This window comes from Camelus ferus, chromosome 1 (assembly GCF_009834535.1).
Source record: "Camelus ferus isolate YT-003-E chromosome 1, BCGSAC_Cfer_1.0, whole genome shotgun sequence".
NCBI lineage: Eukaryota > Metazoa > Chordata > Mammalia > Artiodactyla > Camelidae > Camelus > Camelus ferus.
Window position 1 is genome coordinate 108,031,651 of NC_045696.1, and position 72,089 is coordinate 108,103,739.

At 45.3% G+C, this 72,089-nt stretch overlaps 1 long non-coding RNA gene and 1 other non-coding gene across 2 annotated transcripts; one reads left to right on the top strand and one right to left on the bottom strand.

Moving 5' to 3' along the window:
• Positions 1–3,682: 3,682 nt before the first annotated feature.
• On the top strand, positions 3,683–20,511 carry LOC116666054. The gene is made up of 6 exons (XR_004322911.1): positions 3,683–4,025; positions 4,634–4,709; positions 6,936–7,252; positions 8,943–9,043; positions 17,555–17,623; positions 18,328–20,511. It is a non-coding gene; the product is annotated as an uncharacterized LOC116666054 (long non-coding RNA).
• TRNAT-AGU lies at positions 11,754–11,825 on the bottom strand. Its single transcript has one exon. It is a non-coding gene; the product is annotated as a tRNA-Thr (tRNA).
• Positions 20,512–72,089: the final 51,578 nt, after the last annotated feature.

Consider the following 72,089-nt stretch of genomic DNA (forward strand, 5'->3'; position numbering starts at 1 on the left):
CTTTAGAAAGAAAGTCTGGCATCAGTTTTCCTTCCTCAGTTCCTTGCCATGATTATCTCTCTGGGGCCAACACAATCCTTGTAACTTTCTTAGCCTGGTCCTGCGGCCAGTACATTTTGTATGACAGATGATTCCAGGAGGAAGGAAGAGCTTAAACAAACGAGCTGCAGAGCCAATCCTCACACTTTACATTAATTAATCATTTCAGCCTGCTCCCTCACTAAACTTTTACCTAAAGCAGCTAATAGGAAGCAAACGGATGGGTTTGAATTTCATCTCTCTTTGTTTTCCCTGCTCACTCTCTGCAAAAGGGGCTAATGAGCAGTGAAATGGCCAGTCGTGAGCCGCCCAGGAGAGAGGCGCTGCCTGGGGAGCCCGCTGGCTGTGTAATCGGCTCCTGAATTATCACAAGGTTCCCCATGGTTTTATGAAGGTGTCTGAAACAGCCAGGATCCAGCACTGAGGGGAGTAAGGAGAGGAAAAGAAGGTGTTCCCATTGGCACGACGTCCACTCTGCCCGTTGGATGGAAGCTGTACTCGCCAAGAAGTCTCCTTAGAGAAAACAATTTACAAGAGGCAAATATTGGTTTGCAAAGTGTAACAAACTTGTTAGCGTTTATAGCACAGACGCTGACACTGTTTAACCTAATAGCAAGCTGTTGCCTAAACGTCTTTCAGAGGGTAATTAAAAGGCTCCTAGATGCACCGAAAACCAATTATATTAAATTTTTATTTGTAGGGAGTACTCAAGGCTTAAGGTAAAAAAAAAAAAATAAATCAGAATTCGTAACCCAGCCAAAGATGTCTTCTTGCCACAGGCAACAGGGCTGCTGCCAAGGAGATCCCAATTAAAGACCAGGGCTTGGTTTCAAAGGCGGAGACCTCCAATCAGCTTTCCCCTGACCCAACCCGAGTGCTACTTTAATGAGGGAAGGGAAAAGTTCACTACTGCGACATTATTAAGTAGAAATTGAGAGAAAGAACTGGTTATTCCTTTGGGGAAAAAAAAAAACCCAAGAAATGATGTGGGTCTACCTGAAGAAGTTTTAGTAGCAGCAGGGCTAGGAAAATCAATGTTGAGAGGGCTCTAAGAAGATGCTTTTTTCTAGAGAGCTGTATTCTTTGGGCATAATAATTGGTTCTTATTTGTTGTTTGCATGTTTGTTAATTGCCAAAAACATCCAGCAGGTCAGTCTGTATGCCCCGGCTGAGTTCCAGGAGAGATGTCTATCAGGCGATCCAGCTGCTTACTCTCAGACTGCCACTGACTGGCTGTGTGACCTCAGAGAAGTCACTTTCCTGCTCTGAGCATAAATATCCTAGGAGCTGTAAAGAGAAAGGAATACTTCTAGCTCTAGAAAGGGTCAGTCCTGCAGTAACAATACTCTGGATTCAGAAAATATCTCCTGTAACCCCTAAGTAATTTGGAAAATGCTGTCAGCCCTTAAAACTCTCTGCAGTTTCTTGTTATTGCAGTTGGAGTTACGGGCAGGCAGTGAAGTGAAGTGGCAGGCGCAAGGTGACCTTGTCATTTTTCAGAGGAGGATAGAGAACTGCACTCCTGACTTCAGCCCAGCGCTTAAGCCACTCAGGCTAGAACTGTATGGAAAATTAAAGGAGTCTGATGGAATTTAATGTTTGGTTCTCTCCTGAGTTAACTTTATCAAATCAACTCAGACATTTGGTTCTTTCCATTTTCTATCAGGCCTCTCTGCCCTCTTTGTTGTTTGACCAGAGTTCATCAACAGTAGCTGTAGCCAAGATTCCAGGGAGTGATGGCATCTTTTTATGTCGACTTTGGCTACATCAGTGGGGTGTGGGATGTGACGTGAGCACCTGCATGTGTGGGGACAACTCATGTGTCACAAACTTCCTTCCCAGGAGGATGTTCTGACACCCATTTTCCATGTTCCCAGCCAGGGCTGTTTCCGATGTCTGCATGAAGACATGGACTGGCCGGGAAATTTGGGGCTCTTTGCAAGGGCGCATCTTTGGCTGGCAGCTCCCACCTGTGTTTCTTGGCCCCACCAGACATTCTCTGCTCCAGCTCCCTGCCACAGTCCTTGAAAACGGCTCTGGGAGGTCCTGGGGGAATCTCAGGTATGATCCGCACATGGGCATTTGATACGTTCACTGCTTTCTCTCTCCAACTCTGACTCATAGGATGCTGACTCTTTTTTTTTAAATTGCAGTATAGTCAATTTACAATGTGTTAATTTCTGGTGTGCAGCATAATGATTCAGTTATATATATATATTTCTTTTCATATTCTTTTTCATTACAAGGCATTGAATACAGTTCCCTGTGCTATAAAGTAGGACCTTGTTGTTTGTCAATTTTGTGTTTAGTAGTTAGTATCTACAATTTTTGAACTCTTAATTTATCCCTCCACAATTCCTTCTCCTCCTGGTAACCATAAGTTTATGTCTGTGAGTTTGTCTCTGTTTTGCAAATGAGTTCATTTGTGTCCTTTCTCCCTCTAGATTCCACATATAAGTGATATCATATGATATTTTTATTTCTCTTTCTGGCTTATTTTGCCTAGTATGACAATCTCCAGGTCCATCCATGTTGCTGCAAATAGCACTATTTTATTTTTTAATGGCTGAGTAATATTCCATTATATAAGTAGTATTCCATTATATATACACAGCTTCTTTATCCAGTCATCTGTTGATGGACATTTAGGTTGCTTCCATGTTTTGGCTGTTGTAAATAGTGCTGCTATGAACATTGAGGTGCATGTATCTTTTCAAATTAGAGTTCTTTCCAGATATATGCCCAGGAGTGGGATTGCTGAATCATATGGTAAGGCTATTTTCAGTTTTTTGAGGAATCTCCATACTGTTTTCCATAATGGCAGTGCCAAACTACATTCCCACCAGCAGTGTAGGAGGGTTAGGATGCTGACTCTTGTCACTGATGCTCTAGGTCTTGATGTAAGTCCCTGGGCTGGGAACTGAGGATGACTGAACGTGTCGTCTCTGACTGTAGCCCATTACTCTTGAATCAAATTTCTCTACCTCCTTTCTCTCTTTTTTTCAGGATAGGACTTACTTTAGTGAGTCCTTAGTTCTTCACATAAATAGACTCCTCATATTTGAGTCTTCAGGCTCAAGCTGAAGTTCTTACCTCTGTGGAGTCTAGATGTGGAGTCAAAGCTGCCCTTGGGCTCTTGATATCAGGATCCATGATGCCCAAAGACTGTAGGGAGAACCCTCAGTTAACTCACTGTTCCCCTGGTGTGAGATGCCTCACCATGGGACAGGAGGAGAGGAAGGTATCTGGTCCCCAGTTTTGTGGCATTGCTGCCCTCCCAGAACACCCCCAGGCTCACTTTGACCAAAGTGAAAAGTGGAGAACTTGCCTTTGCAACGACCCTCTCATCTGTCTCTGCTTCTGCCGTTCTTCAATGCCTGTTACTGGAGGTATGATGTATCCTTAAGTGCCACCTCTCTGCTAGGACTCTCCAGGGGGCTGCCTGTCTTGGCCTGACTGTCATCGGCAGGGCCTTGTGCTGTGAGCCCCTTCCCCTCTTTTCCTCCCATCAAAGCTTACCTGTCCAAGGTGCCACGCCATCAAGAGCTGCTCTTTTCTGGAAAATGATAAGCTGAGAGGTTGGATAATGATCATGACTTTGCCCTATCTCTTCAGCTGACCACCCCTGATGGAATGTGATCAGAGTTGAGAGGTGATATCCACCTTTGGGTTTCAGGACTGAAGACCAAGAGCCTTGCCGTGAACATGAAAATGACAGCTCGCTGGGGAATGGGTAGGGCCCCTGCCTGTTGAGATGTGTTGACAACCCACATGTGTGGCCCTTCACTTACATCCTCCAGGGAGCCTTATAAGCAGAACTTGCAGTTGGATGACTGTTTAGATGCAGAACATGCTGCCTCTCTGCAAAGGCACTTGTGCCTGATGATAGTTAAGATAATGCATGCTGTCTGTCTGCTGGAGTAAGGAAAGCTGGCAGAAGAGATCAAGTCTAGGGCTTCATTCAGGAGGCAACAGAAGAATTGAAGGTGGGTATAACAGAATTAAAATGATGACCAATGGAAGCCATGGAAGTAAGAGAAGTGGGTGAGGATACAAGCAGGCAGAAGAGGGTATTGGAAAAATTTGATCCCAATTATTTTATGGAGAGCTGGGTTCTGGACACAGAGAGGTTTAAGGAGGAATAAGGTAAGTAGGTAGAGGGAAGGTACTGAGAAGGGTGGAATAATGTTCTCCTTGGAGGAGCCTGGGTGAAGGTCATTGTTAGATAGAAGGACAAGGGCAAGGGTACTCCTCTGGAGGTTTGAATACTCACCCTCACAGCAGTCCTGGGTGAGCAGATGGGAGGGCGGATGACTGGAAGAATGAATGAACACTGCCAGTATACTCTCTGAGCTTACAAAGACTTGTTGGGTGAGTCAGAGTTATTAATATAAATAGTAACGGTGGCAACAATATGTCCCAGTGACAGTCCTATTTTAAAAATTAACTTTAAAGTCTATTTTAAAATGTTGTTCTAAATCCCATGTACATTCTCTTTCGCATTCTTTTGAAGATTCCAGTCTGTTATTTACAGTGTTTATTACTTTTAAGCATATGGGAGTACATATGATGTCTGTCCACTTTTTTTTTCCAGAGCTAGTAAACAGACTGGGAACAGGACCGATATAGTCATATTCATTCTGTCATTGACCTTGGGCAGGCTCTCCAAGGTCAGTAAGGGTGGTTGGATTTTTGTCAGAATTGACTTGTTTTCAGCAGGAGCTGGGTCTCCCGCCTACTAACATTTGTAATCTTTCCTTACTATCTAGCCTGCTGTAAAATTACTAGTACAGTTTCCCCAGGCAATGACTTCGTGATTTTCTACTTTTTTATTGATCAATAAACAGTTTTAAACCAAAAAACCCCACAGTGAGAATAGAAACTTATTTGCTACTTGTAACTACCTGCCTTGGAGAAGAAAAAGGGATTGGGAAGATAAGAGCCTGAGGCTCCTGCTGCCTCCCTGATGCCAACACCAAGAGATGAAAATAGAATAATGCAGTTGTAGGTTAACAAAACAACGTTTGACTACTCTTTGCTGAGTACCTGGTCATCTCATGAAATTAACCCCTTGTGTCCTTGACCCCTGGATCTGTGTATCACCTTCTGAAAACCTCAGGAAGGCAGACTTCGGCTGGTGTGTTCACTACTCCTTTTCCAGTGCCAAGCACAGTGCCTAGCATCACATTAGGGTTAAGGAAAACATAAGGGAGCTATCAGGATTGAGAATAAGAGGGTGAATTTATTTTTCTGTTATATTGAGACCGGTTTCCAGTAATTTCCTTGCATAAGTTCCATCTCTCCAGCGAGACTTAAGGAGAGAACCCAGGCCCTATGTGTTTTCTTTTTCCTGTGGCATCGAAAGTAGTTTATGACCACGGAAATACCCTCCAGGCGGTAATGACTATGTTTCCAATGGTTACGGCTTCCCATCATCCTATTTGCTTTCTTTTGGTTGTGTTTTCGGGTAAATGGAATTTTGAAAATAAGTTTAGAAAATAAGGCAATATTTTTTAGTAAAACCAAATCAATAACCAGCTAAGGATAACAGAAAATTTGTGATTCGAAAACTGTTCGCATGGGCACATTTTGAAGGATGGAAGAACTTTCTTCTCATGTTTGTTGATATCATTTGTTTTATCCAAGGAGGGAGGATGAAATGAAAGCGTGCTTTTTTTTTAAGCAATATTGAGTCATTTGCTTTTCTGATAAGAAATGCTGAGAAACAGTCAACCTTTGTTTTTCCTGGATTCCACAGGAAACTTACTGACAAACTCCTGATGTCTACGTAATGCTTAAAATCCAGAAATGGCAAATTCAGTGACGACACAGGCAGGGTATCAAGAAAAAGGGAGGGATGGAAGAGCTAGTTTATAGTTCATCAAAGTAAGAATACCCTCTCTACAAATCTTCCTTAAATAAAACATGTGCTTTAACTCACCAAACGTGGAATCACAGACTTTGGGACCTGGAAGGGCGTTGGGAGCCTCTATTTCAGTCTGCTCATTTACATACAAGGAAACGATCCAGAGCTTTTTGAAACAGACCTGTGACTGTTTGAAGTCACGTGTGAGTCAGTGGCAGAGCCCTCCTGCTCTGGACCCCAGACCCGGGGGTTGAATAGGGATCACCAGCCCTGATTGTTCTCGTGATACCCGCAGGACACAAAGCTGTGTCCCAGTCGCAGATGGGAGCCCAGGTAGCCTTTTCCTTCCATGCCTTTGCTAGCCCATTTTTCTCCCAGGGGGCCTCCTCAGGTTGCTGGGTACCTCGGGCCCCAGGGTAACCCTTTCCAGGGGGTTGACAGAAAGCCTGGGTGTGTGGCCGGGAGTGAGGTTCATTGCCATGAGGCACTGAACCCACTCCTCCACACCAAGAAGGTTGCCCAGTGCCCAGGGGCTCCGTGTGTCATGGCTGCAGCCCAGCAGACCCACTAGCAGTGAGGCATAAAGCCTTTCACTCAGCCAACTGATGAAAACTCTGTCCTTTTCAAAATGTCCCAGAAAGCCAAAATAACTCATATTTCCCACGCAACGTTAGAGCAGATTTATGCCCCTTTAAGAACACATGGGGTGTAAAAAGATGAAGGGAGAGAGGGCCTAAAGTTTTACATATGGCACCAAGGTAATCCTAGCCGAGTTGGCTCCTCTCCGGAGAGCGCTGGCAGGGTATAATTAGAACGGAGATCGCCATCCCAACAGATCTATACTTGAGCAAATCGTGGCTTAAGACAAAATTGGAACCAAGGCTAAATTTATCAATAAGGGAGTTTAAAAAAAGGAAAAGAAGACAAATGAAGTTGAAATTTCTCCTTGTTTATTTTAATGTGCAGAACATTCGCTAGCTGATTTATGCCACAGCTTCAGTGTATTTTTCATTTTTTATTTATTTTGCAGTTAATTGGATTTCCAGGCTCTGCAGCCAGTCACTGCAATTGATCCTTGAAAAGATGGATTTATTGCTTAGACAGGCAGAATTCTGACAATCTTCAGAGGTTGGAAAATAGAAGAAAACAGCCCATACACAGAGCACTGTGGGTCACCATTGAGTCAGACCAGGAAGATACGTTACAGCCAGCAGGTTCATGCCAGAAGTTCAGCACCAGGAGTCTTCTTGCTAAATGTGCAGCACCCGGACCCAGTGGAATCTTTTGTAGGGTGTTGTCAGTCATCCATGCTTAGGAGGAAATAAAGCTTACGATGGAGACACCAAGGTAGATATCAGATCCCAGAAACGTTGGAAAATTAGCTAAACTTGAAACAGCTCACAAACTTGGTGGCTCACTCTGGAATGGGACCTTATTTTCCCTGCTGGGTAGCCCTGTTGGAATGGCATAATGGCTCGTGGGGGCAGAATCAGTATGGAACTCCTGTCTTCAGCTACTCTTAGCAGAGGGCTCTGGAAATTTGCCAGTGATAAGCAGCAGAACATTACCCTCAGTTCTGCAAAAGTCTGACATCCATTCAGCCATTTGCATATCTTGCATCCATGCATCCATCCATCCATGTAATAATTTTTTATTGAGCCCCTACTATATGCTAATCCCTTTGCCTGGTGCTGAGCATAGAGAATGGATAATAAAACAATATTTTTTCACAAGAATGGAAAATATTTGATAAACTTAGAATGATGGGCTTATTAAACTATAGTGTTATTTACAGCCATAGTTCATCAACCACAAACACAATAATGTGTTTGCATGACATGTTACAACAGAAGCTTTATTCGGTTCATTCAGAAAACATTGGCAAAATAAATTACAGAGGCAAATTCAGATACAGGCTTCAATGTATAAAGTTGTACGTAACAAAAAATACAGGTGCTACTTATAACAATAACTAAGAGATAAAAACTAATGATAAACTATAATTGCACAAAGGATTGTAAACATTTTGCACACTTGTCAGTCCTTTCTTTTGGGCAAGGTGATATTTTGATGACAAATAAATTAACAGATACACACTTGAGTGAACTATTTCCATACAATACAAAAAGAAGTTTGGTTTGCTTTCTTCTTGTAAACATAAGTTTTGCAAAAAATGAAAAATCAATAAAATTGCCTTGCAGGCCAACTAGAGATTTATACCTGGGCAGCAAAGTGATTTTGGAAATGCTTTAAGTGTTAAATAAAAATTTAATTAATAATTAATTAGTATCTTTTCAATGGTATTTTATACATAATAAATGACAAGTCCTTGTCCTCATGGAGATTATAACCTATTGGGCAAGGACTAATTACAAATTTGCTGAGTATCAGGAAGAGAAGTTCAGGAAGCTGCAGGAACGTATTAAAGGGGGACCTACCCTGGTCTGGGGGTTGGGGAAGGCTTCCAGGAGGAAATGCTGTGAGCTGAGACCAGAGACTGAATATACAAATAGACAGTAGTTAGACCATATGTGAAATAGAAATCTGACCCATAATCTGCAGCAACCAGCCCGGGACACCAACCTATTATCTACAGTAACCAGCTTGGGCGGCCAGCCTGCTGTCTGTAAGTCAGACTTGTAGGAAGTCAGACCACTTTCTCCAGCAACCAGCCCAGGAAGCCAAACAATAACCCCTGTAACAACTGGCCCGAAACAGCCAGGACTGTATTAATAACTGATGGCATCCTTAATTTTTGTCCTTACTTAGAATCAACCAGAGAAAGCCAAATATGCACCCCTAACCAATCACGTAGAATGGGCTACTGCTATACGTACTGCTTTCCCATGCCAGCAGCCTCCAACCAGGGCACGCCTGAAACCTGTCCTTTCTGCCTTATAAAACCTTCCTACTCCTCTGCCAGCCTCTGAGACTCAGCCAAAACCCAAGCGGTAGTGGCTGACTCCCTTGCTGTAGCAAGCTCCAGATACACAGCCTTTGCCTGTTCTCACTTGATTGATCTCTGTTGGTTCCACAGACCTGAAGAATGAGCATGTGCGGGCCAGACAGTGGCCAGGAAAAGAGTGTTCCAAGAGATGGAACAGCACGTGCAAAGACCCTAAGACAAGAAAGACTAAGGTACCCTCTTCAAACTGAAGAGTCAACCATGACTGAAATGTGGAGGACGATGCAGAGACTGGAATAAGATAGGGCTGGAGACAGGGTTTTGGGGGGAGGGTTGGGATCCTGCAGGACCTTGTGAGCTGTGTTGGTGACTTGGGCCTTTATCCTAACCTAAACCTCTTTTATGGCTGATGCTTGGGAGTTTCCTCCTTAACCAGTGCGTTTCCATTGTGACTGGTCTCCAGCTCCCGTCTGCTGCTGTGTATGTGAGCTGCTTATGTCCTGAGGGCTTACTTGCTTTGAGAACTTTTTGTTTTTTGTTAGCATTGTTTTCCCGACGCAGATGTATGGGCAAAGATGGCTTACTGTGTGGGTCCTGCTCTATGCCAGGACCAGCGTTCCTGTCCTTCTGAGCGGTGATAAAGGATTCCCCAAGCTCCTCTCTGTCCCTGCGCCCAGCCTGGCCTAGGAGGAAAGGTCAATGTAACAGAGACTGAGACTTATTCCTATATCTGTTCTCACCTTCTATGGTGATAGAACATACTGTCAATTAGATTGGAGGTATTTCCCAGTCTCCTTTGCAGCTCAGTAATTAATAGGCTTTTGGCTAAGGTTGGGCCAATGGAGTTCAAGGGGAAGTGAATATACAACTTCTGGACATGCACCTAAAAGACCAGGGCATGCCTTTCACTTTCCACTGGCTGCGGTGTAAAGGTGGTACCATTTTGGACGATGCATACCAGGGATGGCAGAACGACCAGAAAGAGCATCATGACTGACGGGGACTGCTTACATCTGGAAAGTAAGGCAAGAGAGAAATCTTTTTATCTTATTCAAGTCACTATTATTTTAATCTCCGCAACCGCAATCTCTCAAAGTGTGGTTCTGGAATCCCTGGGGGTGTGTGTGTAGGGGCGGGGAGACTCTTTCATGAGGCTCATAACAGTACTGACTCTTTATTTGCCTTTTTTATTCTCATTTTCTCATGAGTAGATTCCTGAGTTTTCCAAAGGCTAACATGATGAGTGATATCACAACAGGTTGAATGCAGAAGCCAATACACGAATACAGCTGTCTTCTGTTAAGCCAGATATTAAAGAGCTTCGAAAATGTGAAAAACAATGTCACCCTTCTCAATCAAATTTTTTTGAAAATACAGTTTTTTAAATAAAAATTATGTTTATATCTTTATTATTGCTATTTTAAAATGGCGATTTGTTTAAAAATTCTTTTTTGTTACTTCTAGTTTTTTAAAAATGTTATTTATTTATTTATTTTTAAGTGACACACAGTCAGTTACAATGTGTCAATTTCTGGTGTACAGCACAATGGCTCATGCATATACATACATGTATTTGTTTTCATATTCTTTTTTGTTAAAGGTTATTACAAGATACTAAATATAGGTCCCTGTGCTATACAGAAGAAATCTGTTTGAATTAAAAAAAAGATTTTTTAACAGAGGTACTGGGGGTTGAACCCAGGACCTTGTGTATGCTAAGCACATGCTCTACCACTGAATTATACCCTCTCTCCAGCAATTTTTTTTTAAAATAGCAGTTTTGTTAAAAAAAAAAAAAAACCAAATGCATGAAGGAATGTTAATTTTTTTTTTCCATTTTAATTTCTAATGGTAAATATGGAGAGACGTAACCCACACATATGAAAGCACTTTGGGGCTGTCAATAACAAAGTCCATAAATGTTTGAGAACGACTGTCCTAACTAATCCAGGGAGCTAGACGTTCCTTATTGATGAAAAGTTACCAGCTCCAGGTCCCATGTACCTGCTGTTCTGGGGATCAGCCGAGGTGGCTGTCACTCCTTCTCTTTCTGCACCCTGCTTCTGATCTCTTCTCTCCTGGTTTCCTTTGATTCTCCAGGAATTGTTCAGTTAACATAGAATCCACTGAACATTTCTTTTCCCCTCCAACCTTCACTGCTTCACTCAATAATGAAGTCCCTAATATGGGCTAGGGCGGTGCTTGGTCTGCAGGTCAAGGATGACCGGGACACGGTTGCTACTTTGGCTTGGCTCACAGCAGTGGAGAGGGGCGGTGAGCAGACAGTGGCAGCTCAGGCACTCCTCAGCATAGTCATGGATTGTGTCGGGTGTGGAAGTGACACAGAGAAGGGCTCTGCCTTGGGGGAAGCGGAGGCAGTGTGCAGGGGGGTTTTAAGGCAGAGGTGACTTTGAAGGAAGCTGAAAAATAAATATAAATTAGCAAGTTTCTATGCAAGGAGTGCTGGGAGGGGGAAGGGCGCCCAGGCAGAGGAAACAGCAGGGGCAAGGGCACGGTGACTTCATAGGGCAGGGTGTTTTTGGAAAAGTCTCAGTGGTTCATTATGGGCCAAGAAGCTGGAAAGGGGCCAGGACTCATTAAGTAATGATAAACAATTTGACTTTTAGTTTTAAGGCAGTTGGAAATCATGGAATAATTTTAAACAGAGTGTGATGTGATCATATATGATTTCAGAACGGTAGTAAGGGTTCTTCACCTTGCTTAGGGGCTGTGTTCACCTGCTTCTGAGAGATGCTGCTACATTTTGGCAGGGCTGGTGGGTGGGGGGTCTCTCTGGGGAGACCCCTTTATTCCACACATCACAGCCAATTAATGGCCCCTTCATTTTTGAGAGGAGGCAGGGGACAAATGATTCTGAGTGTGGATGGTGAAGTATGTGTTTTTTGAAATTAATTAAATCATTAAATTATTTATTTAGGTTAATGGAAGTAGTGGGGATTGAACCCAGGACCTTGTGCATACTAAGCACACACTCTACCACTGAGCTATACCCTCCCCCCAAGTCAGGGTTCTTTTTATTCATCTGTCTGCATAGAACCCCAGGCATTAGTGTCTAAACTCTAGGGAGGGAAGGGCTGTACAATAATTAAAAAGAGCTGTTTTTTGTCTGTAATTATGACTACTTAGCAGTTACAACTAATTACAACTTTATAAGTTTGTCACTAATGATAAATATTTTTGAGCACCTAATACGTGCTGGGCGCCTCTTATGCTGCACGTGCCAGTGCATGTCATCCTCACAGCAACCCCTTCAGCTACGGCCTATGCTATCTCCCTTTGTATGAACAGGATATTGAGGCAGAGAGAATTTATGGGATTAAACGCTGCCGCCTGGACCCTGAGGCTGCACCGTTGACGGTCACCCTGCACTGCCTTCTAGTCAGAAGACTCCATGCAACAGGTTGGGGGACCTGCAGTGTCAGTTCATTATGGTCATAACTTTTCTCTTCTCACCAAGGCCCGAGTGACTGGAGAACTCACAGGTTAGAAGACTGACCAGCAGCTTCAGCGTTGCCTGGGAAGCTTGTTAGAAAGGCAAATTCTGGGGCCCGACCTCAGACCTACTAAATCGGAGACTGTGGAGTCGGGGCCCAGCAAACTGTTTTTCACAATCCCACTGGGTGATTCTGATACATATTGAAGTCTTAAAAGTACGGGATTAGAGCTAAATCCTGGGATGGGGGTGTGCGTGTGGACGGAGGGGGAGGGAACAAATCCGAGGGAGAGACTGGAAGCCAAAGCCCATTTTGGAGGTTGTTGCCGTCACTAGGGTGAGAGCTCAGCCTGAAATCAGATTCTGCAGTTTCGGATCATCTGAGGAGATTTTGAAACATACCAGTGCCCTGACTTCACCCCAAACCTGTTAAATCCGACTCTCTGGGGCATAGAACCCTGGCATCAGTTTGTTTGATTGTTTGTTTGTTTTAAGAAAAGTATCCCCCAGTGATACTGATGTGCAGCTAGGGGTAAGAAAACATGGCTCTCAAACTTGAAGACGCATCAAAATCTCCTGGAGAGCTTGTTAAACAGAGGCTACTGAGCCCCACTCTCAGAGTGTTTGATTTAGCAGGTCTGGGCTGCAGCCTGAAAATCTGCCTCTCCAGCCTGCATCTCTGTATCTCCAGTTCCCAGATGCTGCTGATGCTTCTGGTCCAGGGACCACACTTGGCGAATCACTGCCTTCCTTATGTGTTCACCAATAGCCCTGGCAGGTTAAGCACAGCGGAGGCTTAGGACAGGAGCTGGAGGGCCCCTCCTTCTGCAGTTAACTGGGTCGAGCCAGTGTATCGATGTGTCTATGACGTGATTTATCTCGCTGAAGATGTGAAGCATTCTAATTAATTATCTAGACAGTTTTACCTGCCAGACATATTTATTACTTAAATTTTTAGACCTAAAATTTGTCTTTCCCCAGGACAGTGATTGCTTGAGAGTTGATAAAGAAAGACCAACTTTCGTTTCTCAGTTTTGCCCCTTAAAGGATTTCCCCCAACGTATGGACTTGCAGAATTCAAGTATTCTGAGGGAAATGCTAAGGTTTAAGGTATCATTTTAGATCTACAGCCAGAAATCAGGCTTTTAGAACGATCATAGTTATGGGGCATTCAATAGAATACTCATTACTCAAACAACTTCTGAAAATAGTCCAAGGCAATTTAACTTTTATTCCTGCTGTAGAGCTTGTCACCATTTATTAATCTTAATTTCCCTCAACATCACATATCAGATGAGAGACCGATTTTTTCCCCTCTGTTTCCATAACATTAATATTTAAATGGCAGAGTATGGCACTCATAAACAGCTACGGAGGAGAGGAATCATATCTCTAGGAAGGAAAACCTGGACAAAATGCCACCCCAAGGCGTCTTCCTTAAAAACCGCCCCCAAACAAAGCCAAGAAAATATCCCCAGTACACCTTGCAGAACAGAATAGAAAGATGAAGAGGCATTGCCTGTGAAGTGAATAACATTGTTTCAGAGACCTCCCTTACTAAAGCGAAGAAACAATTGGGGAGGTGGAGGCGGAAGGCTGTGCAGGTGGGGATGCTGGCAGAAGTCCCTGTGCTTTGAACGCTAACACAGCTCACGGAAGAATCCAAAGCACGTTCTCGGCTTGTTTTGTGGCTCCAGGAGGGAATTCAGTTTTATCACTTTAGGTATCTATTTGGCATCAGTTGTGTGCTAGGCTCGGGGCTACAGGAGGCAGGAACACCAAGATGGATGAGGCACAACCTCGGCCTTTAAGCAGCTGGCGGAGAGGATCAGACAAAAGCCCAAGTCCGGTGGGACATGCGCCAGGGAAAGATGTAAACAAAGTGGTGAGGCACCTCAGAGAGGGTGGGCGGAGATTAGGAAGGCAATCGTAGGAGTTTTGAAAGACAGGGTTCTTGCAAATGGAGATCAGAAATTTGGTTTAAGGGAACAGAACTGATTTCACTGTACATTTCCAGAGCATTCATTGAACCTTATGTAAGTCACTACACTGGGTTCTGGGGCTATAAACACGAATAAGACTTTTTCCTGCTCTCAAGGAGTGGGGAAAACAGGCAAGGGCAATTACAGTGCTGCTAAGGCTTCCCGGAGGAGGTGATATCTCAGCTGAGGCCTAAAGAATAAGTGGGGCTTATTCAGAAAAAGATGGAAGGAAGTGGGGAAGAGAAACAGCGGGTACAAAACCCGTGAAGAGAAGAGAGAGCTAGGTGTTTGCAGAACTGAGAGTACAGAGCGTTAGGACAGGTAGAAAGAGAGGTGAGGCTGAGGTGTCATGGAGGCCGGACCAAAGAGGGCCTGGCTTTTAGACACTGGCCCATGAAAGGGTTTAGGCTTTTTCTGTAAGTCATTGGGAACCACTAAGGGATTTTATTACAGGTGCTGTGTGAGAATGTTTAAAATTTAGGCAGATTGTTCTGGTTACGGCGTGGAAGAGGGTTTGGCAGAAGGCAAGACCGGAATCAGGTGATGGTTTAGGAACTTATGGCGGTAAGACAGGTGAGAGATGATGGGGGTTGGTAGAGTGGGTGGAAAGAAGGGTTGAGTTAGAGTGATATCAGTGAACTAGAGTCAATAGGATTGATTGGCAGAGAGGGTGTGCGGTTGGAGAGACAACTCTACATTTATTTGGTTTGGGCTACGTGGATGGTGGTGCCATCCATAAAGTCAGAAAATAAAGGAGGAACAGGCATGAGTTGAGAGATGAGACTAGATGATGAGTTCTGGACGTGTTGAGTTTGTAGAACATTCATAGTGAGGGGACCAACATTCACAGGTGGATACGTGAGTCAGGACAGAGATCTAGATAGTGATTGACGCTGTGGAACTAGAAGAGGTCACCCAGGACGAGTGTAGAATGAAAAGAAAAGAGAAAAGCACACTTCCTATTACTACTTCTTTTTAACACTATGTTGGTGGTCCTGGATGGTTCAATAAGGTAAGAAAAGGACATTAGAGGCATAGGGATTGGAAAGGAGGAATTAAAATAGTCTTTATCTGCAGATCATATAATAATTTACCTAGAAACCCCAAATTACTCCAAAGACTAATTATTAGAAATAATAGGAGTGTTTAGTAAGGTGGCTGGGTATAAGATTAATATAAAAATCAGTTATATTTCTCTGTATCAGTAAAAACTATAAGACAAAATTAAACAGAAAACATCTACAAAATTATTACAGAATATCAAATATCCAGGAATAATCTAAGATAAGATGTGAAAGACCTCTGCAGGGAAAATTACAAAACCTTATTAAAAGCCATTAAAGAAGACCTGAATAAGGAAGGAACATGTATTTTGGATAAGACAATATCATAAAGATTTCAATTGTTATCTATAGATTCAGTATATTTCCAATCAAAATCCTAGGCTTTTTTTCATGGTACTTGATAAGGTTATTTCAAAATTCACATGAAGGGGTAGAGGGCCAGGAGTAGTCAGGATATGTCTGGAAAGAAAGCGCAGGGAGGAAGGACAGGGTAAATTGATACAGAAATAGACAAAGAGGCCAGAGGAATAGATTTGAGATTCATAGATGAAACTTGGGTTTCCTGCGACAGAGGTGACATAGCAGAATAGGAAGAAAGAAAGAGTGATCAATAAATGGAGCTGGGAAAAGATAGTTATCCATTATCCATATGGAAAAAGATAAAATTGCATCCTTGCCTCACACTACGTCAACTCCAAATGGATTAAAGATTTAAAGGTACCTTAAAGAAAGTGAAAGACAAGTTATAAACTTTGGTAAAATATTTGTAATATGCAGAAGTACAAAGTATTATCATCAAAATATGTAAAGAACACCTATAAATCAATAACAAAAGCACACACGTAGAAAAGTGGGATAAATGCACAAACAGAAAAATCGCACATGACCAATAAACGTGTAGAGAGATGGTCAGCATCATTCGTGATCAGGAGAAATGCAAATCACAACCACCACGAGATACTATTTTACATCTATTTAATTAGGTAAAAATCACAAAGCCTGACAACACTGAGTAGGAATACAATGACTTTGGAAAAGGGTTTGACCTTATCTCCTGAAGCTGAACATATGATCAGCTTAGAAAAGAGTTTAACATTGTCTCTAAAGCTGAATATTCACATTTCTGATAGCCCAGCAACTCAGCCCATAGGTATATACCTAAGGCAAACTCCTGCATATGTACAACACGATGCATGTAGAACAATGATCACAGCAGCATTGTTGACAATAGGAAAAACCTGGAAAAAACCTAAATGCCCAACATTAAGAGATGAAGAGAATATATGGTCACTATCTGTTATTAACAAAAAATAAATGAACTGCAGTAACTTACAACAATATGGATGAATCTAAGTAATGTCACAGTAAGGAAAAATAACTCTCCAAAGGTTACTTACAGTATGACACTTCCTTAAAAAAAGTAAAATTAAAAGTACTGATATAAATGTCTGTGTATAATCCATGTATATATATGCACAATGTGTATGTACAGCATACATTTTCTATATAACATGTATTATATGTGTACATACGTAATACAAATAAATGCAGTAAAACTATATACAAAGGAAGGCAAGGGAGTGAACCTGGGTTTCGAGAGGATGCTTATCTCAGGTGGGGAAAGGAAGCAGGAGGATGGAATGAGGGGGAAAGCATATGGTTAGATGTGAATCCCTGTCAGGGCTCTAGTTTTATTTTTTGGATGGTGCATTCATGAATGCTTAATACATTATTAAAAATAACTGAGTAAAGGTAGCTCAGGCATGGACCAACAATGAGAGAATCATCAATCAAGGATTGTGATGAATCTAATACTGTGCATCTGAGGTCCAATTAGAGAAAAAGAATTTTCTTAAATGAATGAATGAAGAGAAAATCATCAGTGACAGTGATCAGAGTGAAACCTGATACAGGCAGACCTTCATCACACTCCTGAATTCAATAATGGAATGTACTCGCTAGGGCATCTCTTTAGGGGATTATAAGTAAACTCAAGGAAATTTTGGAAAAACAAGTTTTTAGGACAAGCTATGCCTCGTCTAAAAATGTTCCTCGGTCATTCCTAAAAATGAAAGCTTTTGCTGTTCCTTTATAGCTTAGGGATTCTGTCCTTTTACACTGTCCTCTGGCTTTTATCCCCTGCAGTTAGAGTGAGCTGCTCTCGGATGGTTTGCAATTGAGTTGCATGATCTAAGTCACGTGGACCAAAGGAGACGTATTTAAAGCATGATCTTTTTATTCCAGATTGTTTAAAATAGCCTAAGCATCCAGAGAACCAACAAACCCCCAAATTTCTAATGTGGTACTTTGCAAGTAAGTATTTTAAATTTTATACAAATCATTTTCCTCCTCACCATAATTACCAGCTAAAACTTACTCCACCTTGGATTCTATCCCCCGAGTTTCATTGGTCTGTTTCTTTCTCTCTCATCCCAAATCTTGTCCTGTTGCAGTTGGGACGCTTTGCTGGAGCCCCCCACTGTGGCCTGCCCACTTCGTGTGACCACAGAGACCCCCAATAATGGGACTTTCTCAGCTCATGGAAGTGCAGGCAAACTAGGCTGACTGGTGACCCAACTTTATGAGAACAATTCAGAAACAGTTTCCTTGCTACACAGCAACACCTGCCCTTTACCTGCCCTAGAGTTGTTCAAAGGAATGAGGGACTAGAGAAAATTCTTAAGAAGGAAACAGCCTTAAATATCCATCATGTCATTTGTCCCCATAGTTCAAGGAGGAACTTTCTTCCTTGTGACTATGATGAACTCTAATGAGTTGATGCCCACACTTTAGTCTCTAATGCCCCCAGGTTGAGGCAGAAGTGTGGTAGGGGTCAGAACACCTTCCTGGGTCCGATCATTCTCATGGCTAAAGGATCCTAACAGTACATGATAAAGGTGCCTGACTTCCAAATTCCCAAAATTCCAAATTTCCAAATTCCTGCCATGAAACCCCTTTTAAATCTTAGATTTCATTGAAAATGTTCACTTGTAAAGGATAAGTATTTTATTTTTCAGATAATGGAAACGTCATTTCCAAGGAAATTGAAATGTTCCGCTAGATCATAAGCCTCCGGAAAAGAGCGTTACGCTTCGTATGACTGTCTCCTTGGCCACTAGCACCAGACATGATACATGGCAAATTTTCGAGACTGGAGGTCAGATTATTGGCTACTGTGATGATTTCCTAGTCTGGATACTCAAATCATATCCTACCAATCTTCTCTATCTTCCAAAGGTCGTTCTGGGGAAGCTAATTGAAAGTACTACTCCCAGTAGCAATCTAGCTCCCAGTTTAGGACTCTGTGATGAAACTGGGAAGGAGACATGACTTGGGTCTTGGGTTTTGAGAGACGTGAGCCTGAGGAAGGAGGAAGTGGGTCTCTTACTTCCCCACTGCCCCCTAACCAAATCTTAGGATCATAATGCTCAGGAAATGCCCACGGACAGACAGAGACAAAGAGGAGAGAAAGGTGGATTGTCCCCAGAGAGTCTCTGGGAACATTTCCCAGCCCGTGGACTAGAAGAGGAAGACTAATAAGGATGCCTGACCCACCTCTGGCACCAGGACCGACCTGGGTCTGAGGCAGAAAGGTAAGCAGTTTACCTGGGTGCTGATTTTAGGGCAAAGTCATCCTCCCTGCTAGAAAAAATGGCCCCACTGAATGTCCTGATCGATCAAGATTAGCAATTCCCCCTCTTTAAGGGGAGAGCTAAGAAGAGGAGTAGTTGAACAGGAAGGAAGATGGTGGAGTTCCCACCCCCAGGGTGAGCACTCAGTACGCGTTTGTTAAAAGAATGAATGAAGCCAGGCAGTGTTGCTAGGGAGTTGTTACTATGAGAAATACCATTTGCATGCAAATTTTACATTATTAGCAATTAGGAGCCTCTAGCAAGGAGCCTGATGGAAGGGCCAATATGTTGCTTTTCTGAATAAGATGTGAATGGAGAGGAACACCTCCAGCTTTCCGCAGAGCATGAAACAGAGGCTTGGCTTTAGTTATATCATATTTAAGACTATGATGTCAGGTAAATAAGTTCTGGAGGCACTACAGAAGCAGGAATGAATTGCATGTGAAAGTTCAGAATATTGGATCTCCAATTCTCTTCTCCAACCCAGTTTCCTTTTCCTCACAAATGGAAAAAGGAAAATCCAAGCCCTAGTTCCTATGAGATGCCAAATTGAGCCAGAGCTAGTTGTGATGTTTGGCTTGCATACTTTAAAGGCTAATGGAAACTGGGGACAAATTAGGAAATATTATGCAGATGATTAAAAAGTTCAGAAGCACCCGAAGTGGAAGTTACGCCATCCAAAGGAGATGGTGGGGACAGCTCTACCCACTTGAAAGAGTCTTTATCTCAGCTAAAACATAGCAGAGGAAAAGTTCTGAAGTTGCCTCAAGATAGATTTAGGACTGGGAGAAATTTCTGATGAGGATTATGAAAACAATCAGGAAATCCACTTACATATGCTCACCCTAGAGTGTGGAGCCTGGGAGGTGATAAAAAATGTTTTTTGAGTGAATGATCAGGTCATGGAATCATTCTTGACTTTCGCTTTGGGTATAAATGCTTTGCATTTTTGACACTTTAGGAATAAAGAAAACTGACCGGATGATTTCTCACATTCCTTCCAGCTCCTTAATCCTACAAACGGCTCAAATTAGTTGATTATTTACTCCAGGAGACCCTAAAGGGTATCTAGAGGTTACAGGTAATCTCATCTTTGTGGCATGAATCCACACTCACACCCTGATTTTCCACCAGAAACGTTTAGACTTTTTCTCCATTGGAAAAGCACAGTCACTGTTTCCTTTCTATCGTGCCGTTAGTTACTCTAATCACTGAGGCTGTGTTACATCCCTCTGATACACATCAGTTCGAGCTATACATGTGCTGTAAGGAGGGGAGAGCGAGAACCTCTCAGCTGTAGTCAAAATTGGTTTCCTGAATGATGCTGCACGGTTTAACTGGAATTTGCATAGTATTCTAGTGGAAAAAAAAAAGATGGGGGTGGAGGGAAGGGTTCCTTTGGTTTTCAGGCTGTTAACTGTAATTAGCCTGGTTTCTGAGATGTAATTATCTTGCAATCTCAAAGCAAACACCCTGGAGGAAATTGCACTGTTAAAGACAGCATGGCATTAAAAATAAATTATTACCCTGGTGCCTGCTATGGCTGCTCATGCTTTGTGATTTGTTGGGGTTTCTGTGAGCAAGTGCTTGTTTAGGGCTGGAGTTGTGCAGCCATGTTGCCACTGTTTGTACTGGAGAGGTGGGAGGCATGGCTTGCTTGGTTGTTATAATGATGTGAAAATTTACCATTATGGTGGCAAAGCCTGGTGTTGTGCTATCCACGCTCCCCTCTCCAATCCTCAATCACCAAGAGACCCAGGGTCAAGGAAAGAGCACTGGGAGTCCTCTTTCGCAGCTGGCACTGATGAACGAGGGGAGAGGAGCGTCATAAACTACAGCTCAGGCAATTCAAATGATTCACAAGGAAAAATTGTGAGGAAGCAAGAATTACCCCACCTATCTTAGGGCCAAACACTGAGGGATCATGAGTCGTCCTCACTGACTGATCACAGAGGCTGGAAAGACCATATCATGGGATTTGGAATCAGAGACTTGTGGGTCTGAACATACGATTGTGCAGGTTGTATACTGCACAAACAGTCCCCACTGAGGGGACGGGGGAGGCTGACATTCCACCAATGTCCCCTGACCAAGCTGTGTGTTCATGGGGCTGCATCCACCCAGGGAAAGGGTATTTTTCCCAATTTGTCAACACCATGGGGATGCCTTCTAAGCTTTATCTGCCCAGAATATGTCACAAAGATGCTATACAGGCCATTACTTATGCTCTGTGTGACTTTGATCAAATTATTCTCTCTGAATCTCGACTTTCCCATGTTAAAAAAAATACTACTACACTGCTACTACTTAACATTATTTTGTGGAGTCAAAACTGAATCTGAAAAGCATGTGCTCAAAAGATGGCAGGAGTTTGGATGATAATAACAGTTATGACCAAGATGATCATTTTCATCAAGAAGTCATCTAGATTGGAGCTTGTACCAAGTCCTGGGCCAGGCACAGAAGCCTACAAGAGGCATGAGAACTTGGCTTCCTCTCTCACGGAGTTGAGGGTTTGGTGGGAGGGACAGTGCACGGACAGAAATAGCTAATTAATTTTGCTATACTTAAAATTTTAAATTAAAAAAAATTTAGTAACATGCGTGCTAAGCATGCACTCTACCACTGAGCTATTACCCCCCCGACCATTGCCCTATACTTTTGTATGGGTTCCGTGAGGTAAAATTCCACAGCCTCTATAGCAGTTTATCTTTGCTGTTAATTCAGTGCTGGGGCTAGCATTTTTACTATCAGAGGGACAAAAGTGGGGAACCCTATAAAATCTGGAGCTGCTGATATGGTAGTGCAAAAAGGGAAGATACGGCGATAGCGAGAAATAGGAAGATGAGAGGGGAATGAGGGAGCAATCAATAATTCAAGGAAGGCTTTGATTGACTAGAATCTTCAATGGGCCAGGCTGATCTGTATTGCAAATAATCTGAATAACTGAAATTCACATATTTATATCATAAAACTGTCATTTTTGCCCACATCACTACTTTTCTTTTAAATTTTATTTGCACCTCTGATGTTTCACTAAATGAATTATGAAATAGAAGGCAAATTAAGTCCACCCAGGTTTTTATCTCACCATCAGGGACATAAAGTTAAATTTGCTCAGACCTATTAATCATGGATTATTAACAAAATATACAAAAAACCCTGCACTGGTTTTATGAGCTTTAATACTAGAATAGAATGTGTGCTCAAAGATCATTTTCTAGGTTGCTTAGACTGTGACAGTGACTTCACCACACTGGCCCAACAGATGTCTTGTTTGATTCATAAAGAATAAAAGGCAGGAGGAAAGTTCGTAATTATCCTTTCAAACAAATTTGTCTCAGTATTTAATGTAATTTGAAAAAAACTTTTCGGTGTCAAGATTAAAAAAAAATTTAGTAGATTCTTAAAAAAGGAAATACTTTGTAAATAAATAATGTCCTTATTCATTTTTTTAAACTAACATCCATTAATAAATAATGTTCACGTTCAATATGAGCAACAGTGCAAATTACAAGCCATTTCTCACGGAAGTTAAAAGGAGTATGTATGAGGATTTCCATTTATGGGAAGTTGGTGAACTAACTACCCTGAAAAGCCTCTTCTGACAATAACAACAACAAAACTGGAGCACTGAATAAAATGAAATGAACATTCTTTTAGATGCACCGTAGAGCTTTCAGGAAGTTAGGAAAGAAAAGATTCAGGGACCAAAACAGGAAAATAAAACTGAAAATCAGCGTGGCATGTAGGCACTCACTTCAGCTGCCCTGGGATGTGCTGCTAACTTCACTGGTTTCCTTCTCTGCTTTAAATATCATGCAACTTCATCCAGACTCATGGTGGACTTGCGGTGGATTAAAAATGGCGGCCAGTTTTTGAATACTCTTTTTCATCAAGAGATGAGGTTCATTTCATTTCCCTTGAGTCTGGGCTGGTTTGTGACAGCCTTGACCAATAGCCTAAACCAATGGGCATAAGAGACACTATGCCAGTTCTAGGTCTAGAGTTTAAGGAGACTGGAAGTGTCTGCCTTGGTCTCTTGGAGCCACCATGCCAGATGACTGGTTACGTGGAGGTCACTATGCTGTGAGGAGCTCAGACCATTTGGAGACGACCTGGAGGATGAGACTCCAGGTAGAGAGAGAGGCCAGGGAGCACAGGGTTGCCACTCATGTGCGTGAAGAAGCTATCTTGTCAGGGAATCCTTCTGTTCCAGCTGCCCTGGCTGAAAAGATGTGGATCAGAGGGGACCAGCCCAGCTGAGCTCTTGCTGTATTCCTCCCACAACACTGAAAAGGAGCAGAACAAGTAGGTTGTTTTAGGCTACTCAATTTTGGGATAGTTTGTTACCCAACAATAGAGAATCAGAACAAGACTGCTTCTTTCAAAGGCTAATCACTACAGGGACCCCAGAACCCACCATTAGGACCTCCCATCACCACTTGGCTTCCTTTGTCTTTTCCAGTATTTTGTATTTTTTTCTTTCTTTATTCTTTACATTTTTACCCTTAGATTACAAACAGCTCAAAAGCTTTTCTCCGTGGTTTTGCTTTGCCTCAGTCTACTGGAATGCCTTTCATTCTTCTCATTGGAAAATTTACCTTTCTTCTCAAGTCTTATTTATTAAAATCTTACTATATCACCACAGTGGAATGAATCAGAATTTGTGAAAAATACATTATAGATTTTCTTGCTTATTGTAGAATTTCTTACTTACATACATTTTTAAAGGGATCCCCACTAACTGCTAAGTGCTTTTAAGCTGACATTCGTCTAAGCCTGCTTTAATGAACAGATAACTCATTTATAATTAGCAGTGCCAATTAATTGGCATGCAAACAATTAAAGTGATTAAAGTGCTAAAGTTCTTAAGAACAGTTTTTCCTAAGTAGGTTGTAGACAAACCCTGCCTGACCCCGCATCTTGTTTACATGATTAAACTGCCGAGGAAGACTTTCTAGATAGCACGGGAGGAAATTCTCACTCACCCTTGGTCAGATGGCCCTGATCTGGCATAAGTCAGCCCCATTTATGAGGAATTTAATATACTCTGATTTTCCAAATCAACACTTAAAATTTTTTTAAATTATGTATGTTTGTTGGCCTCTTGCTCTTACTTTGCTAGTTATCTATCTTACAGCCTAGCAAATGGATAAAAGACTGTGGGGTTTATTTTAAATGGCTGCGACTCACTTCTAATCAATAGAATGGATGAGAAATGACCTTGTGTGATTTCTGAGGCTAAACCAAAAAACATTAAAAAAGACATTGCAGTTTCTGCCTTGTCCACTGGGACACCTGCTTTTGAGGCCCTGGGCTGCCCCGGGAAACTGTCAGCCCCCTTGAGGCTGCCATGCTGTGCGGAAGCCCAGGTCACGTGCAGAGGCGTGCGGAGGTGCCCTGGCTGACAGCTCCAGCCGCGATCCCGGGCGGCAGCCGGCATCCACAGCAGACAGGACTGAAAGTGCCGGAGGACAGTTCTAGACCCTAGCCACGGAGTCACCTCCAGCCTTCAAGTCTTCCCAGCTGAGGGCCCAGACGTGCTGGAGCCTAAACAAGCCGTAAGCCATCTCTGCTGTGCCCTTTCCAGATTTCTGACCCACAGAAGCTGTGAGCATAATAAAATGGTTGCTGTTTTACTCCACTATGGTAGTTGAAAGAAAGACTTTTTCCTTCTCGCCTTAAGGCTCCATACGATGTTCACCTTTTATTCTTTTGCCCTTCCACATGCTTTTTTGGTTTCCGTTTTTAGCCTTAAATGTCTTACCCTAAACTCTTTGTATTTACTGGTTTTTAATAAAATTTCCCTCAAGCTCCGTTGGAAGTGGCTGGGATTCAGATCCTCCTGGGAAAGGTATTTATCCTCTGAGTCCCAGCTGCCTTGATAATGAGAGAATCATATCTACCTTGTGGCGTTGTGTGAGGACTAGATATTGTAGGAAAAGTAACTGGCATATGGAAAGAATCCCTTAGATAAATGATAATTAGTGTTAGACATTTTCAGATTCAAGTTCTTTAACCCCAGACCTCAGTTTCCCATTTGTCCAAAGCACATCGCTCTAACTGAGAGTGCACAGTGTTCTCAGAGGGAGTTCGCGTGTGTATGTGGGTGTACACGTATTGTCTGTTCTCTGCTGGATAAATCGCTGTGTGTCCTTGTAGCCCATCCATCACGGCATGAGGCTGGAGAACAACAGCAGCAAGCAAATCAAAGCAAACCAACCAAAAACGACTCTAAATTCTCACCGTGGTTATTTTTGTCTCAGGAAATTTGCAAAGCATAGAGACCAGATATTAAACAGAACCCACGGGATAGGGCTGATCTGTGGCACAGCCTCAAGTCTGGAGAGAAAGATCCACCCTTTCCCTGGCTGGAAGTGTCTTTGCTTTTTGGAAGGATATTCCCTGCAGCAGAGACTCTGGGCAGAGTGATGCTGCAAGGATACCTTTAAAAGCTATGGACCTCCTCTCTAGAAATATGAGCACACCCGTTTCCCCACAACAATTTGCATGCCATTTTAGAGTGTTCCTAGTTGCTATAAACAATTGACTTTGGAGTCTATTAAAGAAGCCTGTAGGAATTCGAGTGCTTGGCTTGGTGAACCTGGGGTAGTTACTTTAGTTCTGCTTAAACAGGGAGGGCTGCCCTGTGAGTGTTGCCTTATAAGGAAGGAAGCCAATGTCTGTTGAGCATCTAATGTGGAGCAGGGGTTTCACAAATTGTAACTTTAATCCTCAGGAGAGCCTGGCAGGTGTTTTATCTCTTCTTTATTATGAAACTGAGAGAAGTGAAGTGACTTTTCCAAGGTCTCACAGACAATAAGCATTGGGGCCCAGATTTGAGAGATGCCAACATCCAATGATCTTCTGTCATTTTCTGTTTGGGTCTTGGGGTGCTGGCTGGGACCTGCTTCTTCAAACAGATCATGACTGGGGAGCTTGCTGGTCCTAAGCTTGCTGTTTTATTTCCTGTGTCCCTTACTCCCTCTCTTCCATCTCTGCCTACCTCTGGCCCCTTTAACTGCTAGAGTATAGTGTTGAGTGGCAGTGGAGGGCCTGCTTTGTTGCTGGCAAGGCTTAAGAGAAGCCATCAAAGACAGTGATGTGAACAAGGGCCCCAGAGTCCGTGTGCTTGGGCTGGAATCCATTGAGCCTCCCAGACGAGGGAGGCTCAACAACATTTATTTAGTACATTTGTTTTACAGTTTTTTCCTTTGAAATAAGCTAGGCATGCAAGACATTTCTATGTCCATTTACAGCTGTGGACACAGAACTTTTTCAAGGAAAATTGTCTTACCAGGTCTTCTGATTCTGGTTCCTGGTCTCTTTCCAGTCCCTTCGAGCTGCCTCTTTTGGAAAATAAGGTTAAGCAATGCCATTCTGGGAAACTGAAACTACAAGAATGAAAACACGATGGCTTGGAGCAGTAAGCCATAATTCATTGTGATTGGGAGATGGTTTTCCTTGCTCGTGTTCTGGGAAACAGCCATCACAAATGTAGCTAATGTAGAGTAGGCAGTAGTCTGGGAAACTGCAACATGAGATCACATCACGGCAGTGGCTTTTGAAAGATAGGGTAAATGATAAGGAATATCAAGGAAGGAACAGAGGAGACTAAGACTTTGAAAGATTTCCTCTAATGTTGCCCGATGAGAGCGTGATCTGACTTCAGATGACCTGCACTGGTTCCTCAGACTGAAATATCCCTCCAGTGGAGAAAGGCAATTTATCAAGCAACCGGAGCTGGAAAGTAATTCTCTGAAAGAACATCCAGCTGCCCTGGCTCGTGTTCTCTGCTCACCCAGCGGAGAACTTGCAATCTGATGACTGACATGGGTTTTTTTTTTCAGTGAGAACCCTCCTGCTGGGAACTAATAAGGGATATTAGTCTATCAATCACTCTTTGTTGAGTTCAGCTCCCATGATTCAGTCTCTTGTTGTCTGATCCTCTCTGCTGGACCTGATAAGACCCCGTTGAGCAGATTTGGGACCTTGGGTCCTGACTTTGGTGCAGCCAATACTTGGGAGGCCCTCACCTGAAGAAGACAGAGTCTTTCTCATTATGTGGCCTTGGTAGCTTCTGGGGACCATAATCTTACTTTGTCCAGGAACTCAGCATGTACATCTAGTCCTTAAGCTTCAAAAAGCAGGTATTTCAAAGCACATGGGTGTGTGTTTGAGCAAGAAACTTTCAGAAGCATTCCTAAACACAGCCTCCAGTGAGGGTCTCCAACTCAGGTTAGTATCCCAAATAGGGATGAAGGGAGCCTCCCTACTACTAGGCTAAGTGCCTAGGAGGCCCCTTTGGGCCTATGGTGTCCTGAGGCTTTGAAGGAAGGAACTCACATGTAGCCTGAAGGGACGGAGCAGTATCTCAGGAGGCAACCAGATAGAATCTCTTTGGGACAACAGCTGATCAGGCCCAGGGGCAGACGGAGAGGAGGCAGCACAGGGAGGAGAAAGGGAAGCTGTCATTGGTCTGGAGGCTGGGAAGTTGGCTGGTAAGGATGCCAGTCCCATTTGGCTCCTGAGTTCTCTTTGTAGAGATCCTTCCCATGGTCTACTCGCCTGGCCTTGGCAGTGTCCCCTCCTCCACAGTGGGCAATGCCCTGAGACAGGTTGGGTTGGATGGAACACTTTGAGATTCCATCATGAAGAGGTCTCTAGGTGAGCCAGTGAGAGGCCCCAGGACTCTGGCTTGCTGGGACTCAGTAACCCAGATTGGTGGGGAAGGGACAGAAACTGGATAGCTTGGCTGCTAAGGCAGGACATTATATAGTGTCCTGTTGGCACAGCAGAGTTTGGGGAGCCCTGGTGTAGTGGTGGAAGGGAATGTCTCACCTGGTAGCTGGAGATGGGTGAAAGCAGGTGACACCTAAGTCAGATGGTACGTGTGTCCAGGCTCGGCACCACCTATCAAGACCAAACAAGATACTACACAGTACAGTCTTTACACTGTGGCTGATAAGTGCTTAACAGTGGCAACCACCACTGCCATCATCTTCAACGTCATCACCATCATCTTGCATAGTACTTGACTCTTATGTTCATGTTGCGTTCATAATGTCTGATAGTCGGTTATAGAAATTATCGTAAATTGTTCTGCAGTTGTATTCAGTCCACTGTTAATCCATGGTAGAGGCTGGGCCCTTAGTGGCTTCTCAGAGTTGGAAGAGCCCATGAGGAACCAAGGGTCATATGCTCCGGATCAGGGCCAGGCAGGTAGGACGTATATGTTAATCAGGTTATAGAATAACAGGGAAGGCTGGGGGCTAGGGGGCCCTGGAAGCTTGTGCCACGTCTAAGGGCAGCGGCTCATCAACTCTGGTTGGCTGTTGCCATGCAGAGATGTGCACCCAGGGATTCTAGCTCTTCTGATTATTAATGAAAGACAGAGATCCAGATTTTAAGGTGACATTTTACAGTTTAAAAAATATTATAAGCCAACAAAAATGTATCTTTAGGCTGCACGGGCTCCGTTGAGTGTCAGTCTGGGACGCTCTTCTCTGAAGTGACAGTCCCCTCTAGGGCCCTCCTGCTCCACGGTCATCCAGTGAAACCCCGGCAGGATGGCCTGATTGTCCTTTCTAAGTCCTACCTGTATGGCAGTGTGACAAGCCTCCGAAACTGCAAATCTGGAACAGGGCTGGGTCAATAGGTCTGTAACTGCAGTCACCTGCTATTGCTTACCTGCTGTTCCAACCATAATTGGATTGGACACAGATTCTTATCTTCCACCCAACACCATTCACCCCAGGCCTGAACTCACTTTGGAGCAATTGGAGGAGTTACATTCCTCTTGTTTACAACCTTGCCGCTGACATAAGCTGGGGCTTAACCTCTTAAAAAAGCTGCAGAAAACAGGAGTCAACCTGAAGAAGCAAACCCTGGGTGATGCTAGAAACATAAATGCAGCACTGGCTACATGGTTGTGTAACCTGTGCATTTGCACAGGGCCCTGCGCTACGAAGGGCCCACGCTTGGTAAAACGCTCTGCTCTTGTTTTGAAATTCTTAACATTTTTTTGAACAAGGGTCCCGTGTTTTCATTTAACACAGGGCCCCACAAATTGTGTAGCTATTCTGAATAAATATGGTCAGAGTTGGAACCAGATCGCATAAGTGGAATTCTTTTCTTTGGAGGGGGTTTCCAAAGAAAAGATACATGTGCACTTTCATGTGAGTTGAGGTAGTACCCACGGAAAGCAGGGAGCAGGACAAAGCTTTCCTGACCATTAGAAAAGATGAGTGTGTTCTCCCCTGCTTTGTGGTGTGGGGAGGGTGGGGAAAGGGTCAGTTTCCCACGATGTGACCACTTCCTGGGGTTTTTCCTCTTGTCTCAGGTGCTGGATCAGCACTAGCGGGTAGGCAAAGGAGATGCGGATGTGGAGTTAACTGTTCGGCATCTGAGCAGTTTTACTAATGCATTTTATTTGGCTCTACAAGATCAAAACGGAGGATGCTGCAAAGCCACTGAAAGGTCCTCATTGAACCTCTGAGAGAGATTCACTGGTGCTGGAACCGTAATTAATTCCACTTCTGTTGCTCCCTTATTCATGATGTCTAGGGTCTGCTGCAGAGATCTTAACTGAGCGACTTTGGGTACAGTGGGAGAATCCAATAGAGCAAGCTTTAAAAATTAGGACTTTGTCTTTGCACTTTGGCTTTTTAGCAAAGGATTCAGAGACTGCAGCTACGGAACTTGCTCTTAGAGAGGAGGCAGAACTCGAGGCAATCTATTGTATTAATGCTCTCTCTAAGTCGCAGAGATTTGTAAATCGAGAAATGGCCTTACAAAGTTGGCAAACTGGATAGGATGGCCAACGAATGATGATTAGAACAAGCCATCAATCTAGGGCTCAAGCAATAAAAGTAAGTGTTTCCCCTGGATAATCACCCCCTCTCTCTGCAACTCGAACACCCAAATCTTTGGGATAAAAATTACATTAACTGTATAAATGAATTTGGGAGAGAATTGACATCTTTACTACAGTGAATTCTCCTGCCCAGGAACACAGGATGTTTCTCAGCTGATTCAGTTCTAACTTTTATGTCCTTTAGTGAAAATCTATGGCCTATTTTATTTAGTCCTGCATATTTTCTTATTAACTCTGTCTTTGTATTTCATATTTTCAATGCGATTTTGAATGTCATCCTTTTTTTTTAAAACTATAATTTCTACCTGGTTAGTTCTTACTGGTATAACAGAAAGTTGGTATTTTTATTTAATGAAAGATTCTGTAAATTCTATAATGCTTTACGATTTTCAAAAGTTTCACACACATGATTTAATATATACTTATTTTGTATATTACCATTGTCTTATTAGTTTTTATAGTTTTAATACCCCTTTTGGGGTAATTAATTATGTAATATGCAACATGTGGAATGACAGCTACAAGCACTTTCTCCAGGGTCAGAAATTGCTAATGATCATTCCTTCGACGATGAGTGCAGTACATCCTTCTCATCTGCACTGTGTTGGGAGACAATTCTGTATCATTTTGTCAAGTGCCTGCACATATTCTGAATGGGGCACTCACTGCCCATTGCTCTGAACTATCTTTTCAACGTTGTTTGTATAGCAAACAGCCTTGGAGGACAGAGATAGTGTCTCTCTCATGAGCAAAGGGAAGTTATGCTAGGAAGGACCGAAGACTTAGATTCTTTAAGCTGAGAATTCTTCTGTAACACATCTCATTGCAGGTGCTGGTGGCCTCTGGCTTTCTTTCTATCACCTGGTGGGAATTGGAATTAATGTAAAAAAAAATGGGCTACTGCTATTGATGTGAGTAATAAATGGTCTTTTATCTCTGACCCAGGAGTCTCTGGTCTTCTACCAGCATCTACAAAACAATGTTAGGCTAACTTGTTGGCTTATAAGTGGGGTAAAATCTCAGACTCTCTCATTTTTTGACAGTTTTGGTGATGAGGACGGGATGCTCCAGAAACATGGTTTTCTGGAAGAGGAAAGATGACAGTAGTATGGGTTTAAGAATGAGACCTGAAGAAAGTCCATGGAATTGGCGGCAAACATGTCCACTTAAATTGTATGGTTGGGTGGATAATAGTCTTCCATTCTACATTTCATTAGTGAGGAGAAATTGGGGAGGTGGTTGCAGACTGAGTACCGGGAAATAAGTTCAAAGACAGCAACTCTAACAGTGCCTGGTTGTGCTAATTCTCCCCCAGGACTTTGTCACCAATCCAGCGGTCAGCCTCCAGTCCACCCCATTTAATAGCTAGGACTAAGGTCTGCTTTGAGCGGGGAGAGGATTCATTCCTTTCAGACAACACTTACAGAGATGCCCATCTACACCAAGCAAGGGAGGAGGGAAATTTGTCACTGCTGTGGGCAGAAATCATTAAAACTTCGGCTGGTTACTTGGTCTGAGAGTTGGTGTGTATTAGGAAGAATGGCAACAGCTAAGACTCTTATGGTTCAACCTCTCCTGCAGGCTTGATGTCAAACTTAGAGCCACTGGAAACAAGAGTGAAAGGTCTCAGACTTGGTTTTTTGTTTTTATTTTTGTGTGTTGTTTTTTCCTTTTTTTGGTTTGTTTGTTTGTTTTTTGCAGTGGTTTCCAGCTGCTATAAGGGAGCTTTGGCCCCTTTAGGGAGATTTCCCTGAAAAAGACAAATTGCTGTGGGAAACCATAGTTGAGACATTGATGTGTATTTAGGCTCTTAATGCCGAGCTTTGGATTTACAGTGCTATGAAGATGAAGGAGAATGAAAAATTGAACCAGAGAAATCTAGCTAGATTCTTGTGACCAGCCCAAGCACGTGGGAAAATTGTCCTTAGACCTTTTGTTGAAACTGCACAAGACCTTAAAGGATGTTATCATTGGTGATGGTGCAGCACAGCGATGAGCAAACCTTTTCTGTGAAGGGCCCAACAGTACACGTTTTAGGCTTTGTGGCCTAAAACGTGTGCTCTAACTACTCCACTCTTTCACTGGAGCACAAAAGGAGCCACGGGCCACATGTAAACAAACAGATGTGACTTTGTTCCAATAAAAGCTTATTTACCAAAGCAGACAGCAGGCTGGATGTGATCCACAGTCGTTTGCTGACCCCATATCAGATGCCTCTGGTGAAGGTGTTGTCCTCAAAGAAGGATGCTTCTGGGCTAGCCGAGACTGAGTCAGCAAGGGGGTGCAAACCCCGTGGCTCTAGAAGCCTTTCAGTGAGGGGGTTTCTAATACTGAGACAGATGGTGTCAGCCATGAGGACCTTGCTGCCTGACACAAGAGTGTTAGGTGGGCAGAAACCACTGGAAGTTTGTTTGGAGGAGCCAGGAGCTGCCACCATGATGCTTAGAATCTAAAGTAAGTGAGAAAGCTTGTTTAATGGATGGAGCCATTCTATCCCTTCATAGCCCCTCTCCTAGCTACCCTGACCTCAGCTCCTTCATAGAGAAATATGATTAAAGGTAGGGCTGAAATCTCTGTCTTCAAGGGGGATCAAAGGTCACACACATGGAGGGGAGAGTATAGCTCAGTGGTAGAGTGCATGCTTAGCAAGCCATGAGGTCCTGGGTTCAATCCCCAGTGCCTCCATTAAAAACAAACAAGCAAACCTAATTACATCTCCCCACTCAGGAAAAGGTCATACACACCCATCTGAGCAAGCTGGGTAACTTCAGGAAGGGGAGGGACTCAGCTTTTTATGACTTTGTGAAATACGAGTGCCCAAGTCACTATCCTGCTCAGAGGAAAGGCACCTAGAGCCAGCTATTCATTACACAGACTTGGCCCTTGGTATGTTGTCTTGGACGTTGTCAAAACTTTCTTTTTTGTACCACTGACATCTGAGAATTAAGATCATCTCGTATTACCATGGCTAGGTCTCCTTTCCCCAAGGTATATCAAACTCCTGCTGCCAGAATTTAGCGAGTGTGCCTCTACCCTTTCATGTCCACAGCTTTCACTATTTGGATGATGTCCCAGTTGGTTGGTATTATAGATGGAACTGTGTTCCCCTTAAGTTCACACGTTAATGCTTTAACCTCCAATGTGATGGTGTTTAGAGATAGGGCCTTTAAAGAGGCAATTAAGGTTAAATGAGGCATAAAGGTGTGACTCTGATCCAGTAGGACTGGTGTCCTTATAAGAAGAGGAAGAGGCCCTATGGGTCAGGGTACACAGAAAAAAAAAAAAAAAAACAAAAACAAAAAACAACACATGGAGACAGGTAAAAAGGTGGCCATTTGCAAGGCATGGAGAGAGGCCTCAGGAGAAAGCGAACCTGCCAACACCTTGTTCTTTCGACTTCCAGCCTCCAAAAAGGTAAGAAAATATATTTCTGTTCTTCATGCCACCCAGTCTGTGGTATTTTGCTATGTCAGCCCTAATAGGCTAACACAGTTGGCAAGTCAGAGTTCTGACTCAAGGGTCCAGACTTCAGGGTTATCACATCTCTTCCAGCAGGAGTGGCTGGTGATCCTTGAAAAATTCAGGGGGATCCTCCAAAATAAAGATTCTTGGCTCTGTGTTGGCAGATTCACAGTGCTCAATCTCTCTGTCCAGGGGAATGGTCAAGGAACAATTGCTGTCTCTTCAGCCTCCCATCATTAAAGAGAAGGCCCGGCACTTTACTGGACTCAGATTTTTACCTTAGGGATGGTCGTAAGAGATTTTCAAATGTTTAAGGAAATGTCACCAATAGATAATGTAACCCTCAAACAACTGTGGTGATTTCTCCATAGGAAAGCTACCCTAGGTCACTTGGGAAGCTTCCAAGAGGATAACAGGACTGGTTATTTATGCATACCTTGCAGGCAGTTATTCCTAGGATGGGAGTCCAACAAAAAGGCGGGATGAAACCCATCCCTGACATTAGCTCAAGTGGTGAGTGACACTATCCTTGTCCTGGAAAGCATTTAGGTTAGAGTCAACCTGTTGGCCAGGGTTGTTATTATTGGTAGAATTGCTTTAGTCTTTCTCCTTGTGGGCCAATATAGAGTCAGTGCAATCATTACCCTTCTATGCCTGGATCAATATCTTGACCCAAGTTGAAAGGTTAACACAAAAGCTTAAGGAGAAAGCCACCTGGTTCTCTAAGGCAGACCCTGCAGGTTTATGGGATTTGTTCAGCTAACCGGGTCTGTTACTTGGAGTCTTATTGATACTGGCCTTAATCAAAGGCTGTATGAGACAAATGGAATGGATTTGGAATCGGCCTCATTTTGTCTCTTTGATTGGAGTGACCAACAGAGTGGGGAAGATTCTCCAGAAGACAAGACGCTGTGTAAATGAGGGCTACTGTTCTGAGACAGTCTTCAATGGGCCTCTTGCATGTCTCCTGAGCAAGACACTCACTGCCCTTTGTTCTGGACTATCTTTTCAAGGATGCTTGTATAGTGGCCAGCCTTGGAAGATACAGTGTCTCCTTCCAAGCAAATGTTAGATTTGCTTACATTCTTGGAAAATGGAGGAGATAGTGTCTCTCTCCAGAGCAAAGAACCAAGCATACTTACATTCATTATAAAAGATTTGGGTTCCCTAAGCTCAGGGTTCCTCTTCTGTAATGCAGCCAATTGTGTGTGCAGTGGCCACCTGGCCCCCTTTATGTCGCCCTGTGGAAACTGAGGCTTGGGGAACTGGTGTAAAATGATCCTTCCTCTCTGACCCAGGAGTTTTCTACTAGCTTCCATAAACCTGTGGCAAGCTAACTTATTAACTTGCAAGAAAGAGAAAACCTCAGACACTGTTCAATTCTTGATACACTCCATGGAGCCACTACCAAGCTGTTGGAGTTGGCACATAGGATGAAACCAATTTTCCACCCTGGGCCCAGAGACTATGAAGAGGGCAGTGGGCATGCAATGGACCAGAAAAGGCCTGGACTAGCAGGTCACATCATTGGGGGATGACCCAGGAGCAGAGGGGCATGGCCATGCCAGATCGCTCTGTCTCTAGGCATGTCACAGGAAAGTTTTTCACTTAATATGAAAAAGGATTTTATCCGGACTTCTTGCTTTATTTACTAGAGCAGTTTTGCTTGACCTGTCTTCAGTCTTGCAAGGGACAGGCCAGGCTGCCATGGTGGGGTTCAGGAAAACTTGTTGTCTCCTTCAATTCCTGTTTTTATGTCCTTGTCTCCTTCCTAGAAGCTCCTTTTCTACAATGAAAATCTGTTTGAATGGAAGAACCCATTAATGGTCAGTTACACCCTCGTGTTAATTTACATTATTTGGAGTGTTATATCTCTTGAAGAACATTCTTTGAACCTTAGCTACGTTTTTGGAAAAGATGACTCTTCACACAGAAGATAATAACAGCACTTTAGAGCAGGCAGAGATATCGGGAAGGGTCTTCTGGTGCCTTTGGCATGGTGCCACGTTGACCACAGCTCTCCTCCACCTTTCTGACTAGCTGGGGTGCTGATGGCTGGCTCCTTGGTACCCTTCCCCTCTCTGAACAATCCTTAGACTTACCATATGATCCAGCAATCCAACTCCTGGGCATATGTCCGGAGGGAACTCTAATACAAAAAGATACATGCACCCCAATGTTCATAGCAGCACTATTTACAATAGACAAGACATGGAAACAACGTAAATGTCCATTGACAGATGACTGGATAAAGAAGTTGTGATATATTTATACAATGGAATACTATTCGGAGATTAAAAAGAATAAAATAATGGCATTTGTAGTAATATGGATGGACCTAGAGATTGTCATTCTAAGTGAAGTAAGCCAGAAAGAGAAACACCAGTATGATATCACTGTGTAATAGTGAAAAAAAAAAAGAAAAAGAAAAAAGAGGACACTAATGAACTCATCTACAAAACAGAAACAGACTCACAGACATAAAAAATCTTATGGTTACTGGGGGAAGAGGGGAAGGGGTAAATTTGGGAGTTTGAGATTTGCAAATGTTAACCACTGTATATAAAAATTGATAAACAATAAATTTCTTTTGTATAGCAGAGGGAACTATATTCAATATCTTGTAATAATCTTTAATGAAAAAGAAAATGAAAATGAATATATATTGTATGTATATGCATGACTGGGACAGTTGTGCTGTACACCAGAAATTGACACATTGTAACTGAGTATGCTTCAATTAAAAAAAAAAAACCTTAGTCTCCTAAAACAAAATTGTACTCATCTAAAACTGTAAAGAAAATTAATCTAAGTATATGCCACCTTTTAGAGTCTTTTGCAAACCTCCACCAGCTGGGAAACCTCAGAGCATCATTTTCATGCTAAGGGGCGCTTTTCAGAAACTTGTAGAACATCTGAAGGGAGAGAGAATTTGTAAGCGATCCTCAGGCCAATTAACTTGGCCCGTTTTTAAGAAACAAGAATGATTATCTCGGAGATTAATTAAGCCTGCTAACGGTGATGGTAGACTAGAACCTGAGTGGTCCCATAAATTCTTCTCCCCTGGTTTAGAATGAACACATCACAGGCAAAAGGGTAGAGGTTATTAAAGTGAATGAGGTTGTTGCCCTTTACAGGTCGATGGCGCCCTTTCATTTCACAGCAGCAGGTAAAAGAGAGGAGGAGAAATCTTCATCGCCTTCACATTTGGATTATAGAGTGCATTCTCTAATGTAATATGAAATATCATCCTAATGAATTAGTCTTAAAAATGCTGCCTATCAGAGTAATGAACAGAGTGCCTGGAAGTCCAGGATTGCTTCTGCCAGTGACATCAGAAACCATCCAGAGAAAGTAGTTATCATCCAGTGCCTCATCTCCGAGGATTTAATGGCTCTGAGAGACATGGGGAAGAATGAGTTCAGATTTTAATAAGAAATGCCTCTGAAATGGCTGAATCTTTATTTTTGATTATGGAGAAAAAAATATTGTCCACTGGTCCTTAAAAGCTCTCAGACCTTTTGGCCTGAAGTGATGGAGACTGGAAAAACCCAGGAACAGCATCTTTCAAGCTAAATGAGACCCTCAGATCATACACTACCTGCGACAGTGTCTGAGGGACTGGCTTGTGAAGATTCATTTCCCACTGTGGTCTCCTGCCCTGAATGAACATTTCAGAAAGAGTTTTGTTCCTCTGCAGTGACAGTCCAGAAGGAGCCATGCTCCAACAGGGGAGTGTCATCTTTCCCCGGCTTTCTCTTTTTTTTCCAAATTTTAAAATTATTAAAAACTTTTTTGATTAAATTTTAATACAATTTTTTTGAAAGTTACACTCCATTTACAGTTATTACAAAATATTGGCTACATTCCCCATGTTTCCCTAGCTTTCTTGATATGCTTGGATTACTTGGGAGTAGTTCCACATGCATCCCTTGCCCACTAACAGAAATGATTTTGTTCAAGTGTCCAGCTGTCACTCTCTGGGCCCATTCTCAGCCCCGGGAGATAAATCTTTATTATAACAAATCAACCACGTTAATAATGTCCTGCTACCAGTGACAGAATTCTGGCCAATGAGGTAGAAGTGAAGTGAAGATGGTGATGTTTTGGAAATGTTTTCCTTACTTTTAAGAAGAGATACAAGAAAAGGATGTTCTCTCTAGGCCTTTGGACATTTTTGTGTGGAGACATGATGTTTGGAGCTGCGGCAGCCATCTTGTCACCATGAGAGTTCAAGCTTGAAGACAAAGGGACAAGCAAAAAGCTGAGAAGGGCAGAGCCCAAAGGTAGAAAGAACCTGGCTCCTCAGTGACCAGACTGAGCCACTGAATGAAACTGAATATGCCCCAGTTCCACACTTCATGTTATGTGATGTAAGTGCTCTTATTTAATTTTCTCTTATTTATTCAAAAGCCTTTTTGAGTTGTGTCTCCTATTACATGTAGCTGAAAGGATTCTAAACTGACATATAGTCACCATCTTTGCCTCCCCTTTCTTTCCTCTTTCCTCTCCTCACCCTCTTTTATGAAGACTTTATTTTTTTTTTTTTTGGTGATATATTAATTACTTAACATAAATTATTTTCTGATTTTTATTTGAGCATACTATTTTTTTTTCTCCCAGGCTGCAATTTGCATCAAACTTAGTTATTTGTTTATTTATTTATATTGAAGTACTGTCAGTTATAATGTGTCAGTTTCTGGTGTACAGCACAATGTCCCAGCCATGTATATACATACAAATACTCATTTCCATATTCTTTTTCATTAAAGGTTATTACAAGATATTGAATATAGTTCCCTGTGCTATACAGAAGAAACTTGTTTTTTTTTAATCCAGTAGTTAAATAAATCTCAAACTCCCAAATTTATCCCTTCCTACCCCTTTTCCCAGTAGCCATAATATTGTTTACTATGTCTGAGAGTCTGTTTCTGTTTTGTAGATTAGTTCATTAGTGTCCTCTTTTTTCTTTTTTTAGATTCCATATATGAGTGGGTATCATATCATTTTCTTTCTCTTTCTGGCTTACTTCACTTAGAATGACAGTCTCTAGGTCCATCCATGTTGCTGCAAATGGCATTATTTTATTCTTTTTTTATGGCTGAGTAGTATTCCATTGTATAAATATACCACAACTTCTTTATCCAGTCATCTGTTGATGGACATTTAGCTTGCTTCCATGTCATGGCTACTGTAAATAGTGCTGCTATGATCATGTATCTTTTCAAATTAGGTTCCCTCCAGATATATACCAGGAGTGGGATTGATGGATCATAGGGTAAGTCTATTTTTAGTTTTTGAGGAATCTCCTTACTGTTTTCCGTAGAGGCTGCACCAAACTGCATTCCAAACTAGCAGTGTAGAGGGTTCCCTTTTCTCCACACCCTCTCTAGCATTTATCATTTGCAGACTATTGAATGATGGCCATTCTGACTGGTGTGAGGTGATACCTCATTGTAGTTTTGATTTGCATTTCTCTGATAATTAGTGATATTGAGCATTTTTTTCATGTGCCTATTGGCCATTTGTATGTCTTCTTTGGAGAATTGCTTGTTTAGGTCTTCTGCCCATTTTTGGATTGGGTTATTTGTTTTTTTGTTATTAGGTTGTATGAGCTGTTTATATAATCTGGAAATTGAGCCTTTGTCAGTTGCATCATTTGCAAATATTTTCTCCCATTGAGTTAAGTTGTTGTTTTGTTTTGCTTATGGTTTCCTTTGCTGTGCAAAAGCTTGTAAGTTTAATTAGGTCCCATTTGTTAATTTTTGCTTTCATTTGTATTGCCTGGGTAGACTGCCCTAGGAGAACATTGCTAAGACTTATGTCAGAGAATGTCTTCTTCTAGCAGGTTTATCGTGTCTTGTCTGAAGACTTATTTCTTGACAGGTAGTTGTTGCTTGCAAGCTTAGGCATCCACATAGATCCCATAACAGCTGGCCCTCTCTGAGGACGCGTATGGGACAGGGGTTCTCCAAACTTTCCTTGAACTCAATGGCTCAGAAAAGAACACCTTTAAAGCAGCGACTTGATAAATATCAGATTCATTCTTCCTTTAGAGTGAAGTCAGAGACTCATGAAACCTCAGAGGAGTGACAAGGACTTGGGATCTTCGGCAGAGCAATTCACAGTGGCCCATTTTCGCTTGTCTACTTGTCTGGTCCTCTGACTCCCGCTGCAGGATTCTCCTTGCCTGGGAGAGGGGAGTCAGGTCACTGTAAGGAAGAGAAGAATTTGTATTTCTTAGAACTTTTTGCTTTTTCTTCCCCAAACTAAAAAAAAAAAACAAAAAACAAACAAACAAACAAACAAACAAAAAAAACCCAAAAGAACAAAAAAAAAAAAAACCCCAGGAAAATAAATCCCCCACATATTTCTGAATTTCTTTTCTTCCCCATTCCTCACATCTCTAAATATATCGAACATGATAATTTTATGAGCAACCAAGTTATACATAATACATTTTATGTTCTGCAATGTATCAAGTGATTTTAGATCTGCACAGGATGCTAAAAAACAAGAACAGACAGTGCCCAATTTGTAAATTAATTTGGGAGTATAACTTTTTTTAAGTGGGTTGCTTGAACTCAGAATGCTTTTTCTTAGGGAAAGAAACAACGGTGGTTGAGTTCCAAAAACCCACATATTCCATAACGTGCTGCAGCCTTGTGGTTTACTCACCGCACTAATAATGAACCATTGCTGAGCCCCTCCTGTGTGCCTGACCTTTACTCCACCTTTATATATGTTATCTTGATGGTTGAATGCTCACAACATGTGTCAAAGGGAACTAAAATTCAGATAGCTTAAGTAATTTGCCCAAGGACACACAGCATGTATATAGTTAAAAAAAAAAAAAAGACCCTGTCGTCTCTCTGGCTCCAGAGTTGGTTGTTTTCACACTCACCCTGCCCACCTGATGGGTCTCAATCACCATCTGCATCAACATTTCTATGTAAAAATGCATTCCAAATTCCAATTACAATGCCAAGATCACATCTCTCAGCTCTGGCAGCTGAAGTCCCCCTTGCCCTTCCAATTTCTCTGTTTTCTTTTCAGTAGCAGACAGAGAGAGAGAAAGAGAGAGAGAGAGAATGAATCAGTGTGATGGGTTGGTCTGGCAGGAAAGCCTCATCCAGTCATTTGGCAGGCAGCCTGTCTCCATCTCATCTCTGGACTTGAGCATCCACTGCCTCCCCCAGCCCCTTCAGGTAGCTGAGCTGAGATAATGCACACTCTCCTCATTACATTTCTGCTACTTTAACCACCTGTTTACAGCCTGACCACTGATACAGCTTTGATAAATGAGCTTGGTGATCATTCAGATCCCACCTTGGACCAGAACCTCACTTTGAAACCGTTCAGTAATATGTGGGTTTAAGATAAACACAGTGAGATTTCTGCCCCTGCATCTCCCACTGGTATCTCACCCAGTGTGGACCATCAAAATTTTCTCTATGTCTCATCTCTTGTATCTAGACCTGCCATCTCCCTTCCCACCAGGTTAATCTCTTCTTCTTCTTCTTCTTCTTTTTTTTTTTTTTTATTAATTCTGAAAGTGTTGGGAATCTTGTAAAATCAGCCAGGCTGCCTTAATGCCTCCAGTTGACCTACATCTCCCCCAATGTACAATTATTTTATTTCTTAGTTTAAAAAAATTCTTCCAATCAGGTTTGTAGTCTTCCTTGATAGCAACTACCACCCCACATTTTTTCCTGAAAAGCATGTCCTAATTTCTCCTGTTACCCTGTAACGATCTTTTTGTGCATCCTTGACTGCTCTTAAGAAGACCTTAAACTACGCTCTTTGCCTTTAGTTATTATTATTATACTGAGAATTTATAACTTAGTTTGTGGAGTATTTTGGGCCTGGCTCCATGATTCTTTTCTTTCCATTTCCTGGATTTCCCTGCTCCTTGTGGCTCCTACCCAAGGGGAAAAGAAATGGCAGGAAAAAGACACAGCACGAAGCCACAGCCAAGGGGAAGTTGTTGCCTCTTGACTGGCTGAAAGGAGGTGTTTCCATTCTCCGTGGACTCTCAGAATTGGCTTTATAAAGTGGAAATGACAAGAAAAAGGAAACAGAGAGACAACATATCAACACAATCCACCCTGAAGATACATGCATTCTGAGTTCTTGGCTAAGAAATTATCCTGAGTTTTTAGGAAATAGAGAATGATCGCTGATAGGAGTGAAAAGTGTTCCCTTTGGGAGCTGAGCCTCCCTGGTCTCTGAAGACCTTCGCTGCCATTAGTTGATTAATTAATTCATTAACACCTCGTAGAGCACAGGATATTGACTCCATATGGCACGGAGCAGGCAGTTTGATTTCTTTAGAAAATTTCTCTTATACGAAAGCACAGAAATAGTAAATAATTAAGCTCTAAGCCGCCTCGTTGTGATCTTTTATTGATCAAGGCAGAGATTTGAGAGGAAGAAGGCTTCAGGCACTTGCTCCAACCAGACTGTATTTGCCCCACGATGACATGTTACTGCGAGACGCTTGTTCCTATTATGAAGACTTTAAGGAACGAAACAAGCCCGCGATGTGTTTATGGCTCGCGGTACTTCTGTCCGAGGTTAATCAACCCAGTCCTGAAGACCGAAGCATTTTCTGGTGGACTCTCAAGGGGCCAAAGGAAGTGAGAGATGAGGATGGGCTGCCTGCTGCCTTCCGAGTCCTGGCTTCATTAAGCTGGGTTTTAATGCCTTTTTTTTCTAATAAAGCTATTAGAACAATGACTTATGATTGTGCGGGTCAGTGAGACCTCCAGGGAGTGCAGGGCTGAGCCTGGATCAATGACAGGGAAAGTGGTCTGAGCCGTTCTGCCCAAGGAATTTTTGCTGCTTCCCTCCCAGTGCACCGTGCTGCCCCCCTGAACACCTGTCCCCGCTCCCCAGCCAGCCAACCGCCCCTCCCCCAAGGTCTCCAGGTGGACCCAGGTGGGGGAGAGAGCCATCCAGGTGGGATTGTTCACTGCCTTGGTGTCTCAAACCTTTCCCCGTCTCTCGTCCTGCTTCAGTTCCCTTCCCTGCCGTGTGCCCCTTCAAGGACTATCCCCTTCTCTGCCTGCCTTCTGCGCAGAGCTCCTTGAGGGAATTGTCTACACCCACCATCTCTACCCTTCTTCCCACGTCCCTGGCACCTTCCAGCCTGGGCTTTCATGCTTCACTTGTAACTGCTCCTTGGTGACAAACCTCATCTCACTACTCTGGGGGGTAAATCGAATCCACAATCATATGATAAACCTTCTTGCTGGGAGGCTTTGGAAACTGTCCATGATTCTCTCCTTACTGTCACCTCCTTTGGCTTCTGTGACAACTCGATGTGTCTTCCCACTTACTCCTTGTGGTGGTCGTGGAAATACAAGGCTCAGACCCCCACTTGAGAAAGGACGTACTGCCTAGTTGAGGCTCCCTCAGGATTCCCTTCATCTGTGGGTCAAGGTCTTCTTGACCAATGGCCGGGCAAGGAGGGGTAGAGGGCTCGGCCACTTTCCCACCTGGGATCCTCCAATGGGAATCTTTGCCCTGGAGCTCCCAGGAGGTGGCGGAGACTTGGGTCTGCACCAGTCTGACCAACGCCCTGCCCAGTCCTCCCCCTTACCTTCCCCCTTCACAGCGTTGCTCCCAGTGAACCTTCTGCCTCCTAACTCCGTCTCAGTGTTTGTTTCCTGGAGGACCCAGGTGACACGTTCCTGATACTCCTCTGTTGCCATCCGTTTTTGCCAGCCTCTTAAAGGATGATGTTTCAAATGTGTTGATCTAGGCCCTCTTCTCCTCTCAATTTGCCCATTGTTCTTGGGCCACTGTCTTCTCCTCGGTGTCTCTCACTTGCCCCCACCCCAACTAGTGAAAAAATTCAAATCGCCCTTAGATCATCTCTCTCTCCTGTCTTCAAGTCTGTGTATTTTTGCTTTCAATGTCTTGTAGACATCTCAAACTTCACAGGTACAAAAAACCCTCATCAATCCCAAATCCTTATCCTTGTGAAAATTAAAAATAAAAGGTCCTCTTGTATTTACTGCCTTAGGGTGTGGTCCTAACTGTGGATGAAATCTCTGTGCCAGAAACCATGCTTTTGTTCTTGATTCCCCTGGGGCCCTCTGCTGCCCTGCCACCCACAGCCCATCTCCACGCACACGTGCCCACCGTCTCTGTTCTTGCTGGAGCTGCCACGTTCTCACCTGGGTCCCTTGCAACTGCCTCCTGACTAGTCTTTCTGTCCTTAATCCCACCACATGCAGTCCATCCTTGACTGGATGTTGTCAGAGTGATCCTGAAATACAAACCTGGTATCATTCCCCCATCAGCCCCTTTTAATAGCTTTCCCTCCACCCTTCAATCCAAACATTGTTAGAGGAAGAGGAGTCCCTGGACCAGCAACATCAGCATCACCTGGAACTTATTAGAAATGCAGATTCCCAGGCACCAGCTCAAACATGGATCAGAAGCTCTGGGATTGGGCCCATTAATCTGTTTAACAAGCTTTCCAGGTGACGCACGCTAAAGCGTGAGTATCGGTGGCTTGGGAAGCCGTTCATGTCTCCGGTTCCCTCATTTGTCCCAGTACACATCCGCCTCCTCCCCTGCTCTGATCACACTGAACAACTTGCCTGCCCAATATGGGGCTCCCTCTGCTAACTCCTGAGTCAGGGCATGCACCACCTCCTCCAGGAAGCCTTCCCTGACACTCCTCTAGCTGAGTTAGGCACCCCGTTCTCTGTGCTCTCAGGTTCCCTGGGCTTCACTCTATCACAGCTCTTATCTTGCTCTGGTGTAATTGCCTTTTTACCAGGCTGCATCTCCCACTAGACTGTGAGCTTGTTCAAAAGACAGATTGTCTTTCATCTCTGACTCCCGGGGACCTGGCTCGCTGCCAGGCCTAGAGAGGGGGCATAGTCATGTCGTCCTGGTGGAGGAGTATGAGCCTCTGCCTTTGCTGGGGTTGCTGGGCGACAGTGACACCGTCAGCTGCCTGGACCAGGTGCATTTGGCCTCCTCAGGTGCCTCTGGACGTCTACTATAAAAGTAGTGGGACTGGAGTTTGATCTCATCCTGCTTGTTTCATGTTAGCCCTGGGGAGGTGGATGCTGGCATGTGCTAATTGGATGACAGCATTGGGTCTGACTGGCCTCGTGAATGTGCACACAGGCAGTGAGAGGAGCACAGTTCAAACAGAATCATCTTGAAAATGCTTTGATTCTCTCAGCTAAGCAGCCTGACCCTGCACTCCTGGGAACTGGGCAGAACTCTGCCACGCTGCTGCTGGGGATCAGCTCTGCGGAGGGGACTGTTGCTGCTCCATCCTCCCAGCCTGTTTAACCCTGCAAGGTCTTAATTTGTCCATCTTCGCAGTGGCCATCATCCAGATTAGTCATGTGTCGTGCCAAGTGCTCTAGGCACAAGCCTTTCCAAATGAGTCACTCCCACCATGGTTCTGACTTGAAAGCACACAGAGCATTAGGTGTGCATCTGGAAATGCATAATGGAAAGGGGGAGGCTGAGGGCGCACTGGTCTTCAGGCAACCTGGGAGCCCGAAGGAAGAATGGTCCAGGTTGCAGATGCTGAGAAAAAACAGAGCAGAGAAAGCTTACTTCCTGGACTGAGAAGAGCTATGGTTCTCCCTTTCCCCACCTCAAGTCATGGCAGCTCTCACCAGTGTCCAGGAGTCAAGGATGCAGCAGGAAGAGGGAGCCCAGGAGACAGACAGGGGAAGGTTTGAGCTACACTAGAGCAGGTTTGTGGATGCTGATCCCTTGTGACACTGCACCTGTCAAACGTTCAGCTTCCTCCTATAAGCCACCCCTCAGACCAGATGCATCGCTTTAAGGCAGGCACCGGTCCTTAGTCTGTCTGGTGGGGAATCAGGGATCCTTTTGAGAATCTAAGAAAATGGTGGCAATTCTACCCAGAAAAAGGAACAGTTCCCATAGATGCATATTTTTTGGTCTCATTTTGGGTGGTTTATGAAATCCTTGAACTTTATCCATTAACCTATAGAAGCCCCTGAACAGCTGAGAAGGAATCCACACTGCTAGTTGCTCCTGGTCTTTTCTGCACCGAAGTCCCTCCTGTATCAGCCTCACTCCTGAAGCCCCAGGCAGAATTGCTCCCTCCTCAGCACACACGTGCACGTAGCCTCAATGCACAGCAAAGTCCAGGAGAGGACAAGGCCTCAGTCCCTGGAGTCAGGAGCCCAGTTGCTACCTGGGTTCCTGCCCTGGATTCCCTACTTACCCGCTGTGTGACCTTGGGGACGGGTGGATGAGCCGTGCCAAGCCTGCTCCCTGGCTGATGCCCGAAAGTTGGAGAGCTGGCCAGCTCAATTATGGATTAAATGAGATAATGTGAAAAGTGAAGCACAAGGCAGACGCCCTGGCTTTGCAGTCAGAACTGAGTTCAAAACTAGCCTTTGGGCGGGGGGAGGGTATAGCTGAATGGTAAAGCGCGTGCTTAGCATACGTGAGGTCCTACGTTCAATCCCCAGTACCTCCATTAAAACAAAGAAACAAACAAAAAACCTAGTTACCCCCCCCCAAAAATATTTTAAAAATTATTTAGAAAAGGAAAAAGAAAAAAAGCTAGCCTCTGACACTTCTCTGCCTTCGGGCAAACTTAATATCTAAAGGCCTCAATTTCTTCAAATGAAATGTGGGCCGATTAAAGTCTGTCTCATAAGATCAGATTATGTCAAGGATATAAAATGTTTAGCATATAAAGATGCTGAAGAAGTGGACGCTGTGGTTGTTACTGGAGGCAGTGGAGGGCTGAACGGACATGAGGCCTGAAGATCGATCGGTGTGTCGTCGTTCATGGTGTGGGTAGGGTCAGCCCAGCCCTAGACAGAGGACTGGAAACTGACCTGATACCCGGCTGTGGGTTAGGCTGCTTGAATTCAAATCCCAGCTTGTCCCTTACAAGCTGGGTGGACTTGGGAGAGTCAGTTAATCTCTCTGAGCTCCAGTTTCTCCAATCTGTGAAATGGAAACAGTAACACTATCTACCACGTAGTGTTGCTCTTGCTTGTGAAGGTCACGTGAGAGAATGTGTAAACTGCACCTAGTGTGGAGTCTGGCACCGAGCAAGCACGCAGTACGTAGCAGCTTTATTACAGGTCTTGTCTGAGGGAGGGCAAGGGGGGCGTCCACACCCCAATCCCAACCCTAACCTGCAGAGCTCACCAGGTAGCAGGGGTCAGCCTTAGCGTCTTGAGGAATTGTTTTATTTTGTCTTTGTTTTATAGTTAAATTTGGACAATGTAATGAAAGCCTGGGGGTGGTGTGGCCCGGCGTGGGGTGCCAGAAGAAAGACTACGGCCCCATAGACTCCAGGCCCACGGGACCCGGTATGGTCCCGACAGCCTGCTGCTCGAGCTCACTGTTGGGGATGCTCTGTGCCTGTTTCCCGGACAATGGGTTCCTCCCATTCTCGGTCCCTGGAGCCCCTGCCAGCTGAGGTTTCCAGGAATACACCCACGCTCTCCTGGGTAGCAGAAGTTCATCTCAAGCTACCTGAAGCAGAGGTCACAGGGATCCAGCGCTCTGTGCATCCCAGCTCCTCCAGGAGAGCGCCCGTCCCCACTCCCGCCCAGGCCCAGGGAGGCTGCTGAGCTTCGTTCATATTCATCATCACTTGGAGCTGCACCTTTTCTCCAGGCTGTGTGAGGATGTGCATCACCATGGAAACGCTAGAGGTGAAATCACTCAAGTGTTGGCAAGTGGAGTTTCTCTCTGGAGCTTGGAAAAATGGAGATCAGGCTCACTGTGTCACAGAAAGGAAAGATGCCCTCAAAACAACCTGCACACTCCTCTCCATTCCATGTGGGGACTTTCTCTTTAAATAAAAACTGCACAATAAATGAAAGAGAAATGTTTTCAGGCTGCAGATTGGCGGCCCCAGAGAGTCCACTTGGAGTGGACACACCAATCCTTTCTGGCTTTCCTAAACTGCTACATCTTGTAGAGTGCATAACATGTTCTTTCTGAAAAGAAATGGGGTGACATCTTGGAGCTGATATTTTAAATTGATGAAGCTGGAGCCCAGAAGCACGGACCCTTGTGCTTCTTGGCCATTTCTGGTCCTTTGCCTGATTTTTGTGCCCAGGACACATTTTCTAAAGGAAGATCTGTCAGGCTCCTGGTAGCTGAGTTCATCAAGGATGTATTTGCTCACCTGGGCCGGCTCCAAGATCTCTGGGCTCATATCCTCCTCCCGGGTCGCCCTGCCTTCAGACTCTGGAGGGCTCTATGCCAGCTCCCGGGAGCTAATTTGGGCAGTGAGAGACCACACAGCTTTGGGTGCCCAGGCTGGGGCAGAGGAGGAGAAGCAGGGAACAGAGGGAGTGCGGGCGGCGCTGGGGTGTGGTTGGGCACTAGGGCAGCTTCTGGGAGACGTTGGCTAGCGGCTGGGGGTGGATCTGAGTGCGCCCGTGGCTTGGAGGAAGCCCTCGGTGTGGACCACTTGAATCTAGTTCAGCCGCAGAGTATGGCTTGCTTTCTTGTCTTATTTTCTTCCACTGGGTGAGAAGAGCCCTGGTAACACTTCCTCTCCCCCCATCAAGGGCAGTTTTGGACACAACGTGTAAAAGCTTGGCTTCACTCACTCACTCATTCATCTAACAAGTAATCACTGAGTGCCTGCTGTGTGTCTGGCACCATGGTGGGACGTGAGGATACAGCCTTCTTGCAAATAGTTGTGGACCAGGATGGCAGAATGAATATATGGTCACAGATAAGCACACAGATAAAGTAGATGATTTCAGCAAATGACCCTATTGTAACAGTTGTAACTTTTCTGTTTTTATCAGGGACTTTGCTCTCTCAAAGGAGGTTAAGACAGACAGACAGACACCCACATCCACACACACAGCAACTGGTCTTGAAACTAAGGTCAGTGTTTCACTTTCTGTGAGAGATAGGTCATTTGAAATGCAGTCTAATCTATTCCATTCTGTGCTTTTAAGGTTGCCCCTTCACCTCTGAGTGCCTTCATTTCTCCATATTAAATGTCAGTCAGAATGATTCGAATAATCTATGTTTCAGTGGTCCTAACATAGGAAGAGCAAAGGTGTGGAGATGTCGGCATGTGGGGTCAGTGATGCCTCTCCTGGTTTCTGACTTCGGGCTGCCCACGGCATAACTCAGGGGGCATCTTGTCCATGGATTACATTGTGGATGGTACTTCTGAAGCTGTGAAACTACAGACAGCCCTGCTGCAGGTGGCTCTGAGGGTGGTGTTTGGAGCCAAGTGGGGACTAAACTCTAGGAGGCAGGCAGGAAGGGAAGAGGTTCTTCAAGGGGAGGAGGAGGTCCAGAGTGAGTCAATGCTGGTGGGGTGAGTGCTGTGCTGTTGACACAGCAGAACGTTAATGTGATGAGCAGGGTGATGGTGGACAGGAACCAACAGGAGAATGAGCAAGAACTCATGGGGAAGAGACCACCAGTTCCTTTGGGAGGCTTCTAGAAAGCACCAAGATGGAGAGATCTGAAGTGCTACCATCCTGTAGGTGGGGCTAATGGTCTGCAGCCTGGGGGACAAATTTGTAAAATGGCCACATCTATGATTCACTATTTAGTGGGGCCTTGGGTCATATGGGCCCCCGGTTTGGAACAGAGTTCTCAGGAGGATTATTGTTTTAGAAAAGGAACACTTATTTCCTTCTTGAGGGCCTCCGGGAGAGAACTGCCAAAATGTGAGAGGACGGGAAAGAATGTTGCGAATCTACCTCTACTGAGTACCTGGCGTCCCTCTGCTCCTGGCAGAGGCTGACGAATGTTTCAGTGGATTTCCTCTTCTTCCTGAGTACGTAGCTAGACTACATCTCCCAGTCTCCCTTGCAGTTGGGTGTAACCATGTGACAGGGTTCCTGCCAGTGGAATATGAGCTGAAGTGATGTGCTTCCAGACCTGGCAAAAAAACATCCCAAGTGCAGGGCTCTATGATCTTTCCCTTTCTGTAGATCAACACGGCGACTTGGAAGCCACACTTTGAAGACAGGAGAAGCACAAGACGGAAACAGCCTGGGTCCCTAAATCACCACTTAAAGGAGACCTGCCTGCCAATTAGGAACCTCCATTTAGAAATTTACACAAGTAAGAATAAGTCTATATCAGGTGTGACCCATCATGCACGTGGGTGTGTTTGTTGCAGCAGCAAACACTACCTTACCTAAGACGCTGCTGGCCCTGAGCGCCCCCCTAAGGTCAGGTCCGACTATTCCGAATCAGGAGTCTGTCTACTTCTGGTCCAATCAGTGTGGTAAAGGGGTTGCACAGAGCAAACTATGGTTATCTCTGTTCCAGAAATGACCTAACACTTCTCTCAGCAGGGGCTTCAAATTTTTTTTGGAAGAGAACTGAGAGCCTGGCAGTTACCTTGTCTTATTGTCCAAGGCTGTTGGGGGGAAAACACACAGAACTCTATATGACCCCAAATCTGCCTTCTACCAACATCTTAACTCCTTATTCCCAGTTCTTCTCTTTGCAGCAAGGGTTTAGTCCCTTCTCTGTTGTCACATTTCCAGGGATTCTCATCTCCAAGCGACTCCTCAGTTCTGACTTTCTTCCTTTATGGTCTGGTTCCAGAAACATGGGCTTTTGGAGTTACAGGGACATCAGCCCAAGTCCACCCATCCTCACACGCTGGCCTTGTGATGGCAAACACGTTCTCTCTCTGAATCTCAGCCTCCTCATCTCTACAGCAGAGATGGAGGTACTTCATAGGGTTGTTGTTGTAAGTGTTTAATGAGCTCTTGTGCTTGAAGCACCCAACCTTGGGCCTGGCAGGGTGGGCTCCCACTCAGTGGTGGCTGTGATCTCTATTGTGTTTGATATTGTGATTTCAGGATTTCATCCTGGTTAGTGGCTCTGAATATATTGAGGTTGGTTCAGATCCCGTGGAACTTGGATCTGAACGTAATTTGGCAGCTGGTATCCAACTGACATCAGTGCAGGGGACCATTGCTTTCTGTGAGGTGGATACTGTATTCCTGCTCCTTTCTGCTGGCCAGCAGGCCCGTCAAGGAACCTGATCTCAGCTGGACCCTCAGACCAGGCAGTAGGATTGTGCTAAGGCACCTGGCCTGCTTAAGGCATCATTCTTTGTCTTAGGTCTTGATGTCTCAGGACTCCTCCCTTGGCCCCGGGAGGTGTTTCTGGGAGCCTGGCACATTCTAAAGGATGTTTGAATGGACTTTATAGAACAATCGTTTGTCACCTTTCTTGGATCGTGGGTCTTCTGGAGAATTGGATGACAGTTCTGAATCGTCTCCTGACACAGATATCCAGACACACATAGACACAGTGTTTTGCATGCTACTTGGAAGGCCTCCTAGGATAGTCAGCCCTTGGCTGGCCAGGTTGGGCTGGGAACATGCCTGCCTTTCCTGGGGAGCTGTGGACCCTTTCTGGAGAGGGAGCTCCGGGCAGCCTCCCTTCCCGCCGCCTCAGTGAAGGAGGATGAGCCAAGCACTTTTCTCATCAAGCTCAAATCAACTGTGTGAAGCCTCAGAGGGGCCTTCCCCATGCCCTCCTAGTCATCTTGGTCTGAACAATCCTACAGGGTCTGAACAATCCTACAGGTTCTGAACGTTCATCAGTGTCATCCGGATTCTGCCGCTGTTGGATGGAACTTAATTGATTCTTTGGAGGAAAGTGAGTCACCATCGAGGAGTGCAGGCTGCAGGGCAGGAGTGCACCCGAGGGAAAGGAAAATGACACCGCGCACAGCAGAGATCAAGTGTGCCCTCTCAGCTTCTCCCATACTGCAACCCGAGAAGAGTCTGCTTTGGCTGATGGCGCTTAAAGAGGTTTTCAGAATGCTGGACGCCGCCTCCTCCATCCCCCCTCATCCCTCTTCTTTGTTTCTTTCCCTCCTTTTGTGCATGTGGAACCCCATCCAGCAGAGGAGGAAGGGGACAGGCCGTCCACTTGACTGTCAGAGCTGATCACTGTTGACCTTATCAAAACACAGAATCAATACACTCTTCTCCCAGCAGCCTGGAAAAATCACAAGGAGTTTGAACCGAGGTGATTTGAAGTGCAGCATCGTCTGAAGCAGAAGACAAGTTAGGAAACCGCTGGGTCTCTGGGTCCTCCCCCACTCAGAGTCTGGTGAGATTCAAAGCAGGCTTTGTCAGTCACACCTGCTCCTGACTGGCTGGACCTGGGGGCTCAGAGTACCCTCTGTGGGGCTAGGGGAGGGAACGGGGTGGGTGTCGGGGGGGTGGGTGTCGGGCAGTGACCCTGGTCCTCCCCAGGACCTTTCACCAGGCTCTCGGGAAAGCCCTCTTCCAGCCTGGCCCTTGAGCAGAGATGCCTCTAGGCTCCAGCTGGATCCTTGGAAAAGCCAAGCCATGTCACTAATTTAGTGCCAAGGGGTCTTCATGAGGCTACCACCACCCCCCACCCTAGTTTCTTTGCTCCTCTTTCTTTTTTCCTAAGTCTTGCTTTTATATTCCCTTTCTCTTTCTACTTTGCCTCTTTCTTCAGGAGGAAGAAAATTGAAAGGAAGCAATGGAGTAGAAACCATTGTGGGTGGAAGGGAAGGGGAGTTAGACAAGGTCACCTGGTGTCTCACAGAAGACGGGGTCACCCTCTCTGGCAGGTTTTGGGTTGGGGTAGGGGGCATGCAGACCCTCCAGGACACCAGAGGCTATTCCCTGGTGGCAGTGGAACCTGAGCTGGAGTCTTCTATTGCTTCCCTGGGCCTCTCAGCCCTTCTAACAACAAACCAGGGTCTTGGGTATATTCCCTCAAGACATCAACCCCCTAAACATGTCTCCACCTCCTATTTCTGGCTGTTCCTGCCATTCAGAGCTCATAACTGTTGGAGCCAGCATGGGTCAGGTGCCCAGGGCTGGCAGAACCATCAGGCTTTGCTGTACTACACACAGTGTACGACACAGCTGTACACACGGTGTACCACCACCCAGTCTCTCTCTGTCCCTCGGCACTGAGGACTGCAACTGGTCTGATTCATCCTGGTGTCCCCAGAACCTGTCCCAGGAGACTGCACAGAGAAGTGCCCAGGGACTGGCATTCCTGAGGGGCCCAGTGCTCATCAGGAAGGCAAGCCTACCTTGACTGAGGTCTACATGGACCCAGCCCCACAGAGAGGCATCACTGTCAGCCCTTCTGTGGCCCCATAGCTTCATTATTGGGCAAGAACACAGACAGAAGAGCTGGCCACCTCACTTGCCTCACGACACTAATGCATTGTCCTGCCTTTGCACATCCAGTGGCCTCTGCCTGGAATGCATCCTACCCAGGCAGAATTAATTGCTCTCTTTTCTGAGTTCCCAAAGGACTTTGCACTCAAGATTTTTACAGCATTGATTACATTGTGCCTTATTGGTTGTTTGCATGACTGTCTCCTCCTGTGCAGGCATTCATCCCACAAATACTGATCGAGCATCTTTGCCAGGTGTGGGGGTACATGGGGAACAACACAGGCAGGGCTCTGGCCCTCATGGAGCCACATGGGAGGATGAATGGCCTTGACAACGCCAGGCACAGAGTAGGCTCACATCGGATGTTCATTGAATGGAATTGAGGATGTGGTATTTGGAGAGACTGGGCAGAGAAGGGGGCCAGGAACAGGAGATGGAGGCACATCTAGGGCGTGAGATCTTATTGTTATTATTCAGAGAGTTTAGTACTGGGAGGGGAGAAAAGTGAGCAAAACAAGGAAATCTTGTTGGTAGAGGGGGGCTGGGAGGGAAAGCGGTCCAGCAAGGTTAGGCTGCTGTAAGGATGGCATTAAGGAGGAGCCTGCTGTCTGCAGGTCTTACCCAAGGCTGTGGCTGCAAGTGTTCTGCCAGCCATTGATACCTGCCACCACTGTGGACGCGGGTCTCGGGATGCTGGGGAGAGGGGAATGGTAACCAGGAGGGTGCATGAAGCACCAGTGGCAGCTAGGCCCTGGAGCTGACTTCGTTTATTGAGGGGAGTGTAATGCACCCCATTTTTTAATATCACACAGGTAAATGGAGGGAAACCATCCCTGAGCAAACAATAAAATAGCAAGGATGAAGCATCACAGGTTTGCAGCCTCCCCTCTAAGGAAGAAGAAAGTAACGATGTGGGGTGCAGATGGGAGTGGTACCCTCGGCCTCTCGAGTCGGAGTCCCCAGCATGTGGAGCCCATGCCTACGGCTGGTGCTGGAGTGAAGCTTCCAGTTCCCTATGGAACTTAACCCGCCCCAGCGGCAGGTGAGGCTGCCAACCTGCCAGCTGTCAGCATCTCCCGACAGAGCAGCCTGGAGCCAGCTCCTTTGGAGCAGAGGAACGCTGGTACCCCACCTTTCTTCCCAGCGCATCCCTTCCCACACAACTGGGCTTCCGAGGCCTGGGCATCCTGGGAAATTCCTCGTGCCCCAGAAGCTCATCCACCCGCAGGCTGGGAGCAGAAATGAACACGGCAGCACCAGCCACAGATGGCCACAGCTTTTAAATAAGCATTTCATTAGTTCGGAACCCGGGGAAAACACGGTTCAAGTTATAGGGAAAAATAAATGAGTAAGGAGAGCCCGATTTTAAATCCTGCTAGTTATGTTCAGCATGTCCATAAAAGAAGCGGAGCTCTCTTTTTAAAGGGGCCACTGTTAATTAGCCACGGTGCCCATCCAAGCACTTTGTCTAGTTACAGTCTGGTTATGCCGTGCTGGGGAAGAGGCATACGGTCCCACATATCCTTTTTATGCCTCCTCCTGTCATGCTGAAATTGGCTCCTTCACTCTGTAACTGTGCTTTATGTAGGAGCTGAATGGAAGTAGCGTTCTGGGTGTTTATACTTGCTGTCCGGCCCCCTCTAAGGCCAATTCGTCCTCATTCCTCCTTCCCCAGGCTGGTGCTCCATCCCGATTGCAGTGGACATTCTGATTCCATTTCCTCAAGCTATGTGTTCTGTTTCTCTTTTTCTTTCCCCGTGAAGTGATGCCTGGGAGTGCTTGCTGTGTCCTCCGTCTAACCTCCAATGGCTTGCTCTGATTTTTCATCCTCCGTGGGAATAGCAGGAGTCCTGCCACCCGCTCCGCACTGAGACCTGGGGTCTAGTCTCAGCTCTCAGCTCCCGGGTAGGCTTGTCCTGCCCAAGGAGGGCTTTAGACTGTGGTTCATAAAGCCTCCTGAATGCCACTGTCATTAGACATTTTAGCAGGTGACAGGGGCTGTGTGGGGCACCTGAGACCTGGGTTTGAGTCCCAGCTGCACCACTGATAACTGAACCCCAGTTTCCCCATCTGCAGGGTGCGGACAAGAGGCCGTGCTGTGGGGAGGAATGATGGCCCCACAGCTCCCAGGCATCTTCTGACCTGCTTCTTTCGGTGTTCATCAGCTTGGGCTTACATTAGCTAGAAGATTAGATGACCTTAAAAAAAAAAAAAAACCTTAAAAAAAAAAGCCAAAGAACCTCTCAGATTTCGGCTGATTCTGGGTGCAAAGGGTCGTGGTTTCAGAGTAAGTCTAGTTGGCTTGGATATTCCAAGATGCTCTTGGAAAGACCCCACGAATCCCATTAGGATGATAGCCAGTGCTCTGTGCGCACCTACTGGTGTGGGCGCTGATCTGGTGGTTAGCACTGTGCATCATGCAGTCTTTACCATGACACCATGAGGCAGGTGTCCTTACTCCGATTTGATGGATAAGGAAACTGAGACTTGGAGAGGTGAATAATGGTTCCAAGACCTCACATTCGATTTGTGTTTCAGCTGGCCTGCTGACTTCCGACTCTGTCTTCCCAGCATGCATTGCCGTTCCTGCACAAATCTCAGAATCCAAGAGCAATTCCCTAGAGCAGTGCTGTCTATTAGAAAGTTTTCTACAATGATGGAAAAATCCTATGCTGCTGTGTCTAGTACAATAACCATTAGCTGCTTGAAATGAGGCTAGTGTGACAGGGCTGAGTTTTACATTTTATTTCATTTTGCTTTCTAAATTTAAATAGCTCACATGGGTAGTGGTTGCCATGTTGGACAGTGCCGTGCTAGAGCCTGAATTTTGCTAATGCAAGTCCTCAGGGAGACCCCAGGAGCTCGTAACCTATGGCCCCCACTCAAGCTCCTCCTACCCCCCTGCCACGTATAGATACGCTGAGTGGCTACCTTCCCATAGCTCTGTAGTAAACTGGGTGTCACCTTCTGCTCACAGTGATATGGCCAGAGCCCTGGGGGTTTCTGTTGGACTGGATGGCTCTCCATCTGGTAGTTTCTTTTCCCAACTTCCCTTTAACTTTTGGTTTCTGATCTTTAATGTCAGAGTTGAGTCTCCCGTTTGCCAGCTCAGTTCTATCTGCAGCTATGACTGGCGGTCCAATTAGCCCTCTAGAAGTCACTGGTGCATGGGTACACAGGCTCTTTTCACACTCTTGGCAGTTTGGGCATCACGTCTTTTCTTTCTCTTTGAAATGTCTTTTTTTTTTTTTTTTTTTCCTGATTGAAGAAGTAGTGCATGTTGATTATAGAAAATGTAGAAACTATGGGAAAGTAAGTAAAAACTGAGAGCCATGCTAGTATTTACACTATATCACTTTTATAGTTTGAGATTTTTATTCTTCCGGGTAGATGTAGTTTTAACATTAGGAGGATATAATTTGAAATGTAAACTTTTATTTACCAATAGGCCATGAATGTTCAGTCATCAAATATACTGCAATAACACGGCTTTAAACAGGCGTAAAATACGTTCTTGTGTGACTATTTTAAAGCTTATTTAACCAACCTCTCAGGGGAACATTTAGGTTAGTCCCAATGTTTTTGCTATTTTGGATAACACTAATGAACACCCGTACAGCTGATTCAGATAATTCTTTGTGTATATCTGTCATCAGTTCATTAGAGCAGACTCCTAAATTGCAGTTGAGAGGTCAAAGGACATGTGTCTTTTAAAGCTCTCTCTGAGTGTTGCCAAAACTGCTTCCCGGGAGGTTTACCAACTTTTATTCCCATCCGTAGGGCACGAGAATGCCTGCCTGTGATGGGGTCAAGTGACCTGAGCAAATGCCCGCCTCTCGGGTTCACCACTGTATTTTAAAAAATTGGAATTAAAAGGTGTTTCACTTACTCTTGCTTTGTAACAACTTATTCCCAAACTTAGCCACCTAGAACTACCACTTAATTTGGCTCACAGTGTTGGGAGGCAGGAATTCAGGAAGGGCTTGGCGGGGCATTTCTTGCACGGAGTCTCTGATGTGATCACTGCCAGAGGCTGGCTCGGGCTGGGGCTGGAACCATCTGAAGGCTTGATGAGGCTGGACATCCAAGACGGCTCACTCATGCGGCTGCTCTTGGTGCTCCCCGCTGCGTGGGAGCTCAGCTGGGGCTGTCAACTGGAGTCCCACTTGTGATTGCTCCAGCATGGTGCTCTCAGGGCAGCTGGATTTCTTGTATGGCACCTGGCTTCCCCCAGAGTGAGTATTCCAAGAGATCCCACTTGAAGCTGCACAGGCTTTTCTGACCTAACTTGGAAGTCCTACAGCATCACAACTACCACACTCTGCTCATAAATGTGTGCAGATTCACGACAGGAGACAGACTCTCCAGTTTAATGGGAGAGATGTCAAAGATTTGGGGCCATTTTTGAAAACCACCAATAAGATATTTTACATGGAAGCATGGTCTGCATGGTATCAGAGATGTATCATCATCAGTGGTCCTCAAGTTGTCAAGAGACCTGTAACTGAGACAGTGTCTAAAGACTGTGCTGGACATACATGATGGCTGCTAAGGGCCTTGTGCTGGGTGGATGTGAAAAAGGACAACCATGGGCAGACTGGGGATTTATTAGTCAATGTGAACAACAGTCAAGGGTCCAGAGTCTGGGGCTGGCTGGTCACGGACTCCCAGGCATCTCTGACATAAGTAGGGGATTCAGAGAGCCCAGCCAGGTAGGAGGATGGAGCTGTGTGGGCCAGAATCTTCTGGAGACTTTTCCAGAATACATATAACCAGACTGAGGAAAGAGAGTGTGGCATGTCTATTTTGCAACAATTCTCTGACAATTACGATGCTGCCCTCCCCAAAGGGCCCTGGCTGACAAGATGTTTTATTTTGCGTCTGTCACCTCAGTTGATTCTTGCAAAAGGTAAGGCAGGTGTTAGTACCCCTGTTTCATAGAGAAGGAATTCAAAGCGCAGAGAGATTGAGTGACTACACAGACAGATCCACGTTCGAACTGAAAATTTCTGACTCCTCTAGAAATCACTCACCATGTTTCTTTCTGGGAGGACTTCATGGCCAGTCCCTTTACTGTGGCATTCTTGAGGCTGTCAGTGGGGTGACTGGCATACATTTGGTTGGACTGTGTTGGTAGCTTTATGGCCCAGAGGGTCTGGGGCAGGGAGATTCTGGAACTTGGACTGAGCCATCTTCTGTGCACATAGGGACAATGTCCTATCTGATTCACTTGCAAGTTTCAACTGAATTTGGGTTGTGAAGGTGACACCTCCTTTGGTGGGGATGCTGAGGCCATTATGGATGCACAACACATCTCCAAATGCAACAGCCAGGCTCCACTCCTCCAAAGGTGGGTTCGTGGTGCAAAAACAACAAAACACACCTTGATTTTACATTTCAAAGGGCTGCTAGGGGGAGGAGGCTGGCTTGCTGCTTGGAAGTAAATCTGGGCAGGAGCCAGCTTTTAAAGACCAGGATGTATCCTTTTGATAGAAAGGAAAAGGGGGTATCGAGGAGCAACAGACTCCATCCCCAGCCAGCGGGAACAGTGATTGCTAAATAAATGTCCCCTGATCTTGCAAGCCTTTGATGATAACTGACAGTATAATCTCTTCAGGTGGGAGGAGACAAATGAAGGTGAAAACCACAACTTGTAAGAGTTCAGAGAGCCCCTGGTCAGCTCCCATGATGTCCAACATAAAAGCCAGGCTCTGAGAGAAGAGACTTGTCTAAAGTCACTCAGTGCATAAGTGGCAGCAATAGGATGAAAACCCAGGACTCGCCCTGCCCAGTTCGGGCTTGTGCCGTCACGGCGACGTTGAGGCTCCCTGGAACAGGGGACCCAGAATGCAGAGCGGAGCCAGGCATTTTCTCACTCCTGAGGTGACACGTTTTCTGTTTTGATCCTCTTTGTCATCCCATCCCTCTTCCTTCGGTGGGAGGATGAGCTGTTAGTTAAAACGGGATGCCTTACAATTGGCCTGGTGAGCTTTGAGTGCTTGGAGAAACACCCCAACCGTTTCCTCCCACCGCTAAAAGGATCTCTGTTTGTAAGGTCCAAATGTTCCCAGTTAGTATGTAAAGCAATAAGCTATTATTAGCTTTCATTTCCAATTTTGTTTTCCCAATGAGTTTGAATCATCAAAGCAGATCTTCCGATAGGGACAGAGGACAGGTAAGTCTTGATGGCTGGAGGTGGACTGTGAAATATGTGTGCAGTGAACATCGCCTGGGGAAGACAATGTATCTCGGAGTTTTATGGGCCATCAGGGATAATATAAAGGTACCCAGAGCCTGAAGTGAGGGGAAGGAGGAGGAGAACCACCAAACAACGGGCATGGCGGGGAGTAGCTGCACCAAGACCTCCACTGCCCAGGTCACAATTCTCCTGGGATTCATGCCTGTTGTTATTCTTGGCTAAATCCATGGGGTTTCTCACTAGGCATATGGGACATTGGATCAATGGTCAGAGAATCTGGTCCTCCTTTGGTCTAAGAGCATGTCTGCCATGTCTGTGTCCTAAGAACCTGGTATCAAGCAGAGCTACTCTCTGGAAGGACATCTAATCAAGTCCCTTCACTGGACTGGTGAGATCCTGAGAGACTCTGTGACCTGCTTCAGCCAGCCAGTGGGGCATTGATCCTGAGTCCCCATTCCCTGACTTTTATCTCCTTCCTTCATTAAAAACAAAACCCAAAGGTACCAAAAACTGCTATCTGCAGTTAGTGATTGGGACTTGGGACTCTGGCTTTGGCCTCTAGCATCTCTGAATTGACAAGTGTTGGGGTGAGGAAGAGATATCTCGCATCTTTCCTGGGTCAATGATCAGGTGTGGCCCAAGGTATGTTCACTCTGAATGAATATTTCCTGGACAAGTGCCTTACCTGGGGAACCAAAGGAGTGAGAGAGAAAAGGGAAGAAAGAAGGGAAAAGTGGCTTAACTTGGCAAATTAGACGAGGATAAGGATAAATTTTATAGTTCCCATTCCCAGAGGGAGTTCTTGATGCGTGGGATGTCCTGCTCAGAGAAAGAGCCCAACCTGTCCACTCAACCTCATGCCTGATCATCTGACTCCTTTGATAGAAGCCAATAATAATAGTCCACATTCACTTAGCACACATTGCCAAGAAACTCAAAAATGTATTATAAATGTCATGTGCTGTGACAGGCACTATTATCCTTTGAGAGATACAGCAACAAATCATTTAATAATTAATTTACAAATACCAGAAAACCGGAGGGTACTGGATGGAAACCAGCGTGACTGTGCAAGGGACCAATCACATCAGACCAATTTAATTTCCTCCAGTGTCAGAATGACAGGTCTGGAAGATGAGGCAAAAGCAAAAGATGTAAAATATCCTGACTTCAGTAAGCCCTTTAGCTCTGTTCCGTGGGGTGTCCTCATAAACATGCTATGAAAATATGGTGCAGCCTCTGCTATTGTTATTTAGTCTTTGATTTATCAGGGTTCCCTTTCCCTTTCCCTAAAGAGTTGGAGTGGAGCCTTCTGCAGAGAAATGCCTGCCTTCCTGGAGAGCCCTGGGAGGGCCTCGCTCAGGACCTAGGCCTGGAATGAGTCTGGTTCAGTAATATGATTACAGAGATAATTCATGGTGACATATGCACTTGAACATTTACAAAATGCTTCGAGTTGGATCTCAAACCCAAGTCGTTGGATTCCCAACTCAGAACACTTCCTGCTCTCCCATAATTACCTTTAAAGGAACTGGTCACTCAACCATCCTAGAGGAGTTGTGGTTTCTTCTAGGACAGCCAGGAGGAGGTCTTAGAACAGTAACGTTTACCGTGGAGACTGGGGAAGCTGCTTTCCTGAGGAGAGCCCTCCAACCCCGTGGCCTCCAGGCCCTTTCCAGAGCGATTTCCTCCCGTGCACTAAAGGAGCGGTGGGCAGGCCTGCTGGTGAGCCCAAGCAGGTGTGATGCTGGCCATTTGGCTCAGGTGAGCGCAGAGTGACCAGGGTAGAGAAGGCTTTCTATTCTCAGGGTGAAGACAGAAGATTTCACAAACCTCTGAGAGATCCAATTGTTAACAGGTTCTGGGGGACATACAGAGAGCTGCTGCCCTGGTTGTGTGGTCCCTGGAAGCGCTGCTTGAGCCTGCTGACCAGCGGTAGAAGGTGGGAGAGGACCACTACTCTGTCCACTGAGGGGAGACACGTGGGCAAAGCTGCTTCCAGCCCCCACTGCGGAGAGGAGGCTTGTCATCATTTGACAGCCCATTCACTGCCTGCCCACTAGGAGGCAAAAATCTACCATCTTTGTGATGCCTTTGGTTTGAGAGACCCTCAACAGCTGGAACTGTCTGAATGCCCAGGAAACATGTAGTCACAAGTAGAAGAAGAAAACTCATCACCAACTTAAGGGAATTTAGTCAACAATGAGAACAGGCGGCTTTTACTGAGGTAGAACCAAACAATGAGGCAGAAGAGAGCTTTAGTAGAACAGAGGGAAGAACTCTCAAGGAAAACTAGAGAAAACATTGACTTTCTAAAACCACAAAAAGCAATTTCTTAATTAAAATTGATAGGCAAACTGTAAAAGAGACTGGTCACTGCTGGGAACCAAATCAGTGTTCTGGATGATTGTAAGGGAGAAATAGCTCACAAACAAAATAAAGAAACAAAGATGTGGAGATCTGGAGCAAAAGCTAAGAAATATAACCAAGTAATGCAATGTGAAAAAAAATTGCAAATACACCAGGGGTTCTAGAAGGGTAGGTGGAGAAATAATAATTAAAGAAATCACAGAAGAAACATTTCCTGACCGAAGAGAGACAAAGTTTGAGTCTTGGAGATTCCAGGATCGTTGCAAACAGATGTACCCTAGACAATGTCAGATGACGTCACTGAGAACAAATGAAATAGAGAAAACTTTACAGGCCAGAAGCCAGAAGACTGTGGACCAATATTCACTAACACTGAAAGAAAAGAATTATGGTCTAAGAATTCTATTACCAGTGAAGGTAACTGTCAACTCTCAGGGCATTTTTGGACACATAATTTACCAGTGATCATTCCATCCACATTCTGCATGCAAGTTCAAAAACTGGAAGGGAACTTAAAGATAATTGTAGCCGCTTCTCTCCCCTCGATCCATTGTATTTATTTTTCCTTTGGGTGTGTTCCTGGTGTGATAAAAGCAGGGCAGGAAGTGGAGAGAAAGTCAGGAAGGATGTTAAAACCATTATATGGGTTTTAATGCTTATTTCTGTTTAGAAGAACTGAGTTGACCATAATAAACATAATCCCAGGTTTGCCTGAGGGGCCCCAGGGAATCAATTTAGTGGCAGTGGAATTTCCCAATGGGGGAGACACGAGACAGTGCTGCAGGGTTGGAAATCCTTGAAAAGTTCCCACCTAGAGTTTTCCGACTTAAATAAAAATATGGGATGCCCTGTTAAACTTGAATTCATGTAAACAATGACATTTTTAAGTATAAATACGTTCCAAATATCGCATGAGCATCCTGTATTTTACCCAAGAACTTTATTCTCACTTCCACAGTCACCCGGAGTCATAGAGAGCTACAGTTTTCAGGGAGTTTGGGACATGGGCTATAGATGGATGCTGAAGACTGGTGTTTCAATGGAAGGAAAAAAAGAACACCTAGAAGTGAAAGATGGGGTTAGTGCCAATGGGGGAGCCAGAGGACCAGTTTCTGAAGGACAGCTTGTCTCTCTTGGGATTTGAAACATATTTGAATGGGTCCTTGCCTGTGTGGCATTTAAATCAAGACTGGCAGATACTAACTACTATGTATAAAAGTAGACAGACAACAAGTTTATACTGTATGGCACAGGGAACGATATTCAATATCTTGTAGTAACCTATAAGGAAAAAGAGTATGAAAATGAATATATGTATGTCTATGTATGACTGAAACATTATGCTGTACACCAGAAATTGACACAACATTGTAAACTGACTATACTTCAATAAAAAAGCATGCAAAAAAATCTCATTATAAAGAGTGTGTGTGTGTGAGATAATAAAGGCTAATTTTCATTGAGCATTTACTACACCAGGCACTCTGCAAATCACTTTAGCCCATTTAGTTTTTAGAACAATGACTTCATTTTACAGATGTGGAAAAAGGTGCAGAGAGCTTACGTTACTTGCTTAAAGTCATATAGCCAGCAAGTGGCAGAGCCAGGACTTGAACCCAGGGTTGCCTGACTTAGCAGCTATGCCATGCTATTATCTAACAGCAAGCAAAAACCAAAACCAAGCAAAGCAAAACAAAAAAGGCTGATGCTGTATGCAGGCACTGAGGCACTGGAAGGGGTTGGGGAGACGTCAGTGTGGGCCAGATCAACTAGGGAAGCCTTCTTGGAAAAAGAAACTCCGGCAGATTCAGGGCTGGGTGCCTGTGGAGGCAGCACATTGGACATTACGCCTCTCAGGCAGGGTTTTCCCCACGCTCTGGTTTTACATAAAACCCACACAGCCTTCCAGATCACCCACAACCCCGGGCCAGGCGCTGTCTTCAACGCTGAGTGCGGGCAAGCCAAGCCATCGCCCTGCGAGGCAGCTGAAATAAAATGTGTAATTGTGCTCCAAGACACCTTAATTGTTTATTAATTACTCCATAAATCATAATGACACCTGTGTTTGTGCTCCTGTTAATTCACTCTCACAAGATGGGGGATGGAAGCTCGCAGCCAAAGAATAACTGGGCTCATAGCTATGGGATGGAGGGACCCAAAATGGTCCGGGGACACCGGGGCTCACGATGCTTCTCCCTTGCCATCAGCCTCAACTGCATTTCCATCACTTCTGGCCAAGACATGCAGCTCTGAAAGGGGCTACTTATAAGGGGTACTAATAATAGCACTCAAAGGAGCCTTGATGGGGCCAGGGTGGGGCTAGGCACTTCATCTTTCCATCCAGAAGCCGGTAGAGAGAGGAGTTATTGTATTCACTTTCACAGGTGGGAAACTGAGGCTCAGAGAACTTTTGTAAGTCCCAAGGGCACTAAGCCAGGTAAGTGGCCTTGCTGGAGTTTGAACCCGGGTTTGAATGGCTCCCGAATGATGTAGCCATCGTGGGAGAGTCAGAGAACAGCCTGCGGAGAAGGGAGCTTTCCTGCTAACTATCCCTGACGTCTCCTGTGTGTCTGTTACACTTATCCAAGGAAAGGCAAGCTATTTTCGAAACACTGATACCCATGATGCCCCTTGAGGGTCATATCTAAAATGGAAATAGAATTCATCCAGGGGTTTTGGCCTGGATATGCTGGTGCCCTGCCACTCCGACTAGTCCCTGCTGGCATCCCCCTCTAACTGACCTCCATCCCAGACAGTCACCCGCCCCTGTCCCTCGGAGCCCCTCTCTGCCCACATCTGTCTGCAAGTGCTTGGCCCTGGAGAGCACGCCGTTGCTCCAGATGGCTAATAGAACTTTATTGCTGCAATCATTCTTAATGTGACCATTCCAAAGCCCCGTCTGGAAGCTCAGCCCCTGGAAGGGGGCGGCAGTCCCTGGATGCTGGGATCAGGGCCACCGCCGGCTGGCCCTCTCCCTGGGTCTGATAGCACACTTTCACGGATGCCATGAACAGGCTCTTTAGAAGACAAGTAATGCCACAAAATCCAGTTTGAAGGTGATCCTTTTCCCCTGGGTTGAGATCAAGACTTTGGAGGAAGGGGGCGTGCCCCAGGCAGCGGCTGCAGGAGGCTGTCTGCTCTGGGTCCTGAGCAACGTGGAAGAAGGGGGCTTGTCAGGGGTCGGTGGGTAGAGAGGCCACCCCATCCAGTCCCTGTCGGCCCTGCTCCTCCCTTAGATCTCAGCTGCCAGAGACTTTCCCTGACCAGCCAGTCCAGGTTATTCCCTCCCTCTTTCCTCCCCCTCCCCCCACCCCCACCTCCTGCCTCTCCCTCAACCTGTTATTTTCCTTCCAAGTACTTTTCTCCATTTGTAATGATAAACTTGTTCACGGGTCTATTTACTGAATGTCTCTCTCGGACAGGAGACTAGGAGGGGGTGATGTTTGTTTTGTTCAGCAGGACACAAGATGTCAACCCAGTGCCTGGCACAGAACAAGTACCCAACCAATATTTGTTGAATGAACAAACAAACGAACGAATGAATATTATTTACCCAGCGATGGTCATTCCAGAACAATGCTCTCAGGCTCTCGTGATGGGCTTGCAAGCTGCTGATTTAAGATTGGAAGGAAGGTGGAAGGACATAAAGATGCTTTCAGAGGCCTGCAGAGTAGATTCTGGGCTTTGAAGCCTGAGGCTAAGATGCCCAACTCAGTGCCTGGCACACGATGGACGCTGAACACATTACGCTGAACAAATGAATACATGAGAAAAGGTTAGAAAGACTAGAAAGAATGTTTCTGTGGACGGCAAGTAGGCGAGTCCGCAGGAGGAGAGCTGCCGCGTCTTCAGACAGGGAGCAGGAGAGTTTGAACGCTGCCCCCGTGTTCACGAGGTAATGTCACCACCACGGGAAGTGTGGCCTTCGCCTCCCCCGCCCGCCTTCTCCCTCCTGTGCTCTGGCCTGAGGGGAGCTGCTAATGGCTCAGCGCCTCCCAGAAGGAAGGCAGCCAGGGCGCCAGGCCATCTCTCTGGGCTCCAGGTGTGGTGGGACTGGATGGGTGGAGGATGTTCAGGTCAGAACCAGGGTGTGGAGAGGGAAACCCCGAGTCTTTGAGGAGCCGTCTGCAGAACCACCCTTCCTCAAGAACCAGAGCTTTCAGGGAGTTTAGAGGCAGGAAACCTCCCCGGCCCCCTGGACCATTCTCCCCCTGGCTGGGCCCGTTGGCAGCCTGGTTCCGGTAGGTGGGGCCTCAGTCAGACAGGAGAATCCCCGCTGGGAGTCTAGGGAACATAGGTGGGCGTGGCAGAGAACCCGCCCGGTGGGACGTGTGGCCAGAGAAAGCCTTGGCGGAACCTGCCGGACTAGTTCTACTGTGTTCATCACCATGGCTGCTGTGGGGGCGGGGGAGGCCTCAAGAGGAGGGGAGGCACTTGACCTGATCCCTAGAGGACCCACAGAGGGTCAGAGGGGCAGGGAGCTTGGATGGGGAGAGCAGACTGTGGTGAGGACGGGCTGGAGGAGGGGGACCCAGGGGCTCGGGAGGAAGGAGGCAGAGAGAAGACTCATTAAGAAGAGGCCTTTTGTGCCCGAGGAAGGGCTGTGGAGATGGCCTGTGATTCCAGAAGCCTGGAACTATGCAGTCCTCCCTGCAGGCTGGACATGCACGACCATGAAGATGAAGGTGTAAAGCAGGCACTGAGGACCGAGGCGGGGAGGGGATGGTGAGAGCCTGCGGCCAGGACAAACTCCACACACCCTGCCGAGAGGATGCGGAGATGTGAACTGAGGCTGCAGGTTCAAAAGCCAGAAAAAGAATCCCACAATCAAGAACAAGACATCTGGTTTATGAAAACTTAGGAAAGATGTTGCAATCATTTGAACTTATATGGATTCACTGAGTTGTGTCAAATTAGCCTCATCCTTGGGTCAGATCTTGTCATGCCATCTTCTAGATAGGTCAGAAAAATGACGTCCCTGTGTGATCCTGTCTTGGGCAAGTCAGAGACCTTGCAGTCTCGTGTTACATCTGTGATGAAGGTGATAAAATGCGCGCTGGACAGAAAATGTGCGGGAGCCATGATGGTTGAAGCCAGGCAGTGCACAGTTAAGGGTGATCGTGTAATTTATCATCTAAATGGGTTCACTTTTGCATTGCTGTTGCTCATCTGCAATTTAATATTTTTTGGGGGCTGGAGGTAATTAGGTTTATTTATTTATTAATGGAGGTACTGGGGATTGAACCCAGGACCTTGTGCATGCTGAGTGTGTGCTCTACCACTGAGCTATACCCTCCTGCCTTAAATGGGTTCACTTCTGAAAGCAAAAGAGAACTTGAGTCAGCTGGTCCTCTGGGAAGCAGACACTGAGGACTTAGGAGGTCCTTTCCTGGGAAGGACCACTTGTGGAAGGAAAAAGGAAGAGGGTGTAGGATTAGCTATAGGGAGCAGTGAAACCATGATGCAGACCTGCCAGCGTCTGTCAGTCTAAGAAGGAGACAGTATTGACCATTAGGAGGGTCCTGTGTTGAATGGAGATTGGCCGGGCCTTTGTCCCACCGCCTTGCTCAGTCACCAGCCAGAATTTGGGCTCAAAAGCTGACATAGTCCTGAGGACAGAACAGATGTAGGCTGTCAGGTAACCACGCTCTTTGCAGGGGGACAGTGAGTCCTTCTGGGAGTGGGCATCTGAGTAGCATGGTTTCGTGTTTGGCCCAGGGCACTGTTAACAACTATGCTGGGACCACAGGGGTAAACCAGGACTGTTCCTCTAAAATCAGGACATCGGCCACTGCACTTCCAGAGAACTTTTATAGGATTCAATTTTTGACTCTATCTTATTCTATCCTGGTCCTTTTCTGTTAATTTTTTTTTCTTTGTCTTGAATAAACTAGCTACCATTCACTGAACTTGTTTATATGCCAGGCATGAGTTTAGCACTTTACATAAATTCATCCATTTACTCTCCTAATGAGCTCATGAGATAGATACTATTATATTTATCATATACTTTATACTTTATTATAATTAAATACCTCTATATAATATAAACCTATATACTATATACTTAAATTATGTGCTTATATTGTTATAATATACTGATATTATAATATCACCCATTTTACTGGTGAGAAAACTGATGCACAGGGAAGCTATGTGGCTTGATCAAGTTCATACATCAGATAATCAAGCGGCAGAACTGGGCTTTAAAACAAGAGAGTTTGCCTCCAGGGCTAGACTCTTGAATACTTCACTATTTGTAGGATTTAGAGCTAGCAGGGACTTTAGCGTTCATCTTGTTGAGATCCGGAGAAGTTACAGAACTTTCCCATAGCCATGCCGAAGGTTAGGTGTCATGTCTAGCTCCCCAGCTCCTGAGCCTAGGCTTTCTTCCCTGCTGCAGGCCTCAGACATGCTTATTGAATTTGTGGATAATAGAAAGTTGGAAAGGAAGATTCTACAATTGAAGATACAATAGTAGTTCAAAGTGATTTTGACAGGTTAAAATGTGGGGTTGAAACCAATAAGATGAAAGTTAATAGAGAAGTATGTAAGCTTTTATACTTAGGTTTGAAAGCATCAATTGCACAAGTGCCAGGTGGGGAAGACCTTGTCTGAAGGCAGTTTGCTGGTAATAAGATCAATAAGAGGTGATAAGAAGTGAGAATGAAGGGACACGATTTTAGGCTGCCTTAATAAGATGGCGTTCAGCTCCCAGGAAGTGAGGGTCCTCCCTCTGGACCCTTTTACTCTTACCTGGGAAGCAGAGTATTGAGCTCTCTTCTGGCCACCATGTTTTAACAGAGATGGAGTGGACTGTATTTTGTCCCTCAACAGATATATCCAAGTCCTTATGTCTAGTATTTATGAAGGTGACCTTACTTGGAAATAGGGTCTTTGTAGATGTAATTAACTCAAGAATCTTAGACAACATCATCCTGGATTTAGAGTGAGCTCTAAATCCAATGACTAGTGTCCTTATAAGAGAAAGAAAAGGATGCTTTGAGAGGCAGACAAATGAAGAAGGCCATATGAGGAGCGGGGCAGGGACTGGAGTTATGCCACCACATCCAAGAAATGCCAGGAGGCACCAGAACTGGAAAAAGCCAGGAAGGTTCCCCCTAGAGCCTTCGGATGGTGTGTGGCCTGGCAGACACCTTGACTTTGGACTTCTGGCTTCCAGAACAGTGAGATAATACATTTGTCGTTTAAAGCCACCTTGTTTGTGTAATTTACAGCAGCCCCAGGAAACTAATACAGAGACCAGGTCAAGACCCTGGAAAAGGGGGCCTTAAGGAGAGCTCCTAAGCCTGCGCGTGGAGAGGGTGAGAGGCGCTGGGTGGAGGAGGGCCAGGGGGCCATTCACTGACACTGCTGCTCGCTCAGAGTTGCCAGGTGCTGGGCTAGTGGGGCCACCTGCAGGCCACCCTCAGAAATCCTACAGAGCCTGGGAGTCTGAGCTCAGCGCTGGCCTCACCAGAAAGCATGATTAAGTTAAAGATAGCTGTCATTGTCAGCTTCCCTCAAAGTAACATGGAAACCTCCCCGTCGCCCATCCAATGGCCTTTTGATTTGTCATCACCCTGAGCAGTGACAGAGCCCCCTGGGGCTTGGCAGAGCGCATCCAAGGCCTCTCTTGGAAACTCCACAATACAGGAGGGGGTGGTCCTTTAGGGGGCTGCAGTTCCCAGGTAAGGGGAATGGAGCAAGTTCCCCGGGGATTTGGGTTGCCCATTTTGGGTGATGTCTTCTTAAACCTTTGTCTTACTATGGCTTTGGGACACCGTCTTGCCTGGTTTGGATGACCCGATTGACTCACTGAGACAGTGAACACCAAGGGTAGGTAGAACTTGGGGGAAGGTGGACAGGGCAAGGTCAATTTGGGAAGCATTGAGCTGGAGGCTTGGGTAGGGTCTTCAACTGGGAATCCTCCTTACAGGCTAGGAGCTCAAGATTCAGGGGGACTACATGTGTGGTGAGTGTTACTGACATACAGGTGGCAGTTACAGCTGACAGTCCAAGGAGACTGGGAAGGCAGACCCTCCTTACAGGCCTCCAAATGTGTTTGTAGACCAGCAGCACTGGCATCTCTTTATTAGAAACGCAGAATCTTGGGCCCCATCCAGGCCGGTAGCATCACATTCTGCACTTTAACGAGGCCCCAGGGGGTGCGTTTGCACATTAAAGCCAGGAAAACGCTGCTCTAGGCCAGTGGTTGTCTCTCAACCATCTGTGCTCTTTAGAATCCCTTGTCCTCAGGCTCTGATTCAATTGGCCTGTGTGTGGCCCAGGCCTTATTTATTTATTTAAACAGCTTCCTAGGTGATTCTTTTGTGCAGCCATGGTTGGTATGAATCAGTCCTCAAATTTGAATGAGCACCAGAATCACCTGGAGGGCTTGTAAGCAGACTGCTGGGCCCCGCACCCCTAGAGTTTCTGGTTCAGCAGGCCTGGTGGGGAGCCTCTAACTTCTTTCTAACAAGCTCCCTGTTGCTGGTTCCAGGCCCACACTTTGAGAACCACCAGCTAGGCTAGAATCCTAAGGAAAACGAAAAGTCAGAGGTCAGTAAAGGAAGAAAGGAAAGAGGAGAGGTTCCAGATGTGGGAGGCAAACCAGGAAAGTGGTGTGGATGAAAAAAATTTAGTCAAGAGTCAATTTAAGAAAGATATTTTATTGGCGCCAACCTGAGGATTGTAACCTGGGAGACCATCTGAGAGAGCTCTAAGAGCGGTTCTGAAAAGCTGGGGGAAGCCAGCATATCTGAATTTGGAGAAGGGTTTCATGCAATCAAGTGATACAGGAAAAATAAATGTCAGGTGAGAGGAGGGCCCCCATGAGTCCCTGGGATATGCCCCACCAAGTGTGGGTACTTGGCTTCACACAGGAAAGAATTCAAGAGCGAGCCACAGTTGACCAAAGGTAGATTTATTCAGAGATACACATTCCATAGAGTGCAGGCTGTTTCAGAAGGTAAGAGAAAGGCCATGAGGTGTGGGCGACGGGTGCTCAATAGATACACACTCCATAGACAGAGTGCAGGCTGTCTCAGAAGATGAAGGAGCGAGAGGCGACAGGCGCGGTGTTGCTAGTTTTTATGGGCTGGGTAGCTTCATATGCTAACAAGTAGGAGGATTATTCCAACTCCTTTTTGGGGAAGGGGCTGGGATTCCCAGGAATTGGGCCATCCCCTAATTTTTGACCTTTTATGAATCAGCCTGAAGCTGTCATGTTGCCTGTGGGAGTGTCATTTGCCATGTTAGTATATTACAATGAGTGTATAATGAAGCTGAAGTTCTGCTAGAAGTCAAATCTCCCGCCATCTTGACACCCAAAGTCTGTTGGGAGTTGAATTTTCCACCATTTTGGTGTTACTTGCTGTGTCATTCCTTCAGTGGCCATGCCCTGCCCCCATCCTTCCTGTCTCACAAGCAGACACCTTGGTAGAAGTCTACTGCTATCCACGAGGAACAGGTATCTTTGTTAATGGCTTTAGTTCTTTTCTAAGTATGGGGAGTTGCAAGAAACTGAGTTCATATTTGTCGATAAGCAACTTGATGTGCTATTACAGGACTAGGCTCTGCTAACAGGAGCCAAAACGCTCTGGACCCCCTGTCTTACTAGTCCATTATGGTCCAGGAAATGGCTCCCTCTTGTTCTTCCCAGATCTAAAGTTACACTATTACAGCCATTGATCTTACAGAACTATACATTTGGTCAATTGTTGCAAGTCACCTAGACATCATTCATTTTACTGGAGGCTCCCTCACCCATTTGGTAATGCCGGAAACAATAATCTTGTAAAAACAGGCAGGACACAAGTAATATAGCAAGTCACATTAACAAGGTCATAAGGAAGTATTTAAACTAAGAACTTCCATTAGGTGAGGCCCAGTATCTCCCCAGGCCATCCGACTCAGTCTGTTCCGCACCAACCTCCATCTTTAAAGGAAATGATAAATCGGCATTGTCCATCAAGTTCACTGAAAGATGGTCTGCACGTACAAGGTGAGTGGTGGGTCATCGTGACCCCTTACAGGATCGAGAAAGGAATGTTATCATCTGAAGAGTTACAACACGGCTGGTGCCAGACGAGGAAAAATTGATCTTTATGGTTGAGCAGGTATTTCTGCCATTGGGGAGTTTGATCAATAAAAAGTGCAGATACATTGTGCCCTCGAGCGGGGAGGGAGGAGGCCCGAACGGGCAGAGAAGAATTTTATGTCTGAAGTTTTCTTCTCTTGCCTTAAAATAGGAGTTTTTATTTCCTCAGTGGGTTTTTCCTGTGCTTTCCACCAGATTATTAACCCCTGGTTTTACTGCATCCTGTTCCTGCCTCCTGATTTGGTGACGTCTAACAGTGCCCCTGATTCTCAACAACCACTGCTTGGAAATTTTCTGTCTATCTGCTCCTTCACACCAGCCTCCCCTGCATTTGGGGTAAAGGCCAGACTCCTCGGCTCACTCAGAGCACAAGGCCCTGTGCACAGGGGCAGGGCCGCCGGCCTCCTTCCCGCCTGTCTCAGGGGCCCCTTCTCTCCGGGCATCATAACCTACTTGGGGATCCTCCATTAATTTTGTTCTCTTGGACTCCCCAGCTTCTGCTCTGAGTCTGAGGCCTCCTCCTCTTCCTCATTTCACGGCTCCTACTCAGCAAGATTAGATTAGAATTCCCTCAGGGAAGGAGTCTCTTTTTATTTATTTATTCTTTATCTCTTTCCACTCCACCCTTAGCTACCTCCAACTTCTGGCTCAGTTCAAACCTTAGCTCCCTCCCCCAAGTCTACCCTGAATCCCCGAGGCTAGGGTAGCCCCCTCCCACGTTCCTACTTTGGGACAATGCGCACCTCGTCACTTCACAGCGGTTGATTTAATTATCCACCTCCCTCACTACAGGTGGACTTTCTTCCAACAGAGAACCAGGACGTATCTGATTTTTGTACCCCAAGCTCCCAGCACAATGCCGGCTCAGAGCAGGCACCCAATACTTGTTTGTTGAATGAAGAGACGGAGGAATCAGTGCATGAATGGTTATGAATGCAGACACACTTGAGAACCAGGGCCCCCTTC